Raw genomic sequence first — 70,429 nt, forward strand, 5'->3', positions numbered from 1 at the left:
CATCTTAAGTCACTGGAAGACAAAATAGCGACAAGCAGCCGTGCAGGCTCACCAGCGTGCCCCAATTGATCTGACAGACAAGCAAGGCAAGCGCAACCTTGCCGAGGTTTCTGATGGTTTCATGGTGAAACCATCCTGCTCAAACTCCCCAGATCCTCTCAAGATAATTCTACTCAAGTTTCGGTACTATGATCAGAAAGAACGCTCTCATGGGAGTGGTTGCGATGCTTTCTCTGCCATCAGTGTTCCTGGCAATATGGGTTTCCTTCTACAGGTGCTTGGGTAAGGACCGTGAACATCTCAGAAATGAAATTACGGCCGTTGCTTGACAAACGCTTCCGGTTGGAACTAGATGATCTTCAAGGTCACTTCCAACACAAACCATGCTATGATACTATGATTAATATGTTCTTCAGTGTTTATCAGCTGAAGAATGTATTTACTGGGGCTTCAGCTGCTGCAGCTCCAGCTGTCAGCAAGGTGCTGAGTATTGCAGTTGGGTTTGGCTACAGCAAAGGCTCAAGGCTTCCTCTAGTGAAGGAAAGCAAAGGTTTAATTGAGTCTAACACTTAAAAACAACCCTGAAACTTTCTCAGGACCACGTTTGCTTTTCATTGGAGATGAAGAAGACAGGAATGGCCAGTTTGGAAGTTCCTGAATATCAGAGGGGGATGACAAAGGATTAGATCATTTGACCCCTCTCTCCACACCTGGGTCCCCATAAACCAGCCCCATTTGCCCGTGGCACATCGCGTCCCACACTGGTAACGTACACCACGCTGCCCCACGTAGCCACCCGCTCATCGACAGGCTGTGACAGCTCCTTGTTTCTCCAGCAAACCCAGGCATGGACACACCATTCCCACGTACTGAGAAAGGAACCACATGGCCATCCTTGAATCCAATCCAAATATCACTGATTTATTCTCAGCACAAGTCCGGATTCTGCCGTGAAATCCTATTTCTGGCTCGGTGCCGAGAGCCTGTACCCGTTTCGCTGTCACGTGCCCGTTCCCAGAGCAGTGGATGGGAATTGATGCTCCTGGCCCAGCCCATGGCACTGCCCAAGGAATGAACGGAGCCTCCAGATGATGGGGCAAGAAGCGTGATCCTTGCTGTACAGGTCACATACACCCCAAAGTCGTCTGTGCTTGACCCACATCTCATCTGAACATGGAAATGTGAAGAGCTTATTCTACAGGAGCAGGAATTGCCATGGGTTGGCTCCTGGGGTCTTAGTTTGTCAGCTACTGCCACTGCTGTGACAACGAACTGTCGGGAAAGAAACTCTTACGCATCCTCCCCGATTGCCTCATCGCGTCCAGAACCTGCAAGGGTGGAGGCTGGTGCCTAGAGATAAAACTTAAGAGTGATGGAAGCCTCTGGTTAGAGGGAGGGAGGGTCTGGCTGACACCAGAACAGGGTAGGACCCAACCTAAGCTCAAGGCAGTCCCAGACTGAGGATCTGGCTATTTTTAGAGAAAATGATTGTTTAGAAGACACTGTTTTTCCTAAGCTGATCTCCGAGGTGAGTTGTAAGGTAAATCCTTTGGCTGTATACATAAAAGTTTATTTATTGACTCTTGTAAAGGTTGAGACTGATTTGACAGGTGCTGTTTTGATGGGAAGACAGGAGGAGGAGGTATTTTTGGTTCTGGTTTTCTTAGGACAAGAAGTCAAGCAAAAAGGGTGATACTACAGAGCCTCCTCATGACCGTAGTTAGCTGTGGCAATTTCTGAATTGGTGTCTTTTAAAAAAAAAAAACCACAAAAAAAATCTACGACCCTCTTCTGAGGTGGAATTGTTTTGGCTCTCACCATAGTTTGCTTTTGTTCCTCACTGCACTAAGCCTTCACTGGGAGGGAAATGCAATCCTCTGCTAAGTGCAATATATCGAATACTCTGCTAAGGAGACAAGAACCAGGTGAGTTGAACGGAGAGCAGCAGATGCAGTCAGGACGTAACACTTTCTTGAAGACAATTCAAATGATGCTATATGGCTTCAGTTTTCAAGATCTTTGGTTTATGTTTGAACACACCAGGCCAAAAATAAACCAGAAAAATTAAGATATTCTCTATCTGTGGCAGTAATGACCCACAATTTCTTATGGTTCATCTGCGCTGCTCGCTGATGGTGGCTGGGGTGGTCCTAGCCCTGACGAGGAGCTTGCCAGCTGCAATCAAGTCAACCAGGTTTGCTTAATTGGGGTGAATTAATAAATCAAGTTATTTAAAATGCTGGCAGCTGTGGAGCCCTTGAGCATCCTAGGGATGGAGATGCTGGTGTCAGTGCTCTTGGGGAGATGGGCAGTGGGGCAGACCCTTCCTGTAAGGGTATAGGGAATGGATGCTTGCCAGAGTAAAATCACTATGAGGCAGGTCCAGGAGGAAAGACTCAACAGAAAAATGAGGTGATGCTCTTGCTTTCCTGCTAGAAGAGTGCTGTAGGTGCTGGGGTCAAAGCTGACCCCATGGTGCACGCTCCTCCCTGCCTGGTGTGGGCAGGGTTCTGACCCCGTGGCTCAGCATGGTGGCTGGGGAAGGGCTGGGGTTTAGGTTTGGGCTGTGTTTTTAGCAGGATGTGGGGCTCCTGGGGATAAATGCGATGCTGAGATAGGTCAGTGCTGTCAGTACTACACCCAGTTAGCTTTTAGGGCAGGAAAGGTGACTACACTGTACCGCATTTTTGATGACTAACTAGATTAAGCATCAAAATCTGAAGCAACACCTTGCTACCTAACGTGTACGGCAGTGGCTGTGCTGTAGGTCTGGGTACTAAACAAACACAAAAAGGTGGTGGTGGTTACTTTTTCAGACCATCAACAGTTTATCAAACTGCTTCAGTTTATACTGGTGCTTAAGCCTCCTTTTGCTGGCAGGGTGGCTCAGAGCCCAGCTCGAATCCTCAATAACACGGCAATACGAGCTGGGGTGGGTTCTGGGGTTGCTAACGGGTTGTCCAGTACATAACCATGGCCCAATGCCATGGGTGCTCTTTGTGAGGTTTCAAGGAAGGTAAGCAGAGCTGAGGAGCTTGTGTAGCTTTTTTTTTTTTTTTTTGAAAGCCCATTTTATAGAATACTTGTTAGAGGAATGTTGAAGGTAGCCTAAATTCAGGAGTCTGTGAATTGTTTGATTAGGATTTGAGTGCTTTGAAGAGGGAAAAGGCAAAAATGTTAATTCTCTAGAGTATGTTTCAGTGTCCCACAGCAAGGTGCATGCAAGCATGAGGAGATGTGCAAGAGGAAAGAAATTACTGTAGTTTGGGTTGCAGAGAGAAGGAGGTGCCCTGTGCAGCAGTATGAAAATATGAAATAGGCTTGAGGAATATGAAAGCTGCTTGAGCAAGTCTTATTTTTCTTAATAGATGTATTTTTTTTTCAGGCAGTGATAGCAGTTCATCTCATCCAGCATAGCTGGTACTTCTCATATACTTACCTGTGTACATACACCTGGGTTTGGACTTCTTGCAGAAACACTTTGAGGAGGGAGGGTTCATTGTTCACAGTGAATTAACTTGGGGAAAAAAGGTTTAGTCTAGCATGTTCTAAAGGTGTCGCTCCAGATATTAAATGAATTTTCAAGCTATGTTTGTAATTCTCACAACACGCCACAGTTTGAATGCGTTCATGAAGAATTAAGAGTCTAATACTTCACCTTAACTGTTCACCTAGTTGGAGGAGAGGGAGGAAAAAATGAAATGGCACCTCAGTCTAGTCGGTGCTTGGTTACAGCTACGAAAAGACGACTTTACCCAGGAGAGGCAGCAGCTCAGAGAAAACCAGAGTTAGAGGCTGGCAAATCAATTGACTTTTCCAAGGTCAGTAACGGGGAGACAGCTTGTATCTCTTGAGTCTTCAGCAACACACAATCCTCCTTAGCACGTCGTAACGTCTCCCACAGCCCTGATGGCACCTGCCAGCCTTACCATGCAAGCAGAGTACATCCGTATTCTGTAGTATCATTAGCCACCGCTCAATAAATCTGCAAGGGTGTTGATGAATTTTTTTAAGTAGCTGATTCCCTAGCTCTTCCTTCTCATTTTCAAAAGTCACGTGCAATTTAATGTTATTTGATTTTTTTGTTTGTTTTTGTATATAGCACTTTTTATACTTGTAGATCTCCAAAAGAGAGAAACCTCCTGGCCCTTCATTAGTCCAACTTGAAGGGAGACTTGGGAGAGAGTGGAATATTGCTTTATATGTTCTCTTCAGCTAAACTTCCCATAGGGCTGGAAAATGCACAGATGAGTGCAGCTTTGACAGAATCCTACACAACGTGCTTCCCTAATCCCATCTCTTTGTGTTTGTAGCTGTGGTAATTACAAGCAAGAATGGGAATTTGAAGTCTGGTTCCTTCTCTCTCCTGTGCTCTAGGATCCCCTGGAGCTGCTCTGTCCCTGCTTGGTGGGGCTGCTCTGTGCTGATGCTTTGCAGAACCCTCTTGCTTCAGGCTATGGTGGTGATTCCCCTTTAGGACTCCTTGGAGGGAAAGCAAACTATGGTCCCCCAAACTCTGGGACAATGTGGAAAGAAATGAATTAATAATGGATTCAATGAAGAGTAGCAATATTTTTGTTCTTTCTAAGAATGACTGTACTTTGCCTCTGCAGACGCGAGAGCAGCATCAACACTGGGTAGGAAATGTTGAGCCAAAGACATGCTGTGAGGCTCCAGTGAGCAGTGACGAGTCTGTGGCTGGGGAAGTATAAATTCTGGACCTGCTAGGGTAGTTGGAGAAGGGTGACCTATAATCCATGCTGGAGTGAACCTCTCTTCTGGCTTGTACCCTTTTCCCATGAGAACATTTTCATTAGGACTTGCCTTTTGCTGCCTGATGCAGACCCTTGCAGCTCACCAGTGAGAGAGATGACTTCTGGATTTAGGACATGGAGTTATCTCAGCTGAGCTTCTTGAATTGATGGATAAAGGCAGCAGAGCTGGCTCGAGATGACAGGTGACAGTTTAAGACAGGGGACAGGTTGTGTAGAGCGTTGTGTTGTGCCGGTTCCCCAACTCGTTCCCTCTAAGAGGCTGCAGTTGCCTCCAGCACGAGCGTGCTTGAGTACTCGTGGAAATGTTACATAGCCTCAATGTGCCACTTCACTCAAAACCCTGGGCTTTTGTGTTTGGGCTGTTATTTGAGCAAGCAAAATAAATGGAAATCCACCTTGACCCCTGGAAATTTCCCATTTTTATCCTAGAGCACAGTTCTTGTACCCTAGGCTGATTAGGAGAGACGAGCAGACGTGATCCTTAGTAAAAATACCTGCGCTTTTATTTTTTTGCTTTATGAAGTCGCTGTGTATGGGTGCCAAGAGGGAGGAGAACCCGTTCCTACTGATGGGCATTGCAATCCGTGTGCTGCTCCGTACAGATCCGTGTATTAAGAGCCCAGTAACAAAGGGCTAGAAAATAACACAGTTCTGACCTCGAGTTCAAGCTGTCACCACTGTTAACTGCGAACCGTTTATGTCGGGTTCGTTCATTTTAGTTTGCGGCTTGTAAATCTGCTTGGATTTTTCTGAGAAAATTCTGGGTCACGGATGTACCTTGTCTGCACCATGGCATAACATTGTTCTATAAACAATAGCACAGGACGAGGTACGGCTATACTGGGTGCCCGCTGCCCTGGAGTGTTGAGCAGGAAAGTTTAAGCCAAGTGTCAGTAATATTTCAAGTTATGGTTAGGGCTACAGAAGCGCTTATTGATGTTATTGCTTTAGAAGCAAACCCACACTATTTTTCTAAGCAGAGTACTTTCCGTCCTTTCTGTACGAGATTGAAGGCATACTTGTGTCTGGATGCTACAGCTTCTTTTTTGCCTTCCTTAAATTAAAAAGAAATCCATTTAGAAGAGTTTAATAGTGGTCATTTCCTCTGGAACATCCCTCAGTTCCTCCGCTTCAGGTAAAATGAAATTATGATCTAGGAGCCGGGGCTGCAACATGCGTCGAGCGAGGTACGGCTCATCGGTTGTTCAAGGACACGCTTTGTGTGGGTCTAAACTCTGTTTACGTGCGAACAGCTAAAAACAGATTGGTGACAACTTGCAACAAACATGGCTTAGCCATCGGTGGTAGCGCTTCTTCAGCTGGAGGCCACTGGTTTTAAGCCAGCAGTGGCACAGGTAGAGGTTTGGGATGCCGAACCATCCCACAGTGCCTGCCGGGACACGGCGCTGCGGTTCAGTAGCCCCTCCGGTTACTTCCCCGCAGACAGATGTGGTGTTACACCGAACCAGAGATGCTGTTTAGTTCTTGGAGGCTCCGTGCAGAGCTGCTGTGCTATCCCTTCTCCTCCAGACTGCAGAACCGGCCGTGTCAGCCTGTAACTCGGTGACCTTGGCCCGTTCCCAGGGAAGGCACCTTCCACCGGTGCGACAGAAAGATCTGAAATATCGCTCGCTCTTTCGAGAACCTCTTTGTGCCAGCTGCACAGCCTCAGCCCCCGAGCTGACAGACCTCTTTTGGGAGAGGGCTGTGTTGACCCGACAGCACGAATAACCCCCCCGACAGCAGGAAGCGGTGTCGATCCAGCACTTTTTGGTAACTAACCGCTCGCAGCAGCTGCCGACACCGCTCCGAGCGCCATCGCTCCGCGGCCGCGGCAGCGTTTCCAGCACCTCCTCACCTAATTAACGCAAAGCTAATTCTACCGGGGGATGGAGGGGGGGGAGCTCAAACCCAGCCGGCCCCGCCGTTTGGGCTGCGGCCTCCGCGATTGCTTCCGGGCCTCGGAGGGGCGGGAGGAGGCGGCACCGACTCCACGGAGGTGGCGGGGGAAGGCGAGGAGGGGGGGGAAGATGTAGGGAAGGGAGGCCGCCCCATCCCGCCCCGCCCTTCCCCTCCCCTCGGGGCGGCCGGAGCGCTTGTCTTCCCCTCCTGCCCGCGGCGTTAGAGGAGGGTTCTCCGCCCGCTTCGCCCATGAGCCTGCTCGGGAGCTACCGGAAAAAGCCGGGCAGTGACGGCTATGAATCCTTACAGCTGGTGGCCAGCGGCGCTGAGGGCAAGGCCGGGACCGGCGCGGCGGCGGCGGGGGCGAGCGGCCGGAGCCCGGCGCGGCAGCAGCAGCCGCCGCAGCAGCGCGGCGCCGGCGGCAGCACCATGGACAGCTCCGGTAGGGGCGCGCCCCCGCGCCGGGGTCCGCGGGAGGAGGGGGGGGGGGTCATGGGAGGGGGGGGAGGGTTTTGGGGAGGGGGGGTCTGCCCCGAAACGGGGTGGGGGGTGTCGCTGCGTGGGGCTGGGGGTGTTGGGAGCCGGCGACAATAGCGGCCCTTTGTCCGAGGGAAAGGCGGGCGAGGCGCGGGGAAGCAGCAGCTGGCCGAGCCCGCGGGGTTCGGCTGCTGTGGTCAGCCCGCAGCGGGAAAAGGTTGTTCCGAAGCTAAAACGGATGGAGTGTTTTGGGATCTTTCCCCAACTGACTTATTTCACGGAATCATTAACTGAAAAGAGGGCAGGTTGCGATTAGATCTAAGGAAGAAATTTTTCCCTCTGAGAGTGGTGAGGCACTGGCACAGGTTGCCCAGAGAAGCTGTGGCTGCCCCATCCCTGGAAGTGTTCAAGGCCAGGTTGGATGGGGCTTTGAGCAACCTGGTTTAGTGGAGGGTGTCCCTGCCCATGACATTCTAGTTGGAACTAGATGATCTTTGAGGTCCCTTCCATCCCAAACCATTCTATGATTCTATTACTACTTTTTTTTTTTTTCCTCCTCCTCTAAAAAGCCCTCGTCAAACTGAGTTGGATTAATTCTGATAGATGATGCACTGCATGCACCATTATTTTTATTTTTTTTTTTTAATCAGAGAGTGGGGGAACCAGATGGTCTTTATGCCTGGTAATGGGAGCTTTTCACTTCTAAATCACAGGTTCAAATTTGCCTGGATCACCCGTAATCGAGAGTACTCATCTGGTGGCTCTTAAATGATCCCTCAAAATGAACTGGCTCTGGCTCTGGTTGGTTGCATGTGCCCATCACAATGAACATTTACAGCCTTTGCAGGGAACTTCTAAAGATCAGACGTGTCCAGGGAAATACCCTGTTTAGTTGAGGGGGATCAAAGTGGACGTCTGCCCGTTGTAACGGGGGATCTCACAGCGATGCCTGGACTGTTCTGTGAAAGGAAGGGGTAGAACACAAGACAGTGAGCGCTTAAAATGCGTTACCTTTGGTTTAATCTGGTAACCTCTTCTCAAGGAGGAAAAAAAATGACCTATGTCTGGAGTTGGGTGGGGAGAGCCTTACCTTGATTTTTTTTTTCACATTTTCTCTGATGTATGAGTCATGTTTTCCTCTTCCCCCTTGCCGTTTGGTTTTGCTTTCAAGAGTTCTTTTGGGAGTCGGCTTTGTCTTTTTTAACTTTTTTTTTTTTTTTTTTTACTCCTGGGCTTTAGAAACGTATTTGAATTTGCTGCTCTGATATCTCTGCTACAGTTGCTTGTAGTCATAGCACGTGCCAGCAGATTCTCACTCGCAGCACGCTGCTGTGTTACAGTGTTGGGATTCTTACGTCGGCGGAGATGGTTGGATATTGCGGTCCGTTTAATGTCTATCGTTGAAAGCAATTATCTGAATGAGCTTGCTGGAACTTTAAGAACCAAAGGCATTAGTGTTGTGGAAGGTGGCGTTTGCATCCAGCCAGGTGCGGGAGCGTGCCGCAGCTCGTGTCAAGTCATGGCTTTTGTCTCACGCCAGCTCAGTGTATTAAATTTGAGTGTTGCTGTTACGATCGTTCTGTTCGGTTCTTTCAAGCCATTCTGCTCCCTGCTAAGCAAATAAAAAAGTGCACACAAATAGCTAGACCATACCTTTATGTACGGGTTTTGTGCAATATTCAGGCGTTTCAACAATCCAGCTGCTAACTAGGAAGACATCCCAGAGCATTAATTGTATTAATGCCCTCTATCAGTTTCTAGGATGTTCTCCCCGTAAACACGTGGGTTTGATCAAGGGCTGCCTCTGGGATTTGGAAGCTGATGGTTAGGAGATCTGTGTTAAGCAGCGTTCGCTTCCTTTAGTTCATTTTCGTGCGCTCACTGCCTAAATTTTAAACAACGACACTCCTGACACTTAAGCAGCAACAAACCTCAGGCCTTAATGTGGCCCTCGAATTGAGTTTATAGGATTTTTATTTTTTTTTTTAATACCTCATCTGTTTAGTAAGAGCTTTTTGGTGGTAAAATGATAAATGCCTGATTTTTATCAGTTCATTGCAAAGACATTTTTATTTTTTTTTCCTAAGTATGAAATTATAAAACCTTAAAGAACCATATCCACCCCTCAGGTGTGCTTGTGATTTTTAGTAATGTGGTAATCGAAGCTGCTCCTGGATTGTGGGACATGATTTATCTTTAATGCAGTGTGAAGATGGATAGTTATAGGGGGTGAGACTGGGGAGCAGTGTAAGAGAAAAACAGGAAAACAAGGTGGTTGGGGGTTTGGTGTATTAGGAGCAAGGAAAAAACAAACGCCCCACCTTCTGTGTTTTGTTTTTTTAAATAAATAGAGAATATATTCATATTAAAAATACTTGAGACTCCTCCCACTAATGACACCAAAGTCTAAATTCCCTAGGTGGGCAGTGAAAGAGCGTGTTTCACTTGAGAAAAGAGACTCAAGTCCCTCAGGAAGGAGAAGGGTGAGATGAATTGGTGACACTTTGTGGCTCGAGGGAGATGTGCTGCTGGGCTTCGGTGGGGCAGGGGAATTAAGTGGCAGACCCTGAAGGTAAAATCCTTGAGGCACCTGGGCCAAATCAGGGCTCGTTATGAACTTCCCTCCCTCCCATTTCAGGTTTTTTTTTTTTTTGTTTTGTTTTTTCTTCTGTGTGTCACCCAGCAATCTGGGGCGTGTGGGGCAGCGGGCTGGGCTGGTTGGAGGGGCTATTGCTGCGCTCGAGCCCAACGTCTCTGCAGGCAGTTAAATAGCATCTTCCATGAAGTTAAGTAGTTGGAGAATCCAACCTTCCTCTTCTCTCCCCGTGTGTTAAGTTTCATCTGCACCAGGGCAGTGTGTTCTGGGCATGGAAAAATGGCCTTTGCCCTCTGGAAGACGTGCGTGTGGGTTCATATTAAGTGATTATAGAAGTTAGGTGGGTGAGAAGGGAAGGTGCTGGCAATTGTGGGGCAAATTGCCCTTGGTTTAGCCAGCGTGGCTGTGTTTGCTGTTGCTGCAATGACACTGGCTCCCATGAGTTGAGAAAGTGGGCCCCTGTAGGGTTTTTCTATTAATTTTTTTAAAACTAATTTGAAGTATTAGATCTTAAAAGTATCATCTCTTATTGTGGGCTTGCAATCTCACAAACAGCTTCTTGCAATGAAAATAATCAGTGGCTACAGCTTTGCTGTAATTCCCGAGTACTTATGATAATTGGCTTAATATTTTTTTGGACTGGTATTGTTTAGTGTCAAAAGAAAAAAATTAAAAAAAAAAAAAAAAAGAAAAGCTAAGAACCAAGAGGACTATGTGTGTGGGAAGGGGTTGCTGTTGGAAGGTGGGATCTGATCATGGCTGGAGAGGAAGCTGGCACAGAGGCTTGGAGGGGCTCTCTGACCGTACTGTGCCTCTGTGCCAGCATGCTGGGAGGGCAGGTGCTGGGATGGAGGCTCTGGCCGGGCTGTGTCCAGTGGCTGAGCCTGGGAGAATAAGATTTGCAAAGTCTTTGGAACTGGTGAACACTTCTTGGTTCAAATCGTTAAAAATTCTTCTGCCACCGTCACCCGTGGCACACAGAGGAGCGCCAACATGAGCTGTTTAACTGATGTCGTGACAATTTAAGTTGCCCAAAGTGTAGCCTGAGGTACAGCATAAACGGAAACTCCTGCCCACAGTGATGTCAAGTGCCTCCCCGTTAGGCTTCGGTTCAGCTCAACGGAGCCAAGAGCAGAAACTTTATTTCAGGTAGGGCGGCCGTATCGGTTACCACTGGTGTCTGATGATGCGTGTGTGATGACCTTGTCTTTGGTCCCTTTAAACTTTGCCAGTCTTAAACCAGTTGGAATGAAATATTGGTCGGAATATTGAAATCTGAGATTTATATCTCACAGCGTGGCCCGTTCGTACAGGGTCATGCTGAAGTTCTGTGTTGCCTCGAGCGGGCGTTGAAGCTCTGTGCAACTTCAGCGCGTGCCCTAAACTGCGGAATGTTGGGCTCCTGATGTAACATTTTAAAAAACTCCTATGAAATCTGGCAGATGCAATACAGTAACCTGATCACAGTGCATAACTCCAACGGGAGCTAGATGTTACTGCTACCTACCAGTTCCCCCAGGAAGCGTGCTGGACTTGGGTTGGGAGTTGAGGATGGAAGGGGAGGGGAGATAAGGGGAAACTTGAAGCTGGCAGGGCACAAAACATTGCGAGTCCAAAAAACAAATTCCAAGAACATCTCTGCAGTATTGCTTTTGTCTCTTTATTTTTAAGTTGCTGAAAGTGCTCACAAGATGAGAAGCAGACGGCGAGGCAGCAATTTATTTAGGTTTTTGCTGTGGCATTCAATAATGCTTTCTTAGCAGCTGGCTGAGCATTGAAAGAAGAAGAGGTTCTAGGAAATAAGATATAAAAGTAACAGCAAGGGTACATGTTATGAAAAGAAAAAACTCTTTCTGTACTCTTCTGTGGTGTTTATAAACCAGCTAATCTACAAAAGAGCTTTTAAACACTTCTGTGATAGACCTGCTTGTGCTACGTGCTTCCTCGGGCAGAGCACCCGCAACAGAAAAGCGTTTAAAATAAGTTGCAAGTGTCGAAGTTGAGATTTCTTGAACTGTTTTACGCTTGCAAACATGATCTCTTGTCCTCTGGTGATTCCTTTTCACTGAGTCAGAAGAGAGACATCTCCATGTCACTGGCACAGGGACAAAGACCGTCGCTGACAATGTTGTCTTGTATTCTCTTCTAGCTGCCTTTTCAAGCGGGGAGGTCCGGTTTAATAACTCTTTTGTTTGGTTGGTGTGTTTTGGACACTTGAATGGTTTGGTGCTGGCAGTAGCGCTTTTTTGTTGTTGTTGTTTTGACAGGGAGGAGAAGCAAAGAGAATGTCAATCAACTTTAAAGACCAGTTTCATGGCTTGTGCTAGTAGTTCAGTGTCCCAGCCCTCACGCGCGTTTCGTTTGCTGTAGTACGAGCTTCATAAGGGAGAATATATAACAAATGAAACAAATCTGGCACAGTACTGGGGGGTAATTACCCCCCCCCATCACTACCCTTCTGAAAAAGGAAGAAAAATCCCTCTTTGTGGAAATCCTCCATATTTCTTAGCTGATGGTGCAAGCAGCATTCTTTAGCTACTCTTTCTCAAGCAAAAGTAGAAATATCTTAATTCTTCCAATTTCCATGAAGTTTGTTTTTGGGCAGTCTCAAATGAACCTTCAAATAAAAAGCCTTGGGCTCATACAATATTAGTTCTAGAATTTTATCATAGAAAAGCACAAAAAGAAGTTCTTGAGCTTCTCTACCCTACGTGCTGCTGGAGGCTCCGAGTGCTTCCCGGCGGAGGTCGGGGACCTTGTCCCAGCCCACACACAGAAAACTGAGTCATAGAAAGGGACCGTGACTTCTTGTGGGAGGGAGAACACGGCTTTCCCTGTAGTCGGAGCAGTATTTGAGGATGGAGGCAGCACTGCCTGCCTGGACATGTGTTACCCAACAGCAGCAGAAATGCACAGATTCCTTAAGATGTGAACCCAAACCTGTTCCTATTCGAAGCATCTCCTTTAGGAGCTTCTCAGTTCCTCCTACCTCCTCTCTTTCCTCCCAGTTTCTATAGTATATGAGCCCCTTTTAAGCTTATAATGGCTTTATTCTCTGTGTCTGAAAAGGGTGCTCATAGCTTTTGGGAGCGAGAAGGGCAGAACAACACGAGGTGATGCCTCTGTTAGAGGTGAAGCAGCCAAGAAGTTCTTGGGCAGGTAGTAATGGACCTTTGGGTCTTGAGGGAATTTCTAGCTGATACGCCAGCTATTCCAGGCAAAAGGTCTGGATAGTTGCAGTGCCAGCTAATTGCTGGAAAGTTACAGTAAAAAAAAAAAAAAAATGCACAACAAAACCAAACAACCCCAAAGAAGCAAACAAAAAACCCGAAACAACAACAAAAAAGCCCCAACTACTCCCTCATTTCAATAAAGTGTTGAAGATGTCCGGGTCCAGAGGAGGGCCACGAAGATGATAAGAGGGCTGGAGCACCTTTCCTATGAGGACAGGCTGAAAGAGTTGGGGCTGTTCAGCCTGGAGAAGAGGAGGCTCCGGGGTGACCTTATAGCGGTCTTCCAGTACCTCAAGGGGGCCTACAAGAAAGATGGGGAGAGGCTGTTCAGGAGGGCCAGTTGTGATAGGACAAGGGGTAATGGTTTTAAAATAGAGGGGGGTAGATTCAGATTGGATATTAGGAAAAAATTTTTTACCATGAGAGTTGTAGAACACTGGAACAGGTTGCCCAGAGAGGTGGTGGATGCTCCATCCCTGGTGACGTTCAAGGCCAGGTTGGACGAGGCCCTGAGCAACCTGATCTAGTTGGAGATATCCCTGTTCCTTGCAGGGGGGTTGGACTAGATGACCTTTGAAGGTCCCTTCCAGCCCTGACCATTCTATGATTCTATGATTCTATGATTCTATGTCTTAATGCTTGGGATGTCTGCACCACAAGACTGGTCAGTGCTAAACCTCTGGGCACTGAACTGGTCCTTATGATGGAAGGAGCAGATGTTGACTGGGGAGCAGCTGCCTGTCCTTGCCTCCTGAATGATGGAAGCTCTTCCTGTACTTACCTCCTGCAGCTCATCCTCTCCCAACCTCACCTAGCATTGCTTATCCAGTTGCAGTTTGTGTTACTGCCTTTGTCTGTGTCTTATGCTAATTAGAATCATAGAATCATAGAATGGTTTGGGTTGGAAGGGACCTTCAAGATCATCCAGTTCCAACCCCCCTGCCATGGGCAGGGACACTCTCCACTACACCAGGTTGCTCAAAGCCTCATCCAACCTGGCCTTGAACACTTCCAGGGATGGGGCAGCCACAGCTTCTCTGGGCAACCTGTGCCAGTGCCTCACCACCCCCAGAGTGAAAAATTTCTTCCTTAGATCCAATCTAAATCTCCCCTCTTTCAGTTTAAAGCCATTGCCCCGTGTCCTGTCACTACTTTCCCGCTTAGGAAAGAAATATTCTGGCTTTCACCCCCGTGTTTTGAAGCTGGTTGTGCTCAGGGGAGCTCCCTGTGGTCGTTTTTCCTCTCTGGGTAATCAGCCCCCAACTCATCTGCGGTGAATCCGGCTCTCCCCTCCTGCTCAAGAACCGCTGGGTTTTGTCTTGAGCAATCTCATCATTTTATTGCAAAATAGCCAAACTGCGCAGGTTTGGGACGAGGGATAATACTGATTTATAATCTCATATGATTTGTGATCTGATGAGCCCTTGTCTTGCATTAGGCTCCTTGGCTCGTAGCGCATCTCCTGCTTCCCTGTGCCCTTAGAGACTCCAAACATCTTTACAGCCTGATCTCAGACTTCCTTTTGGCCACGCTGAAGTCATTCCCACGGGCTTTAACCTCTTTTCTTGGGGATCACACTTGCCAAAGCAGCCTTCCGCTTGCACGCCTCCACCACGTGTTTTAAAGCATCAGGATGAGTGCAGCCTGGATTTGGGGGTCTTGGCGATGGCATTGTCGACTGGTAGGAGCCTGTTCTGCTGCTGTTGTCCTGAAGTTCTACTCTGCACGTGTTTTGCTGTTTATTTTTATAAAATAACACTTTAAGATATCTCTGCTCAGCTTTGTAGGGAATCTAACTCTACCAGGAATCTGGGACGGCGGTGGAGGAGGGGACGGATGAGACTGGTAGCTATAAAAAGGAAAAAAAAAAAATAAAATCAGTCTTCAGGGTCTGTGTGAGTCTGAGGATCTTCCCAAGAAATTTCTGCAGGTAGAATCGCTCTCCTTTCCTGCGAATGCCCCTTTATCACTGTTTTAATTCTCTTGCTGCTGATTTCTCCCCAGCCCCTTTGCGAACCACCACTCGGTGCCAATTAAAAACCTGATGTAATTATGACACTTGGGCTACGTCTGATCTAAGAGAGGATTTAAGTGCATATAATAGCCTTGATGTTTTAGAGTCTTTGCTTAAATGTGATAAAGCTCAGCTGCCCAGAAGAGAGCTCTGTGCTGGAAAGAACAGTTAGGGAGGGTCGGGCTTCGGGGCGCTGAGGTTGTGCTCTTAAAATGTGGTTGACGAATGAAACACTCGGATCTAGACGCTATCGATTATCGCTGGATGCAAAGGAGCCACCTGCCCAGAGATTTTCAGTGCCAGCCTCTCCCTTGGAACGGGAGTTAAAACTCTTCCAGTAATGTCTGCAGATTGATTTGCCATCTCGTGAAAGACCAAGTGCTGAGCATGGAAGATAGGATGGGTGTGGGGAACGGCAGGAACTAGCGGGGCTGAGGGTGCCCAGGGGTCTGGGGACTCTGCTGTGCCTGGGTCGGGCTGACTGTCCATCTTTTGGCACACATACACCCCTCCATGGGTGATGCACCTATACGAGGATGCTCTACTAACGTCGTGGCGGGGTGCCAGGGCTGCTGCTCCTCCCCTTCGCACGCTCTTGTGCAACGCCATGGCACAGCCGGTGGATACGATGACGGGGCCGCGGCGGTGGCATTATGTCCCTTAATGTGGACGTGAAACCGCGTCCAGCATCGCGTGCGGGAGGAACGTGAGCTGTGGCTGCTCCTCCGCCGGCGGTGGGGTGGGAGGGGGGAGGCAGAAGCACAAATAGTATCGTTTTTTTTTTGCTGAGTGTTCCTTCAAAACAATTCGGGCTTTGTTGTTGGAGCCACAACAACAACGGCTCAACTTCTGCCCGTTCGGGGACCTTTCAAAGGGCCCTTTCTGCCACAGCACCGGGCAGCCCCCACCACGTCCCTTCCTGCCCTTTCACGCCGTGCCCTGGTGATAGTCTGGGGAGAAAAGACAAGCAAACACCTCCCCACCCCCCCAAAATACTCTGTGGGGAGGGAGAAGGCCTGATGAGTGGCTGAATATATCCAGAAATGTGGAATTTGGGACACGTACGCAGCAGCTAAAAAGTTTTCTTCTCATCATAGCGTCAGGCTCTCGTGGTACTGCAGAAAGAGAATATGGAGGAACGTTTAATTCCCCCAAACTAAGCCCTTGTTTTGGGAGGGTGGGGCATGAATCATAGAACAGTTTGGGTTGGAAGGGACCTTCAAGACCATCTAGTTCCAACTCCCCTGCCATGGGCAGGGACACCCTCCACTACACCAGGTTGCCCAAAGCCTCATCCAACCTGGCCTTGAACACTTCCAGGGATGGGGCAGCCACAGCTTCTCTGGGCAACCTGTGCCAGTGCCTCACCACCCTCAGTGTAACAAATTTCTTCCTTAGATCTCATCTAAATCTCCCCTCTTTCAGCTGGATGAAGACATCAGTGCTTTTCTGGAGAATAGCTGTGGTGAGGAACGGGGGAAAATTTAGCTCTTTCCTCACTCCATCTCTAAGGAAAGCCCAGGCAGCAGCTCTCTGAGCAAAAAAAATTAATATTTTGACATTGAAGACACTGTTACATATAGTCTTGGCAGACTGGGGCAAACCTGCTTCCTTTCCTATAGTTTCATGTCTGCTTTTTGTTTGCTCTTTGCAGGCAAAAAGGGTCTGCTTACTCTTGCTAAGTAACCTATGAAACACAGTACTTAAGATCTTCCATTTCTAGACGTCTTGCTTTCACCTCCCCGCTCTCAAGCTCGGTATTGCTTCATCAGCATAAATACTCAGACTGAGACAGTCTTAAATGCCTTTTAAATGTCGGCTCATTTCCCCCTTAATTCTCTGGAGAGCTGGAATTCGTGCCCTGTGGTTCGTAGGGTTTGTGGGTTGGCTGGTGGGGGTGGTGCTCAGGGACCCCCGGGCAGACGAGGGCCGTGATGTGCTGATCCGGCAGGGAAAGCTGCCAAACCAGGTGGTTCTCGCTCGTCCCAAGCACTGAGCATCTCCATCGGATGGTGGGAGCGTGGTACCCTCTGCTGCTGGCCCCTCCGTGTGAGACCTCTGGTTGCAGGTGGTGGTGGCTGGTGCCCCCGTCGTGCAGGGTCACACCTGCTTCCTTCACCCGTTTCTGGCCCCAAAACCCCAGTCTTTAAAACAGGACTGGTTTAAGAGTCTTTGCTTTTGAGACTAGGCACAAACGTTGCTGTGGGACTGCAGCAGGAGGAGCTGAGGCCATTGGTCCTTCGTGGGAGTATGGGAGGAGGGAGAAATTTCCCTTCTGGATACAGTGTGGGTTCTTTCTCTGTCCGTACGCAGAAGACAACTTTCCTAGTTTGGCTAATATTGCTGGTTTTGCTTTACTAAAGGAAGAGAGATCACAGTGGGTCTCTTTTGGCAGTATCGAAGGTCTGCCTGCAAGCTCCCAACACCCCAAAGCCCTCCTGCTGAAGCGCTTCACATCTCTCTGGCATAACACCAGTGCCATTGGTGAGCAGGTCATGGTGGAACAGCAGGCAGAGCAGCCATGCTCAGCCGTTCCTGTACAGGAGCGTGTCCTTCTGAACTTCCCTGGTGATCACAGCGTTCTCCTCCGAGGCCGTGCACCCGCTGCCGTGGGACGTGTCTGTAGGGATGCAGTGTCTCGGCAGCCTTGGCAAGAGAAGTTCTCCTCCTGCACTGCACATCTTCTCTGTAAAATTATCTGGAGAGCAAGGAGAGGGCTTAAGTGCTTTAATTAAGGTTTCTACACTCTTCAGCTTCCATTCTGCCCAGCACAAGGCTGGTGCTGTCAGCAGAGGCTCCTTCAGTTGTAATCTGTCCGGAGCTGCAGAAATCCCACCCTTGAGCTGCTGATGAGAAAGGACTGTGGTGGGAACACTACTGCGTGGCCTGGTTTAGTTTTGTAAGGAGGTGCAGCAGGTTGTCACTGTATTTGGTGACTGCTGGGGGTTTATTCTGAACACAAGTCCCTTCAGCCAGAACAAACACAGCCTTCACCTTGCCAACCAAACGGATGAAGTTGTCTTTTTTTCGCGCTGCTCCATTGACTCGAAGCGCTTCAGCGAGGAGAGCATCGTTGGCATCACCTAACGGAGCTATCTGGGAAGAGCCATCCCGTGCATCTTGGGCACGCTTTGCAGCGTGCACCCAGCGGTAAACCCATGACATCAAAAGTTCCTTTACTAGGGAATGAAAAGGCTGCCGTTAGCCAGCGATCCCTCTGAAATCCGTGCTACGAATAGAGGCCAGAAGCGCGTCTCTGGAGCGCACGGAGCCTTTCAGGGAATATCCAATAACTGGGTTGATAAAGAGCTCTTGCCATGTAAGGTGCATCTCCTGTACATACAGGCTAATTCTCCGTAACGAGACTTCTAGACAGCAGCTCCAACCCATGGTCAGTGTTACCTGAACTGCTACGTGATGACGTGCCGAAAACTGGGATCCGAGCCACGTGGCAGGCTGCTGCCTTGCTCACTTGCAGCAAACTCTTTCTGTGGAGATGAGCTTGCGAGCTCCTGTTTCTGCTGTAGCAGAAGATGCTTTTGGAGCTTGTGTGGGGTCTGTGAGCGTCAATTTTGGCTTTGGCTGCAGCACAAGCAAATGTGCACACGGAATGCAGTTCCTGGTGGGATTGAGGGGAGGGCAGGGGTGTCATGTGCCTTTAGCACTTCATTTTAAGACAAAATGTGCCTTTTGCCTTTGTGTTAAGGGAGAGCACTATCTCTCTCTTCTGAATTTACCAACTGACTCTGGTAGGAAGATCTTTTCTAGCAGGGAAATGCCATTACATCACTAACTCCATATCCTGACCAAGCTAGTGGTGATCACTTTCTCTGCGTGGTGAAACCTGAACCTCCTTCCTGCCCGGCTCCAAGAGGGAGCAATGATGGGCTCATCCCTTCGACTCAGCCAGTGTCCTTGGTCCTTCTTCTACCTCAGAATAAGTCATAGTCCTCTGCAGGTTGGCCAGCATGCTTGAGGGAAAACTCAACTGCTCTTTTCTCAGGACTTTTATAGAATCACAGAATGGTCTGGGTTGGAAGGGACCTTAAAGGTCATCTAGTTCCAACCCCTCTGCCATGGGCAGGGACACCTTCCACTACACCAGGTTGCTCAAATCATTATTGATTTGAATTTTATCTCTCAAATCTTATTGAGCTCCTGCTCAGTAAGAGCAAACACAGAAGGACAAGCTGGCTCCGAGCACAGTTCAGGGACGTGCAATGGCAGTGGTAGGTGGTGCCCAGCCAGGTGGCTGATTTCCACAGGAGATGTGTGGGATGCAGGGCTCAGCGTTCCCTGTCCTGGTGCCCTGTGCCAGCGGCTGTTGCACATGGCCCAGGGAAGCACAGCCGTCCTTTGGGAAGTTCTGCAGCAGCCCTGAAGGTCTCCGTTTACAAGAGGGGCTTAGCACGGAAATGTCTTATTCAGCAAAAAACGCAAGGGCAGGCTACCTTTTTAAATCAAATTTCTTTTGGCTGTTCCTGTGGGTTTCTGTATATATTGTCACGTTCATGTGTTAATGCTTTAACCCTTTCTGCTCCTCTAGCCATCTCTATTCTCTGTAGGAGACGCTGCCTAGTAGAGGAGCCTGCGAATATATTTATTTTGTTCTTCTAGGAACGGTTTTGAAGACCATTTTGTTCCTAATAACTGAGAAAGACTGTCTTGGCCAGCACCGAGGATGCTGCTCTCATCCAGTGGCTAAAAGATTCCCGAGTAAATTCCTGCACCTGGTGTAGCACCACGTGCTGCTGCGTTGTAAGCTTCCTCAATAGCTTCACAATAGCTGAGTAATACTTGCCTCACGTTCAATCTGAAATACAAGTTTTGTGCTCTTGGTTGAGTAGCACCAGCTTGCGTTTCTTCATTAGCCATCCTTTCTGTCTCTCTGGTTTACTGTACGTAGGAAACTTGGAATTAATTGCTGCTGCTTCTTTTAGAAATATAGTGAAATTCTCATTCTTTCTCTTTCTCGTTCTCTCTAATATTTTCCCCCCTCCTCTTAGAGTTGATTTCTAAAGATTCTAGGCTTTCCATACTCAGCCTTTCTGTTGCTCTCCTATGGCATTTCCAGCAATAAGATTCATCCAGTACCATTGGTCCTCTGATCCTTTTGCCTCCCTTCCCCTGTTCCAAGTTACCACCTTTCTCCTTTCCTTTCTATTAAAAGCTGGCCTGCAGAACCAAAAGCACCTTTTGAACTTTACCTCCTCCTTCCACCCCTGGCTCTCCTAGCACAGAGTAATACTAAAGGAAAGTTTTTAAAGAGAGATCAAATACTGATTCTCTACTTGAAAGCCAATGAGCTACTTTGATTTATTTTTTTTTTCCTTCTCCTTTCTCTCTTTTATTTATTTATTTATTTATTTTTTTAAATCATACTTGAAGTAGATGCTTTCAGGTGGTTTGGCAAAAGAAATATTCCTGTGCCTTGCGAAGGCATCTTCTGTTCTGAAGCTGGCAGAGTGCACAGGAGGAGATACAACCTCTAATTTTACCAGTCTAGCCTATGGATCACGTGCATGAGGATCACGATCACATCAGAGTGCATTAAGCACCCTCTGTGAGCAGGGGAATAAACAGCATCACTTTACCAATGGAGTCTCCAGTTTAAAGATATATATTATATTTATTGATAGCTCACTCTGGGTTTGAAATAGTGAATGCCATTTAAATGGCTTGGGTAATCTACAGAGTAAATCAGTAGGAGCTTTTTTAGATGTAGGTTTTTTCATGTTTCTTAATAGTCTGAATACCTCTAGAATATTTCTTTTGGTAATGATGATTATGTGAGCGATATTTCAGCAGCGTGTATCTAACACCACTCATGGACGTGCCACGGAACCAGAGAAGTGATAGCTGTAAGGTGTCTCTGTAAAATGTATCATGAGCACTGGCAATGTCACCAGCCTGCCTTAACCACGATAAATCTCTATTTCTGGGTGCTGGAGAAATTAATAATGACCAGCAAGTTCTTTTTATCATAGAATCATAGAATGGTTAGGGCTGGAAGGGACCTTCAAAGGTCATCTAGTCCAACCCCCCTGCAAGGAACAGGGATATCTCCAACTAGATCAGGTTGCTCAGGGCCTCATCCAACCTGGCCTTGAACGTCTCCAGGGATGGAGCATCCACCACCTCTCTGGGCAACCAAAGCAGATGTGCAAAAAAGAGGTTACAAAGCAGCCATCCCATGGCTCTACAGCAGGACGAATGTTCTCAGTCATTCCAGGTGCTCTGGGAAAGACAACTCTTGGCGGATGCATCTCGATGATGAGACTGCCTGAGAGCGTGGCATGCATTTACATAGGTTGCTTGTTGCTTAATTTGTTGTGCTAAAGGATTTCGGTCTTCTGCCTAATCTGACACGATGAGGTAACAAATGTAGAATTACAGAAATGTAGTTAAGACTTGCCAAGGTCAACATAGTTGAGGCGTAACGAACAGAAAGCAATTTAAGTAGTCAATAAGCAGTTAAAATATCGTTTTACTATGTTTATGTCTAAATTCTGCGATAGCACAAAACCACATTTACTCAAGTCTACATCAAATTTATTATACTTGACTTTTCGGAGAATGACTGACGCTACTAACACAGCACTGCTGTAATAAGGAAGGCCGCAACAAGTTGGTTCTTGGTCAAGACAGTGGAAGAGTTGTTGTATTTTAATTGCCAAATATGAACCCCTGAGGTGTAAGGCCATATCACAGTCCATCAAAGCAACGCTTTGAATGGCTCTTGCTCTCTGTAAGCCTCCTGTTGACTTTGCAGCTTTGTGCTGTTTCAAGCTGTGAAATAAAAGCTTGCCAAGGAGGTCAGCCCTGCTCTGCTTTGGCCGTAGCAATTTGCTGAGTCCTATACTAAGGCTGCAAACGTGTAAATATCCAAAAAAGTTCTCGTTCTCAGCTGGAAAGTTTGGTTCCTGAACTTTCTTCTTTTCTCACCAAAACCCAAACTCTTATGATCTTCCACTCAAGCAAATCTAACTGGACTCTTAAAGTGACTTAAAATCACTCTGGTGACTTGTCCTGGGACTATCCTTTCCTATGGATATAGGAGAACCTTCAGCCTTCTAGCCTGCAGTCAAACTGCCAGCTGTGACAGTTACACAGAAGAGCTGTCGTTTACACTACTGCCTTTTTCTTACCTCTGTGGAGGTAGTTGTTGATTTGGACTTGATTACGATCAGCAAATTAGCTGCATTCTGAAGAGAATGCAAGAGGTGCTCTTGCTTTGGTTGGGTTGAGAGGTGAGGCAGCTCGTGTGGTGGTTGTCCATACTGTACTGATACTCAACAGTCAACCTAGGTACAATGCTGAGAGTCAATGACGGTTTCTGAGCTCAGCAGGCAAGAATCTGCTTTCTCATCTCTGGAAAATCGTGACTTTGAAATTACTTTTAGAATAGAACCATAGAATCATTAAGGTTGGAAAGGACCTCTGAGATCATCAAGTCCAACCGTCAACCCAAGATGACCATGCCCACTATACTATGTCCTGAAGGGCTACATCTACAAGTTTTTTGAACACTTCCAGACATGGTGACTCCACCGCTTCCCTGGGCAACCTGTTCCAATGTTTGACCACTCTTTCAGTAAAGAAATTTTTCCTAATATCTAATCTAAACTTCCCCTGGTGCAACTTGAGGCCATTTCCTCTCGTCCTATCAAGCATTTTGCCCCGTGCTTGACATGCAGCAGCACACATGAGTACGTTCAGACTGACCAGAGCTGTGGGTTTGTTGGCTCTGTTGATTTGTTCCAAATAAGTGATGTTGGCTTTGCTTTTGTTGTACTCGAAGGTGCCTCATCACCAGACATGGAGTCCAGCTATGGGGGAGGCTTGCTAGATATGGTGAAAGGAGGAGCAGGGAGACTCTTCAGCAATTTGAAGGATAACCTGAAGGATACCCTGAAAGATACATCTTCAAAGGTCATGCAATCTGTTGCCAGGTACAGTATAGCTGAAGCTGCCTAACGCAGGTAAAATCACTAGCTGCAAAGTGCTGGTGTGAGCTGCTGTCTTGACTAACGCAGCCCAACTTGCAGCTAACCTAACGAAGGAAGGAGGTGAAAATCACAAGTGACTTCTTTGGTTCTGTCTCATAACGGGTATTTGGTCTCAAGGAAGTGGGAAAACCAAAGTGAAAAAAAAAAATTAAATCTAAGTTTCATAGTAAGTGAGAATCAATATCCTTGAAATCTGGAAAAGGCGCCCCTGGTGAAAGCAGAGCACTTGGTCTCCAATTCCTCCATTGACCCCTGCGGGGTCCTTCTGCTCAGCCACCACTAAAATATTTTGTCACTGACAATTGGCTTATGTTGTATGCCTTCCCTCTGCTGTGCAAGGAGACTCTTCTTGCTGGTGTAACTGTTCCCTTCGCTATAGCCCCCTTTTGAGCAGAAAAGAGCTGAAGTGACTTTGCTTTGGTCACCTCTGCTGGGGTTGTCCCCTGTGCTTGGCACTCTACCTGCCTCTGAGCCATACGGGGTTACGGTAAATTAATGAAACTTCAGGCAAGACCTGAGAAGCTTTGAGGGATCTGCAAAGTGGCAAACTACTGGAGATTTCTCCTGAAAACTGGCACTGAAAATTAATGACAAAAGGGAAAAGGGACCAGTTTTGGAAGCTTCTGCGGCCGGTAGAAGGGAAGGCTGGGCCACTGTCTGCAGGAAGCTATTTGCACCCTCTTCTTCAGGCATAACAGCAAAGTACAAAGAATCAGTTTTAAGATCATTCTTCCCTTGAGTCGAAAGCAGATCTTTGTGGGGAAAACACTCTTCTGGTTCCTGTAATGTGCTGCCTACTGTACACACGTGCATAATGTCTGTCTCCTACTTTGTCTTCTTTTAGTTACACCAAGGGGGAGCTAGATATTTCATACATTACCTCAAGAATCATCGGTAAGTACTGCTCATCAGCCAAATCAAACCTGTCGTACCCCGGGGTTCACAAGTCCATAAACCCCTTATGGTGCACGCTCAACCTGGCTCCTTCTTACGTTTCTAGTGATGTCTTTTCCGGCTGAAGGCGTTGAGCTGGGATTCAGGAACCACATTGAAGACGTACGGACGTTTTTGGATTCCAGACATCCTGACCACTACACCGTCTTCAACTTGTCACCCAAGTATTATCGCAGTGCCAAGTTTCACAACCGGGTGAGTGTCTTCTGAGGGGTTAACAAGAGCAGGGGGTGGAACTTCTTGGGAAAAGGGGCACCAGGTTTCTGTCTAGCCTGAATGTGGCAGAATGTAAGAAGATGAAAAAGGAATTGCGGATGTTTCTAAGCTGCTGTGGTCGTTTCTGGGGTTTACCTGATGCCTGGGACCACGGGGATTAAAGAGCTGGAAAGTTCAGGGTGTGATGCTTGTGTTAGGAGCCCGTGAGAGTAAGTGGCATTGTGCTCAGTTGAGCCTGTGCTGCTCTTGGTTCCTACACAGCTGTTAGAAGCTGCTGCAGAGAAATAAGGAGTAAAACGAAAGGGCTTTGAAAGAAATTACCAGTAAAAGAAGGCAGATTGTTTTCATGTTGAGTAATCCTTTGGTTGTGCTGTAATCAAGCAGGAGCCCTTAGCAGACAAAGCAGAGGGCTGGAAACTGGATCTAAGAGGTGTTTTGGCTCCTCCACTTGTGTATGACTTTAAAAACCCACCTCCACTCTCTGCCCCAGTTTCCTCCTCTAAAACCAGAACAGCATACGGGAGCATTGCAAGGCTCTGGGTCATTAACGGCTTTTAGAGGAAATCTCTCTGAAATACTGCTGTCGAAACGCAAGATTAGATCTAATCTTTCAGAAAACTTTCTGGCTTTCCCTCTCCCACAAGGGAGTGATGATTTCTTTTCTTTTTTTTTTTTTTTTTTTCTTAATTTCTTATTTTTTGTTGCCTTCAACAAAAAAGGTAACAGCGGTTGCCAGGCTTAACCCTGGGTGAGGATGAGTGAATCTCGTGCTGCATAAGCCTCATTTCATTTTAATTTAAGGTATAGCTGAATCTGTCTTCAGCGATCACTCTGAGCACCAGAAATCACTCACTCACACTTGAAGCAAATTTCTCAGTGGCAATCAGTAACCAGCCATGACTTCAAGTATGAGTAAATGGATGGCAAAGACTAATTAAAAGGTATCAAGGGCTCTGAATCTTCAGTCTTGCTGGGTTGTGGTGCATCACTGTTGCTGTTGGTGGGAGGAGAAAGACAGATCTACTTTTGAAACCCCAGCATTAAACATCTGTTGGTGTATCACTTGACCTGGCCGTAACTCCTCATCCCGTGTGCTTTACCTCCTACTCTATCCAACGGCTTGACAGATGACTTTGTGTGTTGCTCTTGAAGCATGACTAGGTGCTTTGGAAGAAAATGATGCATCTTTTAGTAAAATATGGTACTTTCAGGTTACAGGCTAGGAAATACTGACTCTGAGTACTTTTCAGGAAAATGAAACGTGCAGAACACAATACATGAGATCAGATGAAGCATGAAACGATTATAAATATGAGATTGAACTTCATATATATTGAAAAAACACTAATGGCCTATCAAGGTGAAATCACATGAGTGTTTTCTACATCGGATGAGGATGCCAGATGAGCTGAAGTTTTGAGACACGCACTTTGAAGTGAAAGGCTTTTGAATACCTATCCTCTTTAAAGCTTTTTTTGCCTAAGATCAAAGTAGGTCACTTTGCTGCATAGTGGCACAGGAGGGAGATGACAGTTAATGTCCTGCTGGGCCACTTTCCTGCCCTGACGTGGCTGTGTGGGGCACGAAGCCCCACGCACCCAATCTATAGAGGAGAAGAGGGGACTATGAACACTAAAACCTGGTGCTCAAACCTGATTGTCCTCTGTTTTCCACCCTGCCTCGCTGCCCCAGGAGGAGGGGAGAGCTCACGGCTGCTCATGGAAGCGTGAGCAGTTTGAAAACATACAACTCAAATATAGTGTTGAACAACAAAAACCAAACTTCCAAGTCCCTGATGGGTCACGTTCTTGGCTGTTGCTGCCCTACTGCTCACGTGAAAGAAGTGCTGGCCGCTTATTTCCAAAGGTCTGGAAGAATTCCTGTTACTTTTCTATAAGGTTGTCTTTCATGAGCGGTGGTGAGGTTAGCTTTGAAACTAATGAAATGCTACATAGCATGTATTTAATTTCCTAATTGTGAACCAGCAGGCAGATGTGTAATTATAGGCAAAGTAAATATATAATTACGGATTGTTGGGAAATGTGTATTATTTACTTGATAAGGGATAATGGCTTTTCCAGATGCCTGACAGTGCATTGTCGTGAGGTCTGTTCAGAAAATCGCCAGTGAAAGGGTCATTGGTCGGATGAATTCTACGAGCCACTTGCAATCTGAATTGTGTTTTGGTGGTCTGACTGCAAGTGGATCTTGTGCCTCCAGAAGCCTGCTGCAAAAGTAGGTGGGGTTGGGAGGAGAAGACTTTTGCTTGCTATCAATAATATAAAATAATTGACAATATAAAATAATATATGTCACTTATGGCATCAGTTCTCTGTCTCTATTAAAGAATTGAATAAATGTTTGTGATCACTCTGTAATTCATATTTTATGGTGGTCCTGTAACTGCAGGACCTTACCACCTAGTGAACCTTTGGGTGTTTCGTGCCTCCTCAGCCCTTCCCGAAAATACACAGAAAAGTCATATGGAAGGGAAAATCAAGTGAATACAACGGAAGGAGTGAAATAAACTACAGCTCTCGAGACAGGAGAAGACGGGGGATGAGGATAATGCTGTAGAGAGGATAAACAGGGAATGGTCAGTCACTGTCTTCCAAAGCTTGAGCGTGGATTGACTTCTCAATGGGTAGCTTCTACAGTGCAAACCTGCACTTGCTGAATTTCAAATGCACAGCTGAATTTCAGGATATTGTGGTGACCTGAAACTTTCATGAGTCTAAAAAGCAATGAGATGAATATCTAATTAGATATTAGATTAGACAAAGATCTCCCAAATGTTGGACAGAGTCCCACCAGCTCAGAGGGGCTGGCAGTGGGACGGATGCACTGGGTTAGACAGTGCTGCCTGCTCGCTCTGCCCCTGTATCCTCTGGCTGTCGTTGGAGCCATCGTTTGAGACTAAACACAGGTTGTTAGCTCTCTGGTTTGAGTCAGGATTCCTGGTTTTGCTATAAGATGTTGTGCAGGTGTATGTAAGAGAGGACCTTAAATAGAAGTTTTATGAAACCTGGAGCACGTGCTTCCTGTGAGGGATGAAACAGTTGGGTGTGAAAATCACATGGGTATTTAAGAACATCTGGGCAAACCATCTCCTTCCTGCCCCAGTTCTCATTATCAGGATCCAAACATCAGCCAAGAGAGAGAACCAATTCTTTGTCTGAGGACAGGCCTCATGGCGTTTCTCTCTTAAATTTCTTCTAGCCAGAAGTGCCTTTTAAAAAAACAAAGATATTTTAATTAAAACCAGATGAAACGGCGATGTCTGTAGAAGGCTATTTGATGTGCTGTTTGAGACTGCAAGGGCTGTTCTTGAGATAAGTGTTATGACTCAGAACTAGTACAGCGATGAATAGTCACTAGACATACTTTAGGATTTGTGAGTTTTCAGCTCCAAGAAGTCATTCATTTTCCTGGCTCGTATATTAACTATTCTTACTCAGATATGATTTCTTTTTTTTTTTTTTTAACAGAAGTTTCCCTTTCATCAGTCTAATGTCTGTCAAAAAGGGCTTGAAAGTCCTATGACACAAAATGATGCTCAGTATCCTTTGAAAATCAGAGCCGTAGTTTTTAGGGACAAGTAGTAGAAAGGCTTTAGACATAGCAGAAGCCAACGCGCTGCTGCGAGACTGGAGGGTTAGGAAAGACCACTCAAGATAATCTGAGTTGGAATGTAAATTTTAAAAAATATATAGTGTGTGACAATACATCAATATTACGTTATTTATTTGAGAATTCTTTTTTATTTGCGTCCTTCATGGAAGTCACAGAGCAGAATTATGCATGAGAAGAGATGGTGTAGGTTTCAAGCACACAACTCTAGGCTGTAAAAGAGAAGTACGTTTCTTGGCAGGAAGTGTTTGTAGAAGCATGCCCTGCTTACTGCTCTTATGAAGCTGGGTTTTGTTCATCGTGCGATTCCTGTAGGTATCCGAATGTAGCTGGCCAGTGCGACAAGCGCCCAGTCTGCACAACCTCTACGCTGTCTGTAAGAACATGCACAACTGGCTACAGCAGAACCCCAAAAACGTGTGTGTCATCCACTGCATGGTGAGTACACCAGAAAGTAACCAAGTTTTTAGACCTGTGAGTCGTAAGTCATGTTGCACGTTGCGTGTCTAGGGTTTGTGTACGAGGATGGTGACAATTTCTAAACCAAAACCAAATGTAATAAAACTGATCTCATAGAAAGGGGCTTCATCTGCCACGTGGAAGACCTAACACTGAACGAGAAGCAGGAATGCAAAGCAAGAGAGGTCATGATGGTTCTAGCAGTGAACTACTAGAGGTGACGAGTAGCAAAAAGGTTTGAACTTCACCCAAGAACTCTAAGAGTTGTTGGCCTCCTGTGGCTTTGCATTTTATTGTAAGTAGTTGCAGGACAAAATGTAGCCTCTAGACTGAAGATTGCTGATGGAAGTTGAGGAGAAAACACATAGTTGGGAATTCTGTTGAACTGTGAAACTGAGATTGTTGAAGTCTCTTGCGGTCACTGCTTATCAGGCCTGGCTGAGGAAATCCAGTTGCTTTCTACTCTTCTTTGTGCACCACGGCTGACGCGGTTGCTAAATTCCCCATAAGGGCTGTTCGGTGCTGGGCGACATGTAGGTAGGATGCATGAAAGTGGTGTGATTCTGTATGACTTGACTTGTAATTTACCCCATGCAGGCTTTAATATTGACAGTAATGCCTGAAAGGAGAGTTCTGATTTGCTCCTGGAGCCTAAATTAAATCCAGGAGGCTGTCAGCCCTGATCAGCATAAACTGGAAGGAGCAGAGGAAATGACTGATCCCAAACTGCACAGACCTTACATAGGAGTCTGGAATTTCTGCCTCGCGTAGCACAGCCAGCGGCTACGGGACATGAATTCCATTCAAACAGAGATGAAGAGGCACTTGATGCCCCCAGTCCTGGAAATCTAGCTCAAGAATCAAATTCCTTTACGGTCTTTTGAGCAATGAATACCTGAATAATGCTATAAAGAACAGGGAGTCCTTTTTAACACCTTCTAAAAAGTCTGCAGAAGCCCACTTAGTTTGTATGAACCTGAGAGATCTTTTCAGAAGCAGTTGGCAGGGGCTACACCTTAAAAAAGCGAATAGCCTGCTAACTTTGAGCATGTCTTTGGGCTCAGCCAGCTACTTGGATCTGGGTCAGCGCTGGTATGGCAAATCTCACAGTAGGGCTGGAGTGCCTAAAAGGTGCCTGAAATCATAGAATGATAGAATGGTTTGGGTTGGAAGGGACCTTCAAGACCATCCAGTTCCAACCCCCCTGCCATGGGCAGGGACACCCTCCACTACACCAGGTTGCTCAAAGCCCCATCCAACCTGGCCTTGAACACTTCCAGGGATGGGGCAGCCACAGCTTCTCTGGGCAACCTGTGCCAGCGCCTCACCACCCTCAGAAGGAAAAATTTCTTCCTTATATAAGTAATTGCAAGGATCCTGTATAACTTTTAACTTGAGTTTCAGACTCTGAGGGTGACTGTCTGCCTGGTGGGGCAATAGGTTTCCTACTCCTTCCTTGTAAATGAGCCTTGACTTCTGGGATCTTCCATCACTCTCTGGAAAGTGGGAGAGGAGCTGAGTGGCATGGTGCCCTGGTAGCACTGGGCAGGCTCTTGTACTCGTCGCTGTGCCACAAATGCACATCCACAACTAAGCAGGCATCAGACCTGGATTTTGGTGGAAGCTGGTGGAAGGGCTTTTTCTTTCTGTTTGGCTCACCAGAGTTGGGGTATGGCCCATATGGCTGATCATCTCATATGTTCCTGGGTATAGCAGGGATCTGGGGATGATTTGATTATCTCCTGCTCTTTCTGTATTTTTGGTCTTTTTGTATCTGTCTGACTCAGCAAACACACTTGCCTTTATCATCACCCTAAATGAAAGGTAGACCTGTTCAGGAGCAGTCTGTGGGTTGATGGCTGTGGAGCTGTGTGGGTGAGGCAACATCAAGCTGGATTTTGTTTGTTTGTTTGTGAACTTTTCTAGGTTAAACTTCTCCGAGATGACTGCCTGCAGCTGTGGGCCATGTGTTCCCTGACCCCTGTGGTCAGTTCCAGGCCTATGTTTGAAATAATTATAATATTATAGTAATATTATAATATTGTAGCTTGGGAGCAGCCAAGAAACACCAACATTTGTAGACAAAATGAACTTCTGGGCTTTCAAAACAAGTCTAAACCATGCTATGCTTACTGGATATTATCTTGGCTTTGATCCAGGCCAGTGCTGCTCCCTGAAGTCCTGGGTATCGAACGAATGACACGGCACTGGAAATTCCTCATTCTCGTGCGGTCTCATTCACAGTCTTCCGGGAGAAATTATTTTACACGATTTAAGGAAGAGCGGAGAGCGTTCTGCTGAAATTTAAAGGATATATCTGATACTCACTCATTTTTCTCCCCCTGCCTCTTCCCTTAACAGGATGGCCGTGCAGCCTCAGCCGTTCTGGTCAGCGCGATGTTCTGTTTCTGTCACCTCTTCTCTAATCCAGGCCCTGCTATGCAGTTGCTGAACACCAAGAGACCTGGGATCGTGCTGTGGCCATCTCACAGGAGGTAGAGGATATTGTCCAAACGCCGCGTGAGCGCGTGGTATTGCTAAAACCCGCCTCGTGCATCAGCCACGGCACTTACCTTCGACAGGGCTTAACTGATGTTTATGGCCACTTCCATTTTACCCACGCTGGTGTAACAGTAGTGGAGGAGGAAAATAAAATATTACAAAAGCTTTGCTTGCTACTTCAGGGAAGCCGACAAATCTGCAGCTAACAGGGTGAATCCCTCTCCCTATGTCGGCTTCATCCTTTACAGGAGTTCACACTGTAAACATTTCTCTTTTACAATTTCCATCAAGGAGAGGAAAAACTGCCCGTCAGAACAAACCAAGCATACAGTGTTATGTATGTAATAATAATGATCCTTCAGTACATGACTAACAAATCGATTCGTCTGCTGTGCGCATGCAAAACAGAAGGCAAACTTCTACTGGCAAACCAGAAAAAACATTGCTCAGCATCTTCTCGCCTAACAGGTGAGGAGAAATGAACTTCAGCTCAGAGCTAAAGGTCAGCTTCCTTCCTCTTGGGCTCCTGTTCTTGTAATTAAACAGAAATAGAAGTGTAGATTCTGTGCCAGCTGCAAAGATCATAGAATCGTAGAATGGCATAGGCTGGAAGGGACCTCAGAGATCATCTAATCCAACCTCCCTGTCATGGGCAGGGACACCTCTCAACTAGATCAGGCTACTCAAGGCTCCGTCCAACCTGGCCTTGAACACCTCCAGGGAGGGGGCATCCACAACCTCTCTGGGCAATTTATTCCAAAGTCTTACCACCCTCATACTAAAGAATTTCTTCCTAAGATCTAATCTAAATCTGTTCTCCTTCAACTTAAACCCATTTCCCCTTGTCCTATCAGTGGACACTCTTGTAAAAAGTCCCTTCCCAGCCTTCCTGTAGGTTCCCTTCAGATATTGGAAGGCAGTTATTAGATGCTGGAGTACATGGAGACTCCAGTCCTGGAACTGTGAAAGAATCGTACTTTCACTGCATTTCAAGGTAGGCTTCAAGTTCACAATGAAAATTAGTCTCCTGGGATGGAGATTTCAGTAAAGGCTTTCTCTGTCTGCAGATATATAGGATACATTTGTGATCTAATAGCAGACAAGCCCGTCGTTCCTCACTGCAAACCACTTACTATCAAGTCAGTCACCCTCAGTCCGGTCCCCTGTTTCAACAAGCAACGCAACGGATGCCGGCCCTTCTGTGACATCCTCAGCGGAGAAACCAGAATCCTTACCACTTCCCAGGAGTACGAAAGGATGAAGTGAGTTGCTGTGATCTCCTACCATCCTCAGGAGCTTAGAGCAAGGAGGCTTTCGTTTTGCTGTAATGTGTCTCGTATCTGTGCTGCAGTCATGGCCAGACTGCCTGATGAATGAAGGAGTGCATATATGAGTTGAAAGTTGGTGCCTGGTGTTGAAATACACTGCCAGAGTGACCCTGAAGTTGTCATGTGGTGGGATACCTGCGTAGACATAGTTCAGTGCTGTGTTGGTTTCCCCTGTGAAATGTTTCTGTTTCAGCTAAGTGTGCCGTTAAGCAGAGCACTGAATGCACCTTCTGTTTGCTTGGCCTGAACGAGGTGATAGTTTTTATGTTGACATTGTTGATGGGTGGTAATGGCATTGTGGAAGGGAGCTTAACTGGGTTTCCTTCTCTTCCCTTCAAAGAGAATACCGGGTGCAAGAAGGGAAAGTCCTAATTCCACTGGGAGCCACTGTCCATGGAGATGTTGTTGTCTCTGTCTACCATATGAGATCAACCATTGGGGGACGTCTTCAAGCAAAAGTAGGAGTTTGTTTAACTTCTCTTGCACCATAGAGGCAACATACCTAACTAAGAGGTGGCTAAATACGGGGTCTATGCATGTGGCAATTCTGATGAAAGTTTCCTTACTTGACAGTTGATGTTCCACAAATTTGAGTAGTGCCAAGTGAAAATCAAGAACTGCATATGGAGAAGTCCACGATGCCTCTAGTATCTCTTTAGAGAGTTGGTGTCTACTGATAGGGTGTGGGATCCTTCCAGCTGATGTAGAAGGCAGAAACTGTCCATCAGTAACCAGCTCAGGGTAAACCACCACCAAAGCCTCTACCTACAGCACTCGAAAAAGACAGAAGAACATTTTCTTCTGCTCAAACTCGAATGACTTACTGAGCCATGCCTCCTGCCTGGTGTCTGTTTTTGCTTGCTCTAGCACAGCCTTCACCTCTTTTGGTCATTAGGGCGAAAAGGCAATTTGTATGGATTGTTCAGCCATGAGGATGGGAAAGACCATTTAAACTGCAGGCTGGTCAGGCAGCCACCCACTTCATAGCCAAAAAACCTCTTAATACTAGCAGATCAAAGAAATGGGAGACAGTGGAAACTGGGGAGAGGGGATAGAGGGGTCCTGGAGCGAGCACACCCTGATGTCTCCGTCCCATGACGTAATAGCAGTGCTGAAAGCAAAAATATGTGTTGGTCTGTGCTGCTTTAGGCTTGGAGACTGACTTAAAAATACTGTATTCTGGCTCTTGCAATTGCAGAAGAGGAGTTTGGAAATGCAGTCTGTTCAGAGGAGAAAACTTGGATCTGCAAAAACTGAATCAATAGTTATCATACACTAAGTTGCTCCGTTAATCTTTGTAACGATGGGCGTTAATTGGTTCACACTATTAAATGACCTGTTTAAATTGTAGAGACTTAAAGCACAAAAAGTGATGGAAGAACAAAGTTTTGTCCCACCTACCTGAAGTGCCACCTTATCTGCTCCCTGCAGACACGTGCCGCGTGGCTGGTCGGGCAGAACGGCTCCTGGACTCCCACAACTAGCTGGGTGTGGAGGCTGCGTTCTCAAATGGCACTTTATCTGCTGATACTTCAATCTGAGATCTTGATAATTTTCCTGATTATATGATCAAAACCTTAATACTCAAGTTACAGAGTGACCAATGAATGTTTTTCTCCTCTTAATTTGATATTGGTGCTGCTTGCTGTAGAGATGACACTTTTTACTGAAGCCTCTACTGCAAGTGAAATGCTCTTCTGTTTTTTTTATACAAACCTGTTGCTCCAATGTATTCAGCAGAAACAGACATAATTTCACTTAATTGCTAAAGCATCGAGTAGATCCTGGAAATAAAGACAAGCAGGGGATGAAGGCGTAGTCCTGAACGCCATGAAGGTGCTCTGCTCTATGGAGGTGGCAGCAGCAGACTTCAAGGTAGATGGAAATACTTGGGTTTGAGAAGGAAAAACTCTGCTTTCTGCAGAACAAGCAGAAAGAATTAGCTAATATAGCAGTTACGGTCTGTATAGTAACTGGTAGTAAGGTAGACAACTAACCGTGTGCATGTGCTATAAACAAGTATTTTAACTTCATGAATTTAAGCACTTGTTCAGCCTGGTGCTCTGTGGTTTGGTTTTGTTGTGGTTTTTTTTTTTTTTTTTTTTTTTTTTTCAGATGACCAACACACAAATATTCCAAATTCAATTTCATACTGGATTCATAGCCCTGGGAACAACCTCGCTAAAATTTACCAAGTGAGTATTTTAAGCTGAACGTTTAATCCAACCTGAAGCATAAAAGCCTTATGAAGGCTGAAGGAGAATATTCTCAGATGAAAAGTATGTGTGCATGTATATGTATACATGTATATGTATGTGTGCATGTATATGTATACATGTATAGCTGTGCAGAAATATCCTTTCCCTTTTAACTGGGCAACTCTTGCCCCCGTTTAGGCCTGAACTGGATGCCTGTGACTCCCCAGACAAATATCCTCAGCTCTTTCATGTTATCCTGGAGATAGAAATACAATCTACTGACAGACAAACCGAATTAACTCCCCCATGGGAGAACTTCACGACGAAAGACATCAACCCAACCATTCTCTTCTCCTCTCACCAGGAGCACCAGGACACTCTTGCTTTGGCAGGTAAGAGCTGCACTGGTTTGCTCACTCAATTTGCAGCCGTACCAGCATGCTGAACGTTGTTTTGCCTGGTTTTGTTTCTTTACTTGGTGCTCTGTGCTGCAGGTAGAGGTCCCACGGATTCACCCCAGGATAACATAAGAAATGTTGGACAGAGTGCGTTCTTCTCATCTCTCAGCTGGCAAGGTATGCAGACTCGGTCTTCAAAGTCAAATCTGCTTCGAACAAGATAAATAATGTGGTGGGGGTTTTTTTTTTTGCCCCTCCCTGGAGCACAGAGTCAGGCTGAAGGATCTGGTTGTGACGTGCCTTTCCCATTAGATCACAGCGTGTTGCTGGTCACACCCTTATGTTGCAATCGAGTGGGAATTAATTCCCTGCAATGTCCTTTTCAGACACTGCCTGCTTGTGCCATATATGACAATTATTGACATTGTTCCAGTGTAAAGCTTCGCCCAAGGCCTCCTTGGTGCTAAACCCGAATTTAAGCTGCTTTTTCCTAATTTTGCACCATATATTTAGTGCTACGAGAACGTAGCGCTGAGCACGTTAGTCTGAGAGGCCCTTTAATAGTGCTGAACACCTCGAAAATCTCACGGTGCTGCCGAACGCGGTGTTCCTCCTCCGGCATCGGCACCGTGCTAGGTGGGAGCCCAGCGTGCAGATCCCTGTGGGCACAGCTGGGAGGGTGGCTTATGCCTCTGCTCCTTTACGCTGAGCCTTGTTTTGCCTGGATTTTGAGGCATGGCTGGAGATCATCCTGGACGCTTGGTCTTGACCCAAAAACTCATTCAGTTTGTGTCTGTAGGTCTTACACTTGCTGGCTCTTCAAGCTTGGGAAGAGTCGATTAACCTGTGTTTCCTACTCAATAAAGCTGGCTCCTGCTGATGCAGACCAGCAAAGACTTTAAGTTGATCTTTGCAAAAGATTCTTATTTAAAATCCAACAGAACCTGCTGTGCTATTCTCAGTAGCTTTTTGTTCTGCATGTAAGCTGATTTTTTTTTTTTTATGGGACCTTCGTGATGACAAAACTAACAGCTACTTAATTTTATTTTTAATCATCGTTTAGATCAGAAATCTGACAAAAGTAGCTCTCACCCCACCTCAGAGGATCGAGCAGCGTTGGTGCATGAGGAAAGCGAACAGTCAGATGACGAACTCTTGTCCCTTTCCAGTCAGCACAGTAATGCCAGCGGTGACAAGCCCCATGGGACACCAAAACACAGCAAAAAGCAGCCAGAGCCTCCAGCACCACCTCCGCCTGAAGATGTGGACCTGCTGGGCCTGGACGGTAGCCCTATGAGCAAGAGTTTCCCCTCGCAGCCCACCGCTGCCCCCTCTAACTCAGACTTGTTGAATGATTTGTTTGGGGTCGGTGGGCCAAGTTCCCAGAGTCAAAGTGGACAGTCCGCTGCTGAGGAGATCTTCCATGTGGGGGGACCTGGATCTGTGCAGTCAACTCCTCGGCGTTCTGCAGCTTCAGCATCCCCGTCCCCATCCCCGAGGGTAGGAGAAGGTAATGGTGGCTATGTCCAGTGCGTGGCTTGGGGCACGTGCTTCGAGAATCCCACCTGGGTAATCTGCTCTGAGCTGTTGGATTCCTCTTTGGTTGCACTCACTTCCTGAAAATTAAACGCTGCAAGGGATTCCAAGAGGCCAGCCAGCTCCTCTACTCTGAGACAGGAGTTGGTGCATCTTCACAGTCAAGAACACAAACCAGATTGTCTGTTTTGTTCCCTAAAGTCTCTACTGGAGCTCACCCAAGTGTTTGGCTGGCTCCTTACGTTGACAGCTACTGGAGATCATCAGTGTTGCTCTTACTATGTGTCCAATAACGCGTAGGAGGAGAATATGTATTCATTTAAAAAAAGAAAAAAAAGCCTCTTAGGTGTTGGGTAGACCCATAGTAGTTTGAATTTAATTTCCCTTTTAACTTTAGGGGGTTTGGAGCTATGATACTGATCCTGGAGTATGAAATCTGGCTACACAGTCCTGCTGTTTCTGGTCTGTCCGCAGACAAGATAGGCAGTATGAGAAGATCTTTTGTTTCTTCAAAGACAGTCTGAGATCAGGCTGGCAGGAGGAGTGGTTGAATCGCTATGATTTCTCAGGGTTAAGTGAACAGAGGACAGCAAGTGAAAGTCGTTTGTGAATGAACAGGTGAAGAGCCCCATCCCAATTTCTCACTCACCCAGGGCCTCTGGGATAGATGGTCAGTTTTGCCAAAGGCAAAATATGGACAAGTGGCCCAGTGTGACAGCAGGTCTCTGTGTTTGGTTTGACCTAATCCTTTATGTTGGGGTTTAAGAGCTGACGTTGCCAACGTGTACCCGATTCAAAGAGCACAGTGTGCTTACTTAGCTCTTTCTCCACTACTAATAACTTTAAGCAATTGCAACACCCGCCAACTTTCTTGTACAGAAATGGTATTTTTTCATTTTGTTGAGGAGGGGCAGCCTTGGGTGATGGTGGGGCTGACACCCATGGCACCTACCACAGGATGGCCATGCAGCCTGTTTTGGAAGACTCTTCTCGAGTCCTTCTTTCTCAGCTAGAGTAAAACAACCTGTGGGCTTGGGGAGGTTTGTCTGCTGGTACACTCAAACACCAGATTTGCCTGTGGTGGTTTTTGAAGCGGAAGGGACAGGAGCAGGTATGATCTCCTTGTATCGAGACTCGTGAAGGAAGGGAAGAGGAGGAGACTGAGGACCTGAGGTGGGAGAAGGAAGAAGAATACAAGTTTCAGTGGAAGAAATTGGGCCACTTGTATATGGAGAAGGTTCATCTTGCTTTGGCTGTTGTATGCTCCATCTGGGAGCTTTTGCTGGGGGTGGGAAGGTTGTGCAGACATGCACCTCACAAGGCAGAGGTGCAGCAACAGTATCAGGAAAAGATTTCTGGATGTTCTTGAGCAGCATAACAACAGGAGTTGTATGATGCTGCTTTGCAGAGGCCAGATTGGTGCTTGAAAGGCAGAGGAAAGGTATTACACAGCTAAATTGTCTTAAGCCAAGAAAGCAAAAATAAGTGCTTGGGAGATAAGTGAAGACTAGTAGTTTATTAAGTATCCTAAACAATGAGTAACATAAGTAATGAGTAGTATCACTAACACAACATATAGCTTCTCAGGATTGTATCTTTCTTACAGTAGCATGTATTGCATCTCTGTTCAAGATGCTCTTTACCTTAAACTTGTTGGCAAATTAGAATTTGAGTGACTTCATGAGAGAGTGGTGGTTGTTTTGTTGTGTTTGGTGGGGTGTTTTTTACACGAAAGACAGTAGGCTAAACAAATGGATTAAAAAATGGAGTTTGAGAATGAACTGGATTTTTGTATCAAGTGATGCTGTGTAGGAAAGATACCAGTTATTTCCAAAGCTATTTCTAAAAGACGGTCCTTTTGCCCTTGACATGTATAACCTTTGGCAGCCTAAAATCATCTTGGACTGATGATGGGTTCAACTCTTGAGAGAGTTGCACCAGGGCACGGACTCCAAGCTCCAGGCTGTCCCTCACCAGTCGTTTCTGTAATGGCAGTATGTGCAAGGTGAAGCTTCACCTGGAGTGTCTTAAGTATCTGAATACTCACTCCGGCCGCTCCTAAATTCAGCCTCTTTCTTTGGAAAAGGCAGATGGGATCAACAAGTGTGTTGCCATGACCAAGTCATGTGGCTCTCTAAGTCCCCTACAATTTGGCCAGCGTACCGATACTTTCCAGTTGCTCTCCCGCAGTCACATGCTGTCTCCTATTTGGTATCTGCAGGTATTAGATTTTCTTCTCCACGCCCCAGTGTCTTTTCCCTGAAGCACATCCGTTGTACGAGTTAATGATTCAGTCTCCTCAAATGTGTTTTTACAGCCACTGCCTTTGATCCGTTTGGAAGTAGCCCTAAGCAAACTGGTCCAGACCTCCTGGGTTCCTTCCTTGGTTCATCAGCTGTCCCTGGTGATCCTTTCCTTCAAGCAACAAGAAGTCCTTCACCAACTGTGCACAGCGATCCCTTTCACATGGGTAAGAAAGTGAGGCTCTGCTAGTGTATTTAAGTAAACGTGAAATGCTGTTTTTAAATAGAGATGGAGCCATTAGGTACGAACTGATGCTCACCATGAAACGACTCTAAACCACAGAGACACCACTAAACAGGAAAGAGCTTTTTGTCTCCAGACTTCAAGCGTATTCGCAATTTGAAGTGTGGCAGGATGAGTCTAGTTTTGCTCGAGTCTTAATTAATAAGCTATTGGTATACATGAAAAAAGAGACCATGAAGAATGTTTATCTGCATATTCCTGTGGTTATGAGGTCTCATTTGAACCAAACTACCATTAATTGAGCTAAATAGAGCATGGCATATTAAGCTTGCTAGAGAAAACACATGTCCTCTGGTGGTTTTAGTTGCAAGCATCAGCTTTCTTTAGATCTGATAGTAACCCTGGCCAAATTCACAGTTGAATTTGACTCTTATTTGAAGAGAATAATTTTTTATTTATTGGACTTTTTTTCTTCTCTTTGTTCGAAATGTCCCTTAGTTGTCCCCTTCTCCCCCTGTGTCAAAAATGTAATGTTGTAACCTCCTCTGAAACACATTCAGATACAAATTTGTTTGTGTCTGATCATCTAACACATGTCCCCTGGGTGCAACAGTCTCACTGGAAAGCCAGAATGACAAAGGAGGGAACCAGTGTGCTGCTGGCACTGCTTGCATCCTTGCTTTGCCAAGCTCGGGTATTGGATATTAGCTCTATGAATAAGACGGTTGGGTCACACTTGGAGCTGGCTGCACTAATGAAAGGAATTTTAAATGGTATCCCAGCGTGATGAGGTATTAAATTACAGTGCTAGTGTCTATGGATAATGAAATGCTGGCAGGGTGAACTGCATAGATGTACAGGCTTTGTGTGATGCAGGGTTAAGGGAAGGACTGTGCGTGTTCTTTCTGGTTTGCATCTGTGGGGGCTCTTTCCCTGTATTTGTTTTCTCCATCCTTGCCCTTTGCATGTGGAATGTTTCCTTGGGTTGAGGTGTATTCAGAAACGCTTAACCCCATGTGCTGTTCTAGTGGTAAGGGTTTTATAAATAAGTATATAAAGCCTCTGACCAAAGCCACCATACTGTAAATCTGCGTCCTTCCCCACTTACCTCTATGTAGTACGAGATCAGAAATAAATGTTAAATTTCTAACACCCTTTGTGGGAGACAAGTTCACTTCTAATTAGCAAATGGTAGGTGGACACTATACTGTCTCTCTTGCTTCTTGTGCCCTACTCTTCCTAGATGCTGGATTATGTTGGCTTTGCTCTACTACTTTGAGATATCTATATGTAATCATTCTGCTTAGCTTCTAGCACACCAACGGTTTCCATACAACCAGATGTTTCCGGTGGTTGGGACTGGCCCAACAAACCAGGTATGTATCACAAAAATTCAGGACATTTAACAAAAGGAGCCCTGAGAGAGGAGAGGCAGATGGAAGATGCTACCAGTGACTGCAGAGAACAGGTTCCCTCTTTCTGCTGCTCTTCGCTTTGACTAATACAGCAAAACTTTGCTCAGGATTTTAGTTAGTCTCACCTCAAAGGGAGCAGGTTTCCCTTCTCAAGACACCAGGGCCTGCAGCGGGACAGGTGGTCGGTGAGGGTGTACCTAGTTGTGTTTCATTCCAGTGTAGAGCCAAGAGAAAGCACTGGGAAGTGCTACGTGTTCCTGGGATGCCACTAAATAATAGCATGATTCTTTCTAATCTTGGGAGAGTATGTATGTCCTACCAAAAGTTGCTTCCTGAAGGCTTCTAGTTCTTAAAATATATCCATTCCTCGTAATTACTGTGTCACTGCAGGCAGTCTGGGGAACATTCTCGTTGCTGAGCCTAATTGCGAGTGGGTGTGCAACTAGTCTGGGCCAACGCTGAGTTGAGACTGCTTAGGAACCTGACAATGGTACACTTCATTTTAACAGCAGTCTGCTAACATCGTGTGGCTGAGCTCTGGGTAAGAGCCGCAGTCATATAAAATAGAGATAAAAAAGGATTGATTTTTTTCTTTTATGTGTTGTGGTTTTTTTTTTTTCCTTTAAGGTGGCCTAGGTGTGGGAAGTAAGTCAGCTGCCACCAGTCCTACGGGATCCCTCCATAGCACTCCCACTCATCAGCCGAAACCCCAAACACTGGATCCGTTTGCTGATCTGGGGACTCTCGGAGCAAGTTTAGCAGGTTTGCATCCCTTATTTAAAGAAAAATAAACCAATTACCAGCTGTGTTTTAGAGAAATAGGGCAAACAGCCTGGTGTGTGACCGGGAGCTCTATGGGTGCTCTCAGCCTGCCTGCATGCCAGTGCTCCTTTTGGGTTTTCCTTTCTGCCTGATTCCCTGTAAGCTTTCACAAATCTGTGCTTTTACTGATCCCCCATCAAAAAAAACTGCTAACAACTTGTTGGGACCTCGGGAGGCTACATGGATCTCAAAGCGTAACCTCTGTCTCGTAAGTCTAAACAGTCTCTGGCTAAGGATGCTCCGTGTTTAACTCTGGCTGGAGAACTGTTGCTACAGACCTTGGAGCAGTGCCTGGGAGGAGGGTTTGGCTCTTCAAAGCCACGGGGGTCCTTAAGGACCTGTTTCCTTCTAGACTTGACTCATTTTTGTCTTTTGTGAGGAAACCTGTGGAACATCACTAGTCTGCCTCTGATTTGCAGTGCTATCTGAGGGTGGAGGAGTCTGAACCCATTTTCGTTTGCACCTGGCTACAAAGGACTGTTTGCTTGACTGCTTAGACAAGCATTTTCTCCTTGTTTTATCTCAGAAAACGATCAGCAAACCCTCGACCCCAGGGTTAAAAAGGCATTCTGACAAATTATTTAATTTTTCCTTAAAACCCAGCATGTCAGCTTCTCCGGCTCTGGTAAATAGATTTTTCTTCCCTTTGTCGCTGCCCTCAGCTCTTTGCAAGCCATTGTGGTTTCATTGGATGTTTGTTTTCTCCTTTGCGTCAGTACCAGCATGGTTCTGGAATTAGGTTTCCCAGTTCCCTCTGCTGGACCACTATCTGCTCTGCAGGAGCAAAATAAAAAATATGCCAAGACCCATGTCAGAGCCATCGAGGTGCTTTTGAAACATGTATTATGTAGCAAAGTTATGGAGTGTGAAAACAAATGACTTGGCATCTGCAGGATATTTAGCCACGTTTTTGTTGTTCGTGACTGAGTCAAAAGCCCTTGCTCGAGTTTCCATGACATGTTTCAGAGCTCAAAGTTGAGCGTGGATGTTAGTCTCAAATAATAAAACATTAACACTGCGTACCTCCCACCGCAAACTAAGCCAGAGGAGCATCCCCTAAAGTAACAAGGTGCTGAAACACACAGCTCTGTGGGATAGCATTACATCAGCACAGCATTAGGAGATACTATTTCAACATATGTCAACTTGATGTTGCCACCATAGCACAAGCAGCTGTGGTTCCCAGTTAGCTGCACGTAGCTTTCCCTGCGTTCCCCCAACGAGCTGCTACTCCCGTTCCTGCGGAAGCTTCAAAGGCAGGTGGTGTCTTTTTAAGCGGCTTACAGAGCAGTGATAGGAAAGTTGAAGGGCTTTCCTTGATCTTGTGAAAAGAAGTTTGTGGTAAAGCTGGAAATAGAAGCCAGCTGCCTGGGGGATTCTGTTTATGTTCCCTTTTTGGATGGCAGGTGTCGTGGGTTAGGTTGAACCCCCCCACACAGCTGGTCACTCCCCCTCCCCCACCCCCAGGAATGAGGGAGAGAATTAAAGGATAAACGGTAAACCCGTGGGTTGAGATAAGAACAATTTAATACAGATGATTTAATACACAGTGTGGATGCTCACCACCCCCTCGTATGCGAAGCCCGTCTCGTCCCGAAGCTGCAATCCCGGATGAACGCGAGGCCCCGAAATAGAGAGGGGCAGAGAGAGAGAGAGATAGTACTGCGAGAGTGGGAGTACTGGGAGAGAGAGAAAAAGAAAGAAAAACAACAGAGCAACAGCGCAGCAAGCACAAAAGAGCAAAAGCAGTGGAAGAGCCAAAGCGCAAAAGCCCTTCTCTCTGGCTGCCCCTCACTTTTATACTGGGCATGACGCTGCATGATATGGAATACTAATTGGCCAGTTTGGCCTCAATCTTAAGTTCCATCACAAATCCCAAGGGGAATCATGTCCCCCTTGTCCCAACTATGCTCCCCCCTTATCCCTCCGTGCTTCTGCACTCCGGCACACTGAAAAGTCCTTGGAGTTTCACGTCCAACTACAAACATCAACTTGCTATCAGCATTCTTCAGAGCGAGCCTCTGAGTGAAACCAAACCACGGAGCGATCCTGGCTGCTGAAAAGAAGAGCTAACCCGGTCCCAGCTAAAACCAGGACAGCAGGTCAGTGTCCTGTTTGCTAATGCTCACCATCACTCCTTTTACCCTGCAGGCGGCCCTTCGTTTGCCAGCAAGCCGACCACGCCGACCGGCATGGGTGGAGGATTCCCCCCCTCGCCGCAGAAGCCCTCTCCCCAGCCCATGGGTGGCAGCGGTTGGCAGCAAGGAGCTGGCTATGGCTGGCAGCAGGCACAAGCCAAAGCCCAGCCAAGCATGCCTCATGCCTCTCCCCAGAACAAGCCTAACTACAACGTGAGCTTCTCCACAATGCCGGGAGCACAAAACGAACGAGGAAAAGGACCAGCTAGTGTTGGTAAGCTTTTCAGAGTCTGGCATCCAAAAGGTTGGCTCCTGCTAATGTTGCTTTAATGCTCAAACACCTTAACAGGTTAGGGTCTAAGCAAGTAAGTCATGCTGGTTATATATACACCCAGTTTTGCCCACCCCCAGTCTACTGGGTGTGGAATGTTGGAAAGACAGCCCTGATGCTGTGCAAGAACTGCTCAGCAGTAGCCGAAACACTGGTGTGATATCAACACCTTTCTAGCTACCAGTACAACCAGCACAGCACTACGAGGGTAGTACACTAACCTAAACAGGTTAGGGTCTAAGCAAGTAAGTCATGGTTATATATACAATTCAACACTAGTTGTCCTGTCCTACCCTCTAAGGCACACTAGTAGTTAGAAAATCCTGGATTCCAAATGGGCTTCAAGAATAATAATAATTCAAAGTGTAGCATTAGCCTACACCTCTTCTGTGAGAACCCCCACGCTCATTAGCACTGGGTGATTGTTACAGTGGTAAGTGTGGGAGGTGGCTTGGGTAGAAAAGCATTGTTAAATAAACCTGTATTGTGATAACAACTTTAAATCTTTTTGGTTTTCAAGATTCAAAACCGAAAGTGTCTGCAGATTTCGAAGATCTGTTATCTGGTCAAGGTTTTAATGCTCACAAGGACAAGAAGGGCCCCAAAACAATAGCTGAGATGAGAAAAGAAGAAATGGCCAAAGAGATGGACCCTGAAAAACTAAAAGTAAGCAATATTCTTGTTTACGCTCTCACCATCATTCAACATGTCTGTCGTTCTCATCATGCTGGAGGTTGTTTGAAATGCTGCTCTGGAAGGGTGGAGAGGGCAGTAAGCCACCAGCCGTCCTGCATGTGAGAGGCAGCCGAGCAAACGGCGACGCTCTTCCCAGTTCATAAACTCTTGTGTTGGGTCTGGCTGAGATGTGGTTCGGTTTCCCCATAGCAGCCCTCGTAGTGCTGTGCTGGTTGTACTGGTAGCTAGAAAGGTGTTGATATCACACCAGTGTTTTGGCTACTGCTGAGCTGTTTTTGCACAGCATCAGGGCTGTCTTTCCAACATTCCACACCCAGTAGACTGGGGGTGGGCAAAATCCTGGGAGGGGGCATAGCCAGGACCGCTGACCCAAACTGACCAAAGGGATATTCCATACCATATGATATCTGCTCAGCAATCAAAGCTAAGAGGAAGGGGAGGCATTCATTATTTATGACGTTTGTCTTCCGGAGCAACCCCTACGTGTACTGAAGCCTTTCTTCCTGGGAAAGTGGCCAGTCATCGCCTGCTGATGGGAAGTAGAGAATAAATCTTTTGTTTTCCTTTGCCTCCAGACACAGCCTTTGCTTTTGCTTTATTAAACTGCCTTTGTCTTGATCCACGAGGTTTTTTTCATCTTATTTTTCCTCTCCCTGTCCTGCTGAGGAGAGGAATGATAGAGTGGCTTGGTGGGCACGTGGTGTCCAGCCAAGGTCAACCCACCACAGCGATACAACTTCAGCAATTCATGTGGCACTACTTAATGTGTGCAACGTTTCCTCCCCCAGCAAACCGAAGCACCCAGCTGATTCTCCCTTCCCAGTACAATTCCCTTGGCTCTGATGCGTTTCATTTCATTGGGTCACTTCAGTTCAGCCTGGAACTGTTAAATCTATTCATGTTTGGTTTTCACGTTTGCTTCCCTTTCTTCCACCCCTTCCCCAGCCATAGGCTAAGGTGGCAACCACTAAGGGAGACTACATCATCTAGGAAAGTGGACTACCTGTTGCTTTATCTGACTGCTGGATTGCAGGTAGCAAGCAGGCGTGTGGAAAGAATTGAGGCTTCTGACTTTAGAGCTTAAAAAGATTTGTATTGAAGCCAACCTTCAACATGAGTGTTTAGAAGACTTAACTCTAGACACGTGCAAAAGATACACATCCATAGCAGAGTTTTAGTCGAGCTTACTTTAGGTGTGCTATTAGCCTTGCTAAAGAGCCACACAGTTAAACGCTTCATTTATTTTTTGACTATGCCATCTAATGACTGTTCATAAGCGTTGCCAACTCAGTATTTTTAGCAGGGATGTTGCTCAAGGTGTCTTTTGACTTTCAAGCAGTGAGATGAGAATTAAAGACAAAGTAGAGACTGACAAATACCTTTGAAAGGTTTTCTGAAGCTTGGAAAGAAATGTAAGATGCTCCTTGGAGTCATTGCTATTCAAATGAAGAAACTTGTTCCTACTGGAATTCTAAAGTAAGGCATAAATTGAGACTCATGTTCTTCTCTCCAGGTCCTGGAATGGATTGAAGGGAAGGAGAGAAATATAAGAGCCCTGCTGTCCACAATGCATACAGTCTTATGGGCAGGGGAGACCAAGTGGAAACCTGTTAGCATGGCAGATCTTGTAACGCCAGAGCAAGTGAAGAAGGTCTACCGGAGGGCAGTGCTTGTCGTTCATCCTGACAAAGTAAGGTTTTCCTAGTTTCACGTCGTTCAGAAGTTGGCATTGTTCTCTTAATTACAAAGTGTTGGATGTGATTGCTTAATTTATTGGTGCAAACAGCTTTGTAGAAAGTAGCAGTTCAAGATTTTTGCCAGTTCTGAAAGGTGAGAGCTCTAACCGCTCCCAGTCCCAGGACTGTGCTTGGTACAAGGCACTCCAAGCAGCAGAGATTCAGATCTTCAGCTTTTGTCACCCTCACTTTGACTCTAAGCCATACTGGTGGTGAACAACAGTCCAGAACGTTGTGCCCTCTAAAGGAGACGTGGGTGTGACAAAGGCAGATGAAAGGACAGGGGTCTTAGAATCAAACTTCTAAAATGGAAGAATCAGGTTACCTGATTATCCAACCTGTGGCTCGTGGTCTTGCTGCTTACACTTGCCAGCCAGGGTGCAGTGACACCGTCTGGGAAACCCTGTGCTGATGAGGCTTCTGCTTGAAGAAAACGGACGCCCTGAGAGTCCCAGGGCAGTGGGCAAGGCTTGAGAAGATGTAGGCTGCCCAGAGGCTTGCAGGAATACTGGTTTTGTCAAGGAACTGTGTCAGGTGGCAGCTCTTTCCTTTCAGTTCAGGTAAAACGCCTCCTGCAAAGCCTAAGTTGAATTTTTTTGCCCTTGGGACTGCAGTGCTTTACTCTTGGGACTCGTAAGTGCTTTACGCTTGGGGGGTTATCAGCTCTGAGGAGCAGAAGAGCCAAGAAATTCTCAAGCTGCAAAGTAAGCAGCACTCAACAGTAGCTTATTTGTGTCAAAGAATAAGGGAAAACCATTTGTGGAAACTTTTTGAGAACCTTGCTGCTCAAATGTCAAGCTTTTGTAGTCTGGTAGTCTGATTTGATAGATGTGATATCCCTCTTTCTGTTTTTATTCCAGGCTACTGGGCAGCCATATGAACAATACGCAAAGATGATATTTATGGAGCTAAATGATGCCTGGTCAGAATTTGAAAACCAAGGACAAAAACCCTTGTATTAGGTACTTTCTCAGTCTCCACTACAGACCTGTGCTAGTGCTTATATAGTCTCTTGTCACAAATGTCACAGATCAACCAAACTCCGGCTGGAAATTCAGAAGTTTCAAAAAACTAAGAGCCTAATACTTATCATGAAGAACAAGAGAAAGGTTTCCTTATGCTTGTGTTGAGAATCTGAGCTCAGAGGAACTCTAGCCACCTGGCTTGTCATTCGAGAGCCACGGGGTTACAGTTTCTTGTAACTTTTGTATTTTTCTTTGGATTCAAGTGGGGCGAGAGAGAACACATTCTGGGAAAAGGTGGAATTGTTCTGTCTCCGACACAGTGTAGCTGGTGAATTTCCTGCTTTTTTGTGATATGCCATATGGCAACACTTCAGTCGAGTCTGATAACTGGTGGCGAAGGCCAAACTTTGGTGTGCTCTCTTCCTAGGTTTGGATCAAACTTTATCAAATCGAAGTGCTCGGATGTGGTTTAGGCACACTTCTAACAGTCACCATGTGCTGCTCAATTGCTCGTATAGTATAGTACGCCTGGATGGAGACAAAGCTGGCTCCTGGGTTTGATCCACGTGGCAGCGGACTGCTGCCTTACACATTAACACTGTGCTTCACCTCACAGTCCAGCAGTGAAACGTGCAGAAGAAATTCCTCAGCGTTACGGAACAAGTGTCTTTTAAAGCAAGCAACAAGTACTGGATGTTGAACAGCACCTTGTTGGTTTGTTCAACAGCAGTTCTGGGGGAACAGGGAGTTGGGGAGAAGGGTGAATGCGCATTTGTAAGAGTGAGGAACGAGCATGTGCTGCATGTTTTCCATGAGGTTCTCCTCAATAGCTTGAAACCATCAAACAAAAGAAGTATCACCAAACTCAAACTCTGCTGTGAAGTTTTAGAAACTTCCAGTCTGTAGGCAACACTTCCCGTCCTGAGGATTCAGAAGACCTTTCCAGCCCATTTGTATCACCTCTATGCCTTTATCAGCTCCAGAGCACTTGGCAAAGGCTCTTGGCAGAACGCAACCTGTTGCAACTTCACTTTTCAGATCACGGTGTACAAGCTGTCGCGTAGACATCTGTGGACCAGGTCTGATTTTTGAGGTAAATACAGTGCAAATTGATTATCTTAAAAGTTTATATTGGACCAAAGCAATAATGTCACAAGGAAATATCTCTGATGCTAAAGCTGAAGCATCTTTCCTAATTAAAAAGCAAGTTACACTCTTCGCCCCGAATTCTGGCATTCTCCTTTTGTAGAACAACTAAAGCTAGCAGTTTGTTCACCGACATGTTGTATCTGTATTTGAGCTTTGAAAGGGCAGGTATATTCAGCAGATGGGCAGGAAATCATTCGGATTTACTGCTTAAGGAACAGGTTGTCATCTGGTGTGAGTCGTTAAAGCTGGTGGTTTTTAAAGACAATCCACTTGTTGCACTTACACTTTCAAGTGGCAAAACTACTGCAAAGACCGTGTGTCAAAGTACATTGCTTTCTGTATAAAAGTCATCCTTTTGTTGTATTGGTCCATTATTTACTACCGTTAACTGAAAATGTGAAACCAACACATAGGTCTCCTTTTATATAAAAGACCTTGAGATAATAGTAACAAACTGGATGTTATTTATTAATGTTTTGATCCAGTATGTGCTCGTCTTATTTAAAGAGATAACTGGAATGTGAACCATGTTCCTGTGATTTGTTGGTTTATTGTTTCTCATTCACATTTGTAGATATTGTGACCTATGCCTATATAATAAAAAGGATCTCATTACTATAACGTACTTTTTTAATGATGAAAACTACGTTAGCTTTGTATCGAGTTTGTCATGGCACATAACTCCGGATACTCATACGTTCACAAAATACAAAACCACCATTAAACTTTATCTACCAAAAAAACCCCCTACCCCACTTAAGCTTTGGTTACTTCCATCCCTAATGTTTTTATGGATGCATGAAAGTATTAGGATGTATGTATATCAAAATAGTTAACTAAAAAAAAAAAATTCCTTGTCATATCTGGTAGTGGCAGAGGTTATCAATGTTCAGGTTTACTGTTTGACTAAATTACTGTAATTTTTGTAAATACAGTATATACTCAATGAAATTGTGACTGGTCTAAAACATTTGTATATACATTAAAAAGCTCAAATTAACATATTCAGGTATGTTTTGTGCTTATGGGGGAAAAAATCCCTCTACCACCTTATTTTAAACGCGGTTCAGAGTAACTTCTCTGTAATGCTGGATAAGCAACAACAAATTCACACATAGTGGATGGAAACTTCTTGTCTGCAGCGTCTTACGCGTACGACTACCGCCTCTGTCCATTGCTCCAGCACAGAGCTGGGTGGAACCTGCGTGGTGTGTGTAAAGGTAGCCATAAATGACTTGCTCTAGAGACTAATACTTTTTTTCCTAGAGTTTTTATTTCCTCAAGAGCGAAGAAGCTACGTGAAGAAGCCAGTTCCCATTACTGCGAGCAGATTGTAAGAAAAGTAAGGGCTTAGCGAAAATCTGCGATGGGAAAAGACGCAGCCTTTTGTGCTCAAGAGAAAAACCCGTCAACCCAGCTGAAACAGAAGATGGTAACTTAACTTGCTTTTATGTTTTGATCTTTTTTTTTAGACAAGTCAACTCAGCTGCATATTTGTGTATTTATTGTAGGTCCAACGCTGTTTCCATCAGCAGCTGTACCAAGCTGTAAGCTTGTGTTGAAGCTCCCAGGACCTTTTTTGCTTGTTGATGGCAGCCAAAGGCTCTGTTCTTCTCTTACAGTATGGGGAGGGCGCAGTGAAAGGGTCTCTACAACATTTTCTGTCTCGAATTAAGCCCAGAAATGCTGAGACCAGACCACAGCGTTAAAAAACCCACCCATCTGCTGCCGTCACGCGGACGGAGTGCCTTGGCCAGTGTCGGCATTGCCTCTTTCACAGTCACGAATGCCCCGTGGTCCTTCAGATTGGCATTCCAAGTGGTTTTCCCAAATTAAGACATTTCGGAAACAACTTGTCACTTGCTATTCTTTCTCTACTACGTTTTGGAGCCCCACTGCCGAGCGAACGTAGCACTGAATAAAATTTTCCCGCGAAGCATTTAGCTCCTTAAGCTGGCTGTTTTAATTAGGCAGCCGCCTCGGCTCTAAATTATTGAAAATTAAGAACGATACTGGGAAAAAAAAGCTGTATCAGAGAAGACATGAAGAAAGAAGGAGGGCTGATAGGCAGAGATGGGGGATATCTAAGGAAAACCTCCCTGGGGAGGTGCATCCGAAGGGCTGTGCGGGATCTTGGGTCAAAAATGGGATCGCAAAAATCTATATATTGCTCCGAAAAAAAAAAAAGTTGTGCCCTTCTCGGTGTGGACGAGCAGAGGAGTGGGTGATGCAGACCCTGAGAAGGCACTGTGCGAGAGAAGGAGACACCTGCGCCTGTTTTTTTGGGGGCAAAAGAGGGATTTTCTGCCAAAAATGGCAAAATGGCAGCGACCGATGGGCAGGGGCTCTTTAAAACGGTATTTGTGTGTTTAAATCGTGCCTGTGCACACCTACATACAGATATTTACACACGTATACATCACATTTTAAAAATAAATGTATATTTGTGCGCGTGTATATCTTAAGCGCCAGGCCCCAAGGCCTGGCTGGAGGCCGCGAAACGCCGCCCCGTCACCATGGCGACGGGCGCCTTCCTGGTAGGCGGCGCCGGGTCACGTGGCGCAGAAGTGGGCGGGGCAAAGCGGCCGGTAGGCGGAAGTGGCGGGCGGCCACCTCAGCTCGCTTGGCGTTCAGGGCGGCGAACATGGCGGGTGTGAAAGGTACCGAGCGCTCCCGGCCCGCGGGCGGGCGGCGGCTCAGCGCTGCCGTTCGGCAGCGCTGAGCCGCCGCCCGCCCGCGGGCCGGGGTCTTCCCCCTCTGAGGGAGCGGATCTACCGCGTTGCGCGGCCGCTTTCTGGCCATCGCCTCAGCCGGGCGGGGGGCGCGGGGCTCCCGCCGTTCCCGCCTCACCGCCCGCCTTGTGCTGTTGCAGCTCTCGTGGCGCTGTCCTTCAGCGGAGCCATCGGGCTGACGTTCCTCATGCTGGGCTGCGCCCTGGAGTACTACGGGTGAGCGGGCCGCCTCCCTTCCCCAAAATTCCCCTTCTTAACATCGCTTAGTGGAGGTGTTAATCTCCTTTATTTGAGCTGTTTGGCTCTAGTGGGCTTCCAGCAGTCGCCCGCTTTCTGGCGCTTGGCAGTTTGTTGTCATTAAATACGACCTCCTGAGGCAGTTCTTGCATTTCCGTTAAAAATGAGGGAAAGCAGCTCTGTGCTTTCTCAGGAGAAGCGGCGCCATCTCCCTGAACAGTCATTTTTAACCTCGCACAGTTCTTTCCCTGCTTTTAAACACCCCTCCTCCCCAAAGGCTCCAACTGGGCTGTCCGTTGCACGTCAAAATTCCCGTGAAACTGCTAAGAGCTCCCGCACGGAGATGGGCCTGCGAGGGTGTGCCTTGTTTATCCTCCAGGATCCCTCGGATTTGGGAAAGCTCTTGGTCCCTGTCCTGCTTTCCTGTTCGCCGTGCGGTGGGAGGCGGTTTTGGGAGGCGGTGGTGGGAGCTGAAGCAGCAAAGGAATACAAATGTGAAATAAATTAATACTTGGTCGTGCAAGAGAGTGGATCCTGCTCTGGATGAGGGTTTGTGCCAGCGCACAGGGAAAATGAGGCAGGATTTCCCCGTTGGGTGAGAAAGCTTGTGGTTAAATCACGTAATCCGCTTTTCAAACCATAAAGTCAGACTATTGCGATTACTTTTTCTAAACAGAAGATACTTTTTATTGCAGCATCCGTCTAAACTGATTACGTGTTTCCTTTTTTCCCCCTCCCCAGTGTATACTGGCCTCTGTTTGTCTTAATATTTTACTTCATCTGCCCCATTCCGCACTTCATTGCCAAAAGAGTCAGTGATGACAGCGACGCAGCCAGCAGTGCCTGCAGGGAATTGGCGTATTTCTTCACAACCGGAATCGTTGTTTCTGCCTTCGGATTTCCTATCATCCTTGCACGGGTTGAAGCGGTAAGTTCTGCTGGCTGTTTTTTGTTGTAAGGCACCAGTTGCTGAGTAGAATCTGTAAGCTCACTGTTGCTGTTTGTAAAGCCTGTCTTTAATTGCCTTATTGTGGTTTCTCTAGATTCTGCTGAAAATCAGAATCTAGAAAATAAAAAATCACTCTGCTGAAATAATTGAAAAAAAAAAAAAATCACTCCGCTGAAATTTTGTCTGTCAATGCTGCTTTTTGACCTTAAAAAAGGACTGGCATGACTGAAAAGCTTTTAGCTGTTGTTTTTTGTTTTTCCAGCTTTGTTTTGATCTAGTGCAGGATATTATCTCCTCCTCCATCTCATGCCTCTCTGTGTTGCCAGCTTTTGCACCGCTGCTCATGCCACCTTCCTTATTTTTATCTCAGGATGTCTGCTTTCTCCATTTGGGATGCTGAAAACGTGGTGAATGGAGCACGTTATCAGTTAAAAGCTAAAAAGCCAAACTTCCAGAGCTGCCCTTCTGGTTTCCAAAGCACTTCCCAAGCTCACGCTTTGTCCCTTCAAAGTCTGAGGAAATTCTGCTCGCTTCTTTCCTCTTTGCTTTCTGAGCTGCTCTTCAGTGGTGAGATTTTTGTCACCTTTGTTTGCGAGGCAAAAAAACCTCTTTTTTGCCCTGGCTCCAAAACTCCCCAGCGACATTTTTATGTGTGGTGTCGGTTTTCCCCTTCGCTCTTTCAGTTTTGCTTCCAACTTGAGTGCTTAAATTTCAGTTATTTGTGATGCACGATTGCCCTGGCGCTGCTGTTTTGGTTTGAAGTGGTGGACCTGGCAGTGGGCAGAATCAGTAGTGACCACGAGGGGGAACTCATTCATAGCTATATCTTTTTAGAGCCCTTATTTGAGCGAGCTTAGTGGGTCAGATCATCAAAGCAAGCTATTTACCTCTAAAACCACGTACTGTTTTCCGTGCTTGTTCCTGGCATTTATTTGAAAGGCGGTCTTTTATTTTGTCACCTAGCCATTAAAGGAGAACGCTAGTCTCATCAAATATTCTTCTAGGACTTAGGTATGCTTGAGTGACTTGTATGGCAAGGTAATTATTTTGTTCTGAAACATATTAGCCTGTCTGAAGTGTTGCATTAATAATACCAGTGGTTTCTGACTGAATAATTACTCATGTAAATTGAGTTATTTAATGTCTGTCTTTTTTTTCTTTATGCTTTTAGCACCTTTCTGTTGTATTTTGTTGAGTTTATCTAATGCATTTAAATAACTGCCCTGAACCCGTCTTACAAGAACCGCTTTGATTGTTTCATTTCCTTGCATTTCAGATCAAATGGGGAGCCTGTGGTCTGGTGCTGGCTGGCAATGCAGTCATTTTCCTTACTATTTTAGGCTTTTTTCTTGTGTTTGGTAGAGGAGATGACTTTAGCTGGGAGCAGTGGTAGGACATCGCTCTGGTGCTGGTAATATTTTACAGCATGTATCACCATATGTGTACTCTGTGTGTATACGTGTATATATTTAACATTTGTGTGTGTGTGCACGCTGTGTGTGTGTGCATATGCATGTGGTTTTACATTATCAGACCATAACATGCTTTTTAAAAATGCATTCAGCCAAAGGGAAAAGGCCCTGGTGACAGCTGGAATCACCACTGCAAATTTGTCCCCAAATAAGTTTACAAAACAGAAGCTGTTTTACTCGTTTTTTCATTATATATGCATTAACTTTTGTTTTAATCACAGCAGTATCGTTGATATATGTGATATTGGTCAGCAAGCCTTTTGGGGTTTTTTAACCATGTCATCAAAATGGCCGATATAAAGAGTATGCTACTTGGTATCGTTCAATTTGATCAATCTTTCTGCTTTGATTAGGGATGAATGAGTACTTTTCATTTGAGTAATTGTAATTTTAGCATGTTTTTTTTCTGGATAACATAAAACCAAACATAGCTTATGCCAACTCTTTTACCAGCCAGTGAAAGAAGAAGAAAATAACTGGTTAAAAAAATCCTTCTTTCAGCTTAACAACTGTGGATGTAATTTGGGAATGATATATTTTAATGCCTCTTCAATGCTTAGAGCTGACATTCCTTCTCTTAGAAGGTTCACAAAAGAAGGAACTACTCTCAGGACACTTAGAATCACAATGTAGCGTGCAACTCTGTATTCTTAGGTGTGAAATGCCTGAATTGCAAAGAAGGGAGTGTTCTGCTGGGTAGGACTTTTTGTCTCCTCAGTTTTCACTGCTTTTAAAACATACTCGTTCAACTACTATTTTTTTTTTGTTTGTAGGAAAAGATTGTGATATTAAAACACTGTATTTTTAAACAGCATTATCTTGGTAAACAGTCACGTAATCACACCTACAAAAGTAACCTTTGTTACTGTTTTGACTTGCTAAATCCTGCAAATTGGGGAGGCATGTAGTTTTATAAAAATGCATACTGGTACAACCCTAACCCTAGAAGACATTTCAGTAATCTGTAAAGGGGTAAAAGAAGAGACACCTTAGTTTATTCTTTCATAGAAAAATGGACACAAAGAGGTTCCTGCTCTGTGAAGTAAGGAATTCCTGCATAGGGAATGTTTTAGTTCTTTAGACTAGCAGATTGCAAGTGAGTGTTTCATAGTTGTATGAGTGAGTTCACTGCTGTCACCCTGTATAGCCATGAGGGACATTATATAAGGAGATAATAGATTCCACCCTACAAGATGTGGCAGCTTCACCAACGCAGTGCTCTTTGCCCCCTAATTTGTTTGGAACTACTTATGCTGCTCTCCAAACACCCTCAGTACTCATGTGCTGCAGAATGGTGTCCTGTGGATTGCTGTGCAGAGCAAAGGTGCACAAACAGAGGAGTGTTACGTGAGTGCTCTGATACAGAAATCATTCTGTGGTCCAAGTGGCATCACTTAAGTAGAAATGGAATGTCAGGTTTCAGGAATGTGAATTACCTGTTTTAAATTTCAACTTCAGGTGTGTGCAAGGTGAACACTTCAGTGCTGAGGAATGCTGAGTAGCTGTGTTTTAGACTGAAGTGTGTCCAGGCTGTCGTTCTTGTAAAAGAAGGACATGAAAGGACAGGTTTTTTTCTGGGTGTTGATGCTTCATCACAAAGCAGGAATATACTTGGGAAGATACTGTGTGTAAACAAGTTCCCTTAGTCTCTTCCTCCTGACTTCAGATTAAGTCCGTTGGACCCTCCTGATTTGTAAAGTACTGCTGTGGAAACGATTTGTTCTAATTACAAGCCAGATTGTTCAGAGTAATCAGTTTCCATGTGTAAGTCCTGCTTTGATTCTTGATGAAGCTGCTTTTTTTTCCTCTACATGCCGTTTTTCATTCAAATTGGCGAAGTGAAACAACAACAATAATACACAATTTAAGTGCCTGATCCTATGAACACCTAATGTCATTGCTAAGAATCCTGCTTAACTCCTGTTAAAATACTCATGTGCTTGCAGAGTCAGATTCTCGAGTATTTTTACTCCTTAGAATTTATGTACCAAAGGCTGCAATGGAAGTCTACAAAACTACACAATTACTGACAAAATTTTACTTTCAAGACAGTGAGGAGATTAATTTCTCTTTAAATTAGAGCATCATTATTTGTAGAATCTCTTCCAGGTCTGTTAGCAAATAGTGTGCTTGTGCAGACTGGGATCCAGGCAGTCAACATCTGACAATCCAAAAAGCAGGACTGGAAAGTGCAGTCTGGAAGAGAGGTTGCTGCTTTGCAAAATTATTCTGCTATTCTGTATTTCCTTTGATATTACTGTGGCTGGTGGGTACCTCATGAAGTGGCAGGTGAATGTTGAATGGAAAGTCAGTGCTTTCTTTTCGCTTCTTTTTGAAGCAGCTACATGCACTAATCCTTAATGGGAACTTTGTGCAGTTTCCACCATGGACTTTTATTTTAAAATGTTTAACTTTAAATGTGTTTAACAGTGTTTAAATCACGGAAATCTTCCTTGACCTCTTTAAAAGTAAATTTCCTTGAGTGAGTCTTCGATATCAAATAGGGTAAAAAAAAAAAAAAAAAAATCAGTGCTTTTTTTTTTATCAAGAGCTTCACACAAACCTGGTGCTTTGATGGTCAGTACTGGGCATACTGTCACTATCTACCAGTAGCAATTTACTGTGGTTTCTCTGAAATTGTTTTCCGATATGGAAGTGAATACTATGTATCCAAAGTGCCTTAATTTCAATACTGTGCTGATTTTGTGGATGCATACACATGGCAATAGCACTGTGTCTCGTAATGGGCTGAGAATCTGTTACTGCATTTTGCAAAGCTTCCTTGTCAACTAACCACCTTTTCTGTAATTCACGGTGCAGTGCAGCTTTTGTAACTTTTGTAAACACTACTTCGATTTTCTGTGGTTGCCAGGCTCTTCAGATGATGAAGTATTAAAACATATTCTACTTTCCTTTTCAAACTGTCTAATAAAACTGACTTTTTGAATTGTCTAATAAACGTGTCTGATGCTTAAGTATTTGTCTATCTTAAATTTCAAGAGGTGACAACAGACTCGTGTGTGAGAGGCAAGACAAGAGAACACGTATCCAGTGGTATTTTCGTCGTGATATCATGAAGAAATTTCAGAAGCCATGATCTGATTGCAATAGGTGGAATTGCTGTTTTGGGACACACTGGAACGTACTGTAGAAGCTGTATTCAAATGTGCAGGTACATCAGAAGGACATGGAGTTGCTGGAGCGGGTCCAGAGGAGGCCATGAAGATGATCTGAGGGCTGGAGCACCTCTGCTATGGAGACAGGCTGAGAGAGTTGGGGCTGTTCAGCCTGGAGAAGAGAAGGCTCCGGGGAGACCTTCCAACACCTTCCAGTACTTAAAGGGGCTACAGGAAAGCTGGAGAGGGACTTTGGACAAGGGCATGTAGTGTGAGGACATGGGGCAACGGCTTTAAACTGAAAGAGGGGAGATTTTGATGAGATCTAAGGAAGAAATTCTTCCCTCTGAGGGTGGTGAGGCACTGGGACAGGTTGCCCAGAGAAGCTGTGGCTGCCCCATCCCTGGAAGTGTTCAAGGCCACGTTGGATGAGGCTTTGAGCAACCTGTTGTAGTGGAGGGTGTCCCTGCCCATGGCAGGGAGGTTGGAACTAGATGTTCTTTGAGGTCCCTTCCAACCCATTCTGTGATTCTATGATTCTCATCACTTTTCTCTTATGTACACAGTAAATCTGTGAGCTTTTTAAAGGCATTCAAAAAAAGATGGTGTGTAAGGTGTAGTACTTGACCTCTTCCACTTTTCTTGCTTCACAGGAATCTAGAGTAAGATGCATCTGCTCCGTCAGCACTGATGGACGGGGATGCAAGGGGCATCCAAGCTCGTTTTCTTTTCTAGATCAGTACTCCTGGAGTTAAGCTGGTGAATATATTGGGTGGGTGGTTTAGATCTCATCAGTGCCTGTGAAAATGAAGCCTGCTTAGTTATTTTATTCAGTTTGTGAAGGCACCCACCATCAGGAGAAGGTGGTTGTAGTGGTGTAGCTGGTGCTTTCTGTTTCCTGCAATGACAAGAGCCTCTGAGCTTTGGAGAAGGTGAGTATCCTTGCACCTATAGAATTATATTATTATATATAATCAGCCAGCTGCTGGCTTTGCCCTCTTGCAAAACCAGTGTTTGAGGTCGCTGCGCTGCCTGGCCCAGCTCAGGCTGTGCAAATAGAGCAACCTCAGGCTCTAGGCTTGGTTCCTGAGCTCCCGTATTTAATCTGCTTCTGGATTTGCTCATATTGTCTGTGTGGTGTATCTTTTACTTATTAAATAGAAAAAAAAAGAGCTGTTCTCTGTCAACTTATACACAGCTGGAGGAAAAAAAATTAAATATGCGTAAGAGCCTTGCACTGGTTTTGTAGTCTATTCCATCCATCAAGAAAGTGGTAACCTTCTTAACTAGTTATGACCTTGGGCAACTTTTTTAAGACTTTAATCCCATAAAATGAATGTAAACTCACTAATACCTGGGAGTTAACCAAACAAACTCGTCCTAGTAAGGCACATGTAGATTTTTATTGTTAAACTGCAAATGATGTAAAGCTCTAACATGATCTCTCTGGCCCTGATCTCAGTTGTTAACACAGCATGACTCTCAAGATCCCTGCAGGGATTCTTTTGGATCTATGCTAAAGGATGAAAAGACTGTTTCATTAAGCTGGATTCACACCAGGTACTAATGACTAATTGATTTGTTTAAGTGGCCCCTGCAAATACATGACCAGTATGTACTGGAGGGCTTTACAGGGAAGTCTCTTGATAAATATGTGAGGAAGCATTGACTGGTGAATTGTGATTAAATGTTAAAGATCAGCTGGATGCTCTTGGAGAAACATTTTCTCCAATGGCCTGTTTCTATATTTATCTCTTGTTTTATTGTTTTGCTTTGCATATTTATGTCAAGGTTTATTTCAGCTGTGTCTGAGTTATTTTCAAAAATTAGTTCCAGTTGTTTACGCCCCATGACCAGCAGTTCAGCTGGAGGTATTTCACTTTTTTTTTTGAAAGTACTACTTTCTATAGACTAGTTCTAGATTTTAATGAATATTCTGGATACTGCTTCTTTCTAATGACTCATTTTAAGTTGACTGGTTGATTGTTCCTTGCTTCCTCACCCATGAAAGATGATCATCCCTTGTCTCCCTATGCAGATGACTTTCTTCCTGCTGGCCTTCAACACTTGGAGGTCCTTATGGCCAGCTATGAGGCAGATAGTGCTGGGGAGAGGACAGGGATTATAAAAACATACCTTCTTTCCCACCCAAAAAGTCTTAGATGATAGGAGAAACATTGTTTTCATGGCTTTGTTTGATGAAGTAATTTATGTATAATGAACATAGTTCTGCAGAATTACACATAATATAATCTCGCTTGAGAGTCTTTGCATAGAGGGAAGACTTCTTCCTGGGAAACATGCTTATGACATTGCTGTCTATTAAAATGAAGAATTTCAAATACCTAGTTACAGCAGTCAGTCCTCCCAGGTGGTGTGACCCTGCTAACTTCTATTATTTCTGTTACCCCTGTATATTTCTATCAGCTGGTTGCTTGCTGACAGCTGAGCTGGCATTCAGCAGTAGGAGTTGCCTGTGATATATTGTGGTTTTAATTGCGTGTTTTCCTGGGGAATGCTTATAAAATTAACTGCTTGCTTTTGTGGAGTTTCAAAAAACCCAACACAACACACACACAAAACCCATTTTCAAGCTCAGGTTGTATATAGTACACTTGAAACGGAGAATCATAGAATCATGGAAGGGTTTGGGTTGGAAGGGACCTTAAGACCATCCAGTTCCAACCCCCTGCCATGGGCAGGGACACCCTTCACTACACCAGGTTGCCCAAAGCCCCATCCAACCTGGCCTTGAACACTGCCAGGGATGGGGCAGCCACAGCTTCTCTGGGCAACTTGGTCCAGTGCCTCACCACCCTCAGAGTGAAACCCTGAGATGGAGAACAGAGTGCTGAAGCTCAAAGAGAGCTCGAGGCAAAAGGGGTGTTGATGTCTCCTGGTAGATCTGGGAAGCCAGCTGAGGCTATCGATGTCTGTGAATTTTGGATTTATCACCCGCTTTGAGCTTCATTTTCCAGCGTACTGGCTAAGTGCTTTCATTTTCTTGGTCACTACGGATAAACGACAGATGCTGCTTGGATGTTTTTGTTTGCTGGAGGATTTGGGGAGAAGTTAAACGGTATGTATGGTGCCTCACAAAGCATATGCTTGGAATAAGAGCATTGATCGTGACATTTATGTTTTGCTTACCCTTTGTTGCGACTTTGATCTGGGCTTGTGATTTTGTTATTCATTTAATTCCTGCCAAAGACTGGTATTTCACAGTATAATAGGAGCCTTTGTTACCAGTCTTCTATCTTTGGAAAAAAAACAACAAAAACTACAAAAAAAGAGCCTTTACACAACACAGAAACAAAAACTGCAAGAGTTGTAACTTACTGGCCACTGATCAAGTTCTCCCTTTTTGAAGCTGGTGGGAATATGCTGTTGGGGTCAATGGGGTGAGGAAGGAGAGATGAAAGAGGCCTAATTCCATTAGATGCCAAATCCTTTAACATCTGAGGGCAATCTGGGAGCGTGCTCCGAGTCGCCGCCGCTGCGCCGAGACTGCCCATCTGGGCTGGGGCTCTGTTCTCCTGGCTGCACTGCGCAGGATATGAGGGTGACGTTGGCTACCAGAATCCGTGTGCCTGGGCGTCAACAGAGGGCACTTGGCTCCGGGAGAGGATGGAACAGCTTGTCCTTGTTTCTAGTAACATGGCTCAGTGTCACCCAGCGTGGCCAATCTTTCTGTGGAATTCTCTTTTTTTTTATCCTCACTGTATAAATGCTGATGGTTGCAATGAGAGGTGAGGATGTTTTAAAGCAACTCCATGATGATGGAACAATTTTGCATAAAATAAGTCTTGAAAGAGAACTCTGCTCTTGGTTTAATTTTAAAATATTACGAAATGCAGAATATTTCTCATATACATAAATTAAATTTTACCTTTGAATCAGATATTACAAAATAATATACCTTAGGCAGTCCAGAGCATGCTATCTCTTCTGTTCTTTCCTTCAAAGAAGATTGCATTCTTAACAAATATTTTGCTGTTTAATTAAAATCCACAGCAGAAAATACATTAGTTTCCAAGGATCTTGTAATAGCTAGACAGATCCTCATTAGAAACAATTCCAAAATGCACAGTCTTTCTGCTAGTCTCATAAGTGAGCCATGTGTAAAGTTAATTAGGATTCAGCAAATATCCTCAGTTAGGATCCAGATTATTCAAGCTCCTTTAGACACCTAAAGATTGATGCAGGTGTCTCCTTGTTCCTCTCCTCTTCTGCCCTGGTTGTACCCCATCATCAGTCTGTTCTCTTCACCTTTCCTTAGTCCTTTTTCCCCAAGGCCTGGCCCTGCAAGGAAAACACAGGTGGAGTTCCAAATCTGGTGTCCAGACTCCAGCCCTCATCCTAACTCTGGGGGCTGCTCCGAAGGTCCTCAGATCGCTCACCTACCCCTAACCCAAGCCTACAGTAGAGCTGAGAGGGTCCCCTCCAACTCCACATATGCCTTTAGCTACAGTTCCATTAAAAACCAGCCCAACAAAACCCAAAGCAACCCTTCCCCCAGTTGCTGACAGTAACATGTTCTCTGGAATAAGCGAGTGAATTTTGAACTCCCACAGTCAGTAATTACAACCAGTTCTTGCTTCCCTGCCCTGATGGGACCGAGCTATTGTCAACTCCGGGTGTCGTGAGCAGCTGAGCCAAAAGCAAGTCAGGCATTCAAAACAACTTCTCAAACGCTGGTTTGTGCGTGGTATTAACAAGATGGGAAGAGGGGCAGGCAAGGGGCAGTTTAGAAAGAACTATTTCATAAAATACTAATTGCTTCTGGATGTGAATTGATGGCTCTGACTTCCAATTTTGAATTACTTACAACTTGTCTTTGACAGAAAGAGGCTAAAAATACTCGGTGCTCTTCTGTAAGGACTGCCTTCCTCAGGCACACCAAGAAACCACTCTGAGATGGCAGTTTGCTTAACCAGAGAGAAACAGCTCGGGCAATTAATTCTTCCTTTTGAGTGCTATTGTCTTGATTGTCCTTGTCCCATTTTCCCTCATTTGCCTTCCGGTGTTTTTGGTATTAAAGTCAGGATTTGTTGTATAACTTGCTATAGCAACATGCATATGAAAAAAAGCAGTTTTTTACATATATATATATATTTTTAGCACAACCTCCTTTAGGGAAAAATTTCAGTTTGCGTTTTGTAACCACAACAGTGGCTAACTTTTAAAACATCTTGTCTATCCAAGGTGGATGCTTGGCCTGGGATTCAAGAGCTGCACAGCAGTTTGTGTAGGGCTGCTGAATGTTAACTCTTGTTGTAGTCACTTTATCGAATTAGTGAACCTGAGGGCTTGGGTAGAAGGATAAAGTTTGTTCCCTAGAAAGTCCCTTGGGATGTTATAAGGATTATCCAGAGCCTCTTTTTAGATGTGGTAAGACTGAGCAGAACAGATGCATTGGTAGCCTTGAGATCGAGTCCTTTATTTTCAGAGAATTTAGCACGTTCTCAAAAATGTGCTTTTTGAGCATCATTCATGTGTTAATACATGACATAAATCCAGCATTACTAGATAAGGCCAGTAATCACCATTTATCATCACTTCAAAGCTGCACCCCAAATCCCCTAAAAATCAGCTGAAAGCCTGATGGTGGTTTCAGTGAATTCCGTATGAGATCCTGCCAGGAACGGTTTTCCAGATAGATTTCCAACAATACTTGTACCTGAGTTGAGTCCTGAGTTTGCCACAGAATATCTGATCACCAAAGCCCTGTAGTAGGTCAGGACTCGTGCTTTTCTAGCAGTGTGTAAAGGTATGTTTGCACACACAGCTGGGCCATAGCATGGTAATGGGGGAAAACGGTGGCTCTCTGGGACAATTCCTGGGAATTGGATAAGTACATACACATATATATTCTCATATATGTATATATATTTGTATACTTCCATGCAGACTTTTGTAGGTATAATTTCTTTCTAAAAAGTAGAATATTATTCATAATGACTCCAGGGTGAGGAAAGAGTCCACTCTCTCACTATGAAAGAACTCGGATTTCAACAGGGAACAAAATATCTGACTGAAAATAAAATTATAGTGTGTACATTAAAAAGAGAAACTTCCTTTTCCTACAGCAAGTCACCTAAATGATTAAAAAAAAAATCTTATGGAAGAACTTTTCTCTTGCAAGTCTGGGAGTTGTCGAGGGGTTGATTTGGACTAAGTGGTGGTGGTAGATTGATCATTAATGAGAGAGAGGATTCTGGCATGAATAAATAACTGAATCTTGCTCTTTTTCAGAGCTTGATTCGGCTCCCGTTGAGATTGGGTTAGGCCTGAATTTCCTGAATTTTCCATTCCCTCGGTGAGCAGTACGCAGGTTGGTGCCTCCATAGCCCAATCTTGTTTCAGCAGCAATCTCTTCATTAAACTGGAAAGAAAGAGTGCAGCTGGAGTAGGTTGATGTCATCTGGGGTGGCTTTTGAGAAGGCAAAGCCCGATGGAGAGCAGCGCAAACGGAAAGGTGGTGGCTCCTCGTGGTGCAGCTCCACATCGGACCAGCGGTAGCTGTGGTGCTACGCTGGTGTCTACACACAGGTTAACGTTTACAGTTGCTTCTTAGCGTGAAGAGCTGATATTTCTGATTTTAGAAAAAAAAAAGAGAAGTGGCAGACAATTGTAATTGGGCTGTAATTTATCACCTGCCTTTTTAGTGGTGAGATCATAGAATCACAGGATGGTTTGGGTTGGAAGGGACCTCAAAGATCACCCAGTTCCAACCCCCCTGCCATGGGCAGGGACACCCTCCACTACACCAGGTTGCCCAAAGCCTCATCCAGCCTGGCCTTGAGCACTTCCAGGGATGGGGCATACACGGTAAATTCCTTGTGCTAAATCTTAAAGGCTTTGTTAATAATTTTTAAAGGACTTTTAAAAGACAAACTTTTTCACTAGCTGTTTGATTTGGCCTATTTGGGTGTTTTTTAATGTTCTGTTTTAAATATAAACTCTTACTCATGTCCTAAGCTGTGTACAGAATGGACGAATTTTTATCAAACGTAAAAACCTGATGTCTGGTTCTTAATTCTTGGAAGTATATGCTCTGGCAGTGTTTATGATTTACCATGTTTCACTGCGTGAAGTTTGCTCAGAAATGGTTTCCCAGACTTTGTGGGCTGTAAGGTATTTTTAAAATCTATAATTTTTTGATTTGGTATGAAAAATGGCCCAATTAATTTTAGCTTCATCTTCTGTTTATGAAGTGAATGCTTCTGACAAGCGATGGAAATCACAGTTACTGACAGCACCGATATCTGTGCATACTTCTTTTTTTTCTTTAGTGACACGAATAATGACACCGATAGAAATAAACATCAAGTCGGTTTGGGGGATCATTTACAAATAGATCCTGAACTTTCTGATTCTTTATAAAAGGCTTTGTATAAGTAAATCGAAGGGTTTCTTCCATCTGTGTTCTTCCATCCTTCTTCCATGTGCATGTCTGACATTTAAGTGCCCGTTTTTGTTGTACAACGACTCTTCTCGTTTAGGGTGTGAGGAATTACAAGTTACTGCAGCTAATTGTATTCTGGGCACTAAATCTCTTCTGTAATGTGCAGGTAATGAGGGAGGCTGCAGGTAAACTCGTTATGGGGGTCGATCGATAACGTGTTTTCCTGTAGCACTTTTAGTAATCACGTTAACTCGATAGCATTTCCCTGGCCACCTGAAAACTTTCGAATTGCAGTAACAGGCCATTCCTTATCACCGTGTTTTTATTTGGAGACTGAGTGTGGGAACAGGATTCAGGCAATGTCGTTCCCATTTAAACATCAAAACTTCCTACCCAGAATGAAACCTTTTGAAGTCAGTTTTATTAGTCATGTTCAATAGTCAATTTTCTTGCTCTTTAACCCACGTACAAAGAACCTGGGGCGGTGGAAATGAGGAGTGGGGAGGTGGAGGGACAGGTAGCCCGTGCTTAGCTGGGGTTATCCGTGGGTGCCACAGCGTCAGCAGCCATTCAGGTGTCCTGCAGCCAGATGTGTGATGGAATAATGCTGCATTAAATATGACCTTTCTGAAGGGAAAACCTGTCTGAACTGAATAATCAAATTAGATTTGTGTTTGACACACTTCAAGCGGAGACTTTGTGGCTAAAATACCTAATCGACAGGGAAGGATCTTGATGTTTGGAGATGCAGAGTGCCTCTAAATGTGCAAAACAAAGGACTGTGACATTTTAAACGAGCTGCGAGGCATGGGGTACAAGTGAAAGTCTGGAGGATGTTCTGCAGCTCAGTCTTGTCGTCCACGCGGATCTCGTCTCGCATGGACAGCGCGCGCTGGTCTGTACCCGGCACAGTGTCTCTGTCGTGTGTGGAAGGACTGAAATCTCATGTCTGTTCTCCTTGTGATCCAGCTCTTGAGGTTCACTGGTGTTTGTGCAGGTCCTTCCCAACAAAAAACAGTGTGAGAGGGCAGACTCCTTCCCTGCCCGCTCTTCTGATCTTGTCCAGCGTCAGCGGTGGCTTAGCCTTTACCTCCTCTTGCGAAAGCAAGAGCCCTTGGCAAAAGGGAGGTAGTAACTGTCTGAGGGAATGTTTCCCATGTGGAGTTCATGTGGGAATGAAACATGCCAGACTGATCACATCCCTCCATGCGTCAGCGTACTCTGAGCCTAATCCACATGGCACCGAAACCCGGGGTTGCTACGGTAGGAAACAGCTGTCCGATGCAGTGCTTGTCGGCGTGGTGCCCACCAAGGATGGGAGTCTTTGCTGCCAAGTACAGAGGGTGAAAATTTCAAAACCCAATGTCACAGTCAGAATTGCTCTCACCGGCCTCTGAGTATGAGGACACAGCACCTTTCCTGCTGGAGATGGGTAGATGCTTCCTCCTGGTACCACGAGCCCCTTCACAGGGACTTTACGTCCCACTTTTGTTGAGGCTCTCTCTTCCTGCTGACCCTTTCCTTCCTATCAGAATCCCATGGTCTTCCCTTCAGTCACACCTCCTCTGTGCCAGGGTTATCTGTACGCATCATATCCATGCCGACGCGATCCATCTGCTGCTTGTTCTAGCTGCTTCCCATATCTGGCCCTTCCTGACCACTTTTTCCCTGTCTTCCCACCATATGCTCTTTCTATACCCTTGCTGTTTTGTGTTTTTTTTTTCTCATGCTGTTTTCCCATGCTGCGCCTCCCTTCTTACTCGTCGTTATTTGTCTAGAAAATGTCATGCAGAATGTCAACATCTCAGCATAGAAAAGGCTCCACTCATTCCCTACTTTTTTCCCCCCAGTCCATTTCTCTGATTTCCTTCCAAAACTATTGGCCACTTATTTTGGAATATTCCTTGATGTTTTGACGTTGTCAGATCTGGCTCTGAAAAGTTGCTGAGACAGAAATGTCTTCTCTGCGGCACGTAATGTCTCAGCAACCCAGTACATCTGGTTTTGGGATGCGTGTAAGATGTGCTTTCTAATAGGGCTTGATCACAGTGCATCTTAATATGGATGAAATACTGCCAGATTTTGGAGACTTGAGACCCAGGTCCTCCAGGGTAGATGCTGAATTCCTCCTCAAATTAGTGCCTTAAGTTGTGGTTTGGAGGAACACTGAAAAATTAGCAGCTGAAAATTGGGCACAGTATGCTAAGACTTCACTCAATATTTAGGAAAAATAATCTGATATTTAGATTTTTCATTGTTACTTTGGGCAAATTACACAATTTTCTAGAAGTTAGGAGAAAAAAAGCATGTTTTCAGTAGACACTCGATTATGAAACAGATCCAAACATGATGCACTGAAGAAGATTCTAAGGCTGAGATAGCTCAGCAAAGAGCTGCTGCCAAAAGGCCCCATGAAATCACAGAATGGTTTGGGTTGGAAAGGACCTTCAAGATCATCCAGTTCCAACCCTCCTGCCATGGGCAGGGACACCCTCCACTACACCAGGTTGCCCAAAGCCCCATCCAACCTGACCTTGAACACTTCCAGGGATGGGGCAGCCACAGCTTCTCTGGGCAACCTCTTAATTAATTAATTATTAGTTGCTTGACAAACCACTCAAAATAGCAATTGTCGCTAAACTGGAGCAGCAGACATGGGACGGTGCTTTTAAGATACCTGGTAACTTCAGGGAGTTGAATTCCTGTGCAGAGTCGTACGTAACAACAGGAACGCGGTGTGTTGGGCCACGCAGCACATCGTGTGGGCTGGAGCGTTGAAGGTGAGTTCTGCCTGCCCTGAAGAGACAGTGTCTTCATCTCAACGTTATAAAATGCTCTGCGGCTATTCCTAGGATTTAAACCATGTTCTAGAGGCGATTATGATGAGAAGAATGTTACTCAGACATCATGGATGCACGCAGTGTATGTACCAGCAGTCCATATGTTGCTGTGATTTGCTACAGGAAAGCTGGAGAGGGGCTTTGGACAAGGGTGTGTAGTGACGGGACACGGGGCAATGGCTTTGAACTGAAAGAGGGGAGATTTCGATGAGATCTCAGGAAGAAATTCTTCCCTCTGAGGGTGGTGAGGCACTGGAACAGGTTGCCCAGAGAAGCTGTGGCTGTCCCATCCCTGGAAGTGTTCAAGGCCAGGTTGGATGGGGCTTTGGGCAACCTGGTGTAGTGGAGGGTGTCCCTGCCCATGGCAGGGGGATTTGGAACTGGATGATCTTGAAGGTCCCTTCCAACCCAAACCATTCTATGATCTCCATTGACTTCTGACCTTGACATTCAGAAGCGATGCACCCTTTCTGAATTCATAGCAATGACATTTTTTCCATATATAGTGTATTCCAGTCACATAGTAGATACACTAGCTTACAGTTTAATCACTGCATTTACACGGCGTTGACTCAATATTGTACCAGTCACGTAAACCAGATGGATTCCACCTGGAGGAACTTACAGTCTCAAAGACTCCACAGTGTGACAGTCCATCTGAACGCTCAAAATTCTAGTTAATCTCTTCCTTCCTCTTTGTTTTAAAGTACTTCTCTCTAAATATCGATTTAGGCAGAGGGATTTTTCTTCATGCTGTGATGTTACGTGAGAGGTAAAAATCAGTTTTGGAGAAAACAAATTTTGAGGTGGCCTTTGACTAAGCAGTTGGGGGTCACAGCTAACGGGCTAGGGAAAGTCTATGTGCCGTGCAGTTTGGGAGAAGGTGACATGCAGGGAGTGGGACAAGAAGCAGAATTAAGGCTGACCTCGGCAGAGGCACTGCGGCCTTGCAGACACTTAAAGGACAGGAGATAAATGGTAGGACTGGATGGAGTCGTATGAGGCTAATGACCTTAAATATATCTTGATGGATTAGGAATCGGTCTGCTTAGGAATTGCCAGTGTCGTTGTGTGAAAGCACTGGCTACTCTGAAAATATATGAAATACTGACAAAGGCATTCTATAGAATGTAAAAATGAAATGATGGTCAGATCCTTTCAGTCTTCGCATGCATCGATGTGAAGGTGGTTTCTGTCTCTGCAGGTCTGCTGCTCTTAGGCAGCACCATGTTGGGAATCTCTGCTCCAGCCGCGTTTGTCAAAGAATGTTGGTGGTTTTGCTTCTTTTCTGGACTGCCTTTTTTTGTCCTCCTATGAGAAGACCTCTTAAGCTATAGTGGATGGATGGATGATCTTTCTTTTTTTTAGAGAACAATAATGCTTCTGAAAAGAGCTATGGAAGACGTGTGAATGTTCTCTCTTATTTAGGAATTTTTTTCCCTTTTGGGATGGTGGGACAAGGTGGGTGAAGATCCTGGTACCCATTCTCTAACTTTCCCTGCTTTCATGAAAAAATGGCATTTTCATTTATTGTGGGCATGAAGTAGATGTTGGATGAATCTTATCACTGATACATAAACATTTGAAATAAAATCCTGTTTCCAGAGCCAAAAACACAAAAGTGGCCTCAGTTTGGATTAGACCACCGTTTCATTTGGTATTTTTTTCTCTACAGTATTGAGTGCATGAATGTCATGCTGGGCAGTGCGCTAAACTTCTGCCAGGTTTAGAAACATCTAAGCTGCTAAAAGGCCGAGATTTTTTTTTCATGAAGGTATTTATTCAAAATACCTTCTCATATTCTCCACCATTTATCTCTCTTGCCAGTTTTGTCTGTGAATTCATACCCTCTGTGCTAGATGACACACTGGAGAGACTCAGATTGGTGCCAGGTTTTATGAAGTGCTTCTGGTAATAGATTCCCACCGCCACCCCCTTAGGGAAAAAGTAGTGGTGTTTACTTTCTCCTTGCTGAAATGTCGTTGAGTAGTGTTCTCATCCTGGCAGGGATTATGGGGATAATAGACTAAACAACGCTTCTCTTCTGAACCAAAAGCAAATCCTGTTTTTTTCCATGGTTATAGGATGAGCAAAGAGTAACTTTACCTTTTTGGCTGTGCTACAGTCTCATTCATGCACTATTCCCACTACAGTCTGAATTGAGTATAAACATCAGGAAGAAAAATGGAAGGAAAAGGCAAGTCAGCCCATTGGAGAGGTGTCTGATAGCTCTATGTAAGTTACTTTCCCTCTTTCCATTGTCCTCTGCTTTCTGTATTTTCTAGCTGTTAATTCCTGTTAGGTAAATGCATGATCGAAAGTGGGTTTACTGGAATAAAGAACCCTGGCTGAAGCACTGATGATCTTTTACTCTGTTGAGCTGCATTTTTTTTAATTCTCCTTTTTTCATCCACTCCTCTCCCCCCAAACACATTTCCCTAGTGAGTGTTTAAGCACGTCTTTGGTGAAAAGAGAAATCATAGAAATATAGAATGGTTTGGGTTGGAAGGGACCTTCAAGATCATCCAGTTCCAACCCCCCTGCCATGGGCAGGGACACCCTCCACTACACCAGGTTGCCCAAAGCCCCATCCAGCCTGGCCTTGAACACTTCCAGGGATGGGGAAGCCACAGCTTCTCTGGGCAACCTGGTCCAGTGCCTCATCATCCTCATTGTAAAAAAACTTCCTTAAATCTCATTGAAATCTGCCCTCTTTCAGTTCAAAGCCATTTCCCCTTGTCCTGTCACTACACACCCTTGTGAAAAGCCCCTCTCCAGCTTTCCTGTAGCCCCTTTAGGTACTGGAAGGCTGCAATAAGATCACCCCGGAGTCTTCTTTTCTCCAGGCTGAACAGCCCCAACTCTCTCAGCCTGTCTCCATAGCAGAGGTGCTCCAGCCCTCGGATCATCTTCGTGGCCTCCTCTGGCCTCGCTCCAGCAGCTCCATGACCTTCTTATGTCGGGAACACCAGAGCTGAACGCAGTACTCCAGGTGAGGTCTCACAAGAGCAGAGTAGAGGGGCAGAATCATGGAGGATCTCATTCTGCAACTCTAAATTGGAAAAATATTAAATCACACCGAGTCCATAAACTGACCTCTAGGTAAATGTTGAAGATGAAGAGTTCAGGGAGGGAAATCAACACATAAGAACACGCGGGGAGCTTGTTTCTGTTTTCCCCACCATAGGGACACACGAAAGGGGGTTCAATTGTTGCTTTTATTGTAACTTGATCATGCCTTTGTACTCTGAGCCTTTATTCCTGCCCGTAATTATATGAACTATGGAAAGGTGCAGCTATAGGCAGCTGTTCTCCAGTGTTGCATGTCCTGGTTTCGTTTCCTCATCTGCCAAAGAGGCTCATGTTTTGCTACGTAAATATCTCGCTTCTGTAGACTTAGAGCAGAGTTGAACCAGGCCAGCTTGCAGCAATCAGACCTCATGGTCTTATTGTAACAGGTCTTCCAGCACTAAATCAGGTCGCTGCAAGCTTAGGAGTGTTCTGCCAGTGAAGGAGGTCCCCAAGAACAAAGCTGCCTGAGCGAGGCTGTCTGTGTTCTGTGCCTCGTGGTTGCTCCCCGTAACTTTCATGAAGTAAACCAGCAGGGGTGCAAGTATGGCAGATGTGCAAAAGCACTTGAAAACAATAACAAATTGACTGGTAAGAGGCTGGAAAAACAGTGTTAAGGACAGCAGAGGCAGAGCTCAGA

At 45.4% G+C, this 70,429-nt stretch overlaps 2 protein-coding genes across 3 annotated transcripts; both read left to right on the top strand.

The window, feature by feature from the left end:
• The first annotated feature begins 6,926 nt into the window (after positions 1–6,926).
• DNAJC6 (DnaJ heat shock protein family (Hsp40) member C6) lies at positions 6,927–46,814 on the top strand. Of its 2 annotated transcripts, none has more exons than XM_086617381.1 (19): positions 6,927–7,119; positions 22,799–22,949; positions 23,851–23,900; positions 24,007–24,155; positions 28,122–28,244; positions 30,627–30,760; positions 31,835–32,029; positions 32,436–32,553; positions 34,211–34,290; positions 34,492–34,685; positions 34,788–34,868; positions 35,755–36,201; positions 38,545–38,697; positions 40,022–40,090; positions 40,757–40,891; positions 43,103–43,363; positions 43,941–44,086; positions 45,630–45,806; positions 46,713–46,814. In XM_086617381.1, exons 1-19 carry the CDS (start codon positions 6,927–6,929, stop codon positions 46,812–46,814), a joined length of 2,958 nt encoding a protein of 985 aa, XP_086473507.1. The 2 variants fall into 2 exon arrangements, with proteins under 2 accessions (XP_086473507.1, XP_086473509.1); XM_086617383.1 differs by having other exon boundaries at positions 38,545–38,679; positions 40,757–40,882.
• A 3,770-nt stretch (positions 46,815–50,584) lies between these two features.
• On the top strand, positions 50,585–56,331 carry LEPROT (leptin receptor overlapping transcript). Its single transcript, XM_086617621.1, has 4 exons — positions 50,585–50,626; positions 50,839–50,914; positions 51,677–51,863; positions 53,161–56,331. Exons 1-4 carry the CDS (start codon positions 50,611–50,613, stop codon positions 53,275–53,277), a joined length of 396 nt encoding a protein of 131 aa, XP_086473747.1. The 5' UTR covers positions 50,585–50,610; the 3' UTR covers positions 53,278–56,331.
• The last annotated feature ends 14,098 nt before the right edge of the window (positions 56,332–70,429 follow it).

Source organism: Tauraco erythrolophus, chromosome 10 (assembly GCF_009769465.1).
Source record: "Tauraco erythrolophus isolate bTauEry1 chromosome 10, bTauEry1.pri, whole genome shotgun sequence".
Lineage (NCBI taxonomy): Eukaryota > Metazoa > Chordata > Aves > Musophagiformes > Musophagidae > Tauraco > Tauraco erythrolophus.

Excerpts from the sequence above, each read along its gene's own strand:
- DNAJC6 (XM_086617381.1), top strand. The coding sequence starts at position 6,927 with ATGAGCCTGCTCGGGAGCTACCGGAAAAAGCCGGGCAGTGACGGCTAT. Across the intron at positions 32,554-34,210 it reads GGGGACGTCTTCAAGCAAAA|ATGACCAACACACAAATATT; the intron begins GTAGGAGTTTGT and ends TTTTTTTTTCAG. Across the intron at positions 40,892-43,102 it reads TCTCGGAGCAAGTTTAGCAG|GCGGCCCTTCGTTTGCCAGC; the intron begins GTTTGCATCCCT and ends TTTACCCTGCAG.
- LEPROT (XM_086617621.1), top strand. Across the intron at positions 50,915-51,676 it reads TGCGCCCTGGAGTACTACGG|TGTATACTGGCCTCTGTTTG; the intron begins GTGAGCGGGCCG and ends CCCCCTCCCCAG. Across the intron at positions 51,864-53,160 it reads TCCTTGCACGGGTTGAAGCG|ATCAAATGGGGAGCCTGTGG; the intron begins GTAAGTTCTGCT and ends CTTGCATTTCAG.